Consider the following 72089-nt stretch of genomic DNA (forward strand, 5'->3'; position numbering starts at 1 on the left):
CGCTTGCCACGTGAGGAGAGGGGGGAAGAAAGGGAGGCGGCGCATGCTAATTTCGAAAAGCGTGTGTGGTCGCCATAGCAACCGCGGTCCGGGCAGCGGGTGTTTCTCTCGAGCAGCCGGATCTTTGCAAGGATCGCTTCGCAGCCACGGAAGGAGGAAAGGCAGCGTCAAGGCAAGCGCTAGTCCCTGCTCCAGGATGCTAGAACTGCATGGCAAGGGCTCTCCCCTCTCCATTTCACGCTCTCCTCTCCTAGTCGTGTACTCGGAAGTATTTTATTTATTTTATTTATTTATTTTTTATTTTTATTACATTTATATCCCGCCCTTCTCCGAAGACTCAGGGCGGCTTACAAGCTTAGCAATAGCCTTCATTCTATGTATATGCCTACTTGTTAAGGCTTTCACACACACCCCAGGCGGCATTATTACAAAGTCAGCTTATTGCCCCCAACAATCTGGGTCCTCATTTTACCTACCTCGGAAGGATGGAAGGCTGAGTCAACCTTGAGCCTGGTGGGACGTGAACCTGCACTAATTGCAAGCAGCTGGTGTTACTTAAGGAGGCATTAGCCCACTGCTCCACCAAGGCTCTTTGTATGCCTGGCGGTTGTCAAATGAACATCTGTAACTGGGAGAATGCCCACATATATGGGCCTTTAGAAATTAGAAGAAAAAGATACTCAAGTGAGCATGGGTAGGCTCACATTGGGCCCCTATGCCAGTACTATACCTTCATACAGGGAGCCAGGGCTTTTTTTTGTCATAGAACGCTCAGAACGGAGTTCCGGCACCTTTTTTGGACGGAACCTTGTAGGGTAGGCAAGGCGGGTTGTATGACATGTGTGAGTTCTGGCACCTTTTTCTTATACAAAAAAAGCACTGGAGCCCTTGACTTACAAGAGTTTGTTTAGTGACCGTTCAAAGTTGCAAAGGCACTGGGAAAAGTGACTTAGGACCAGTGGTGGGATTCAAATCTGTGAACAACTGGTTCTCTGTGTGGATGCCGTTTTTTCCTGGAGTCCATTCTTGGCCTGGTCAACAAAAAATTAGCTACCGGTTCTGCCGAAGTGGTACGAACCGGATGAATCCCACCCCTGCTTAGGACCGTTTTTCATACTTGTGACCATTGCAGCATCCTTATGGTCACATGATCAAAATTCAGATGCTTGGCCATTGACCCATATTTATGATGGCGGTAGTGTCCTGGGGTCATATAGTCTACCTTTTGCAACCACCTGACAAGTGAAGCCAATGGGGAGGTCAGATTCACATAACAACATGTTACTGACTTTAGCAACTGCTGTGCGTTACTTAACAACGGTGGCAAGAAAGGTGGTAAAATGGGGCACTTCTCCCTTAACAATTCTCGTTTAGCAACAGAAATTTTGGGCTCAATTGTTATGTAAGTTGAGTACTCCCATTTACTTCTTTCCAGGTGATCGTGTAGAAAAATGTTTCAAATTTGGTAAGATTAAGACATGTGGGACCTTAAATTCCCAGAATTCCCCAGCCAGCGATTGATGTCCACATATTTTCATGTTAGCAAGTTTGAGAAATTTAACTTCCTGGATGGTGGGCTCCGGATTGGTCTCTAGAGGCCAAATGTATGCTGCTGCTAGTTCCTTCCAATTTGCGGGAAGATTCCGTAAACATGTTCCCAGAATCAGCTGAGGGTTTCTTGTGAGTCCTCTCTACATGATGGTGATGCTTTTTTTCATAGATGCTATAGAGCCGGTGACTTTCCCCCCCCCCTCATCTTCCCTTCCATTTTAGACCAGCATGCTAGCATGCATGAGCCTGGATCAACAATATTCTGAAGCCTGCAGAGAACTAAAGCAGCCTGTGAACCTGTTTATAAAATGCATTCTCCGAGAAGTGAAACTCCATGATGAAGCGTAAGGCAACCTAGTAAAACTAAGCCAATAACTCATTAAATATTCCTGGCGGGTTTTCGAAAGCTATGATTTGGCAGCAGGAAAAGCTGGATTCTGCAAGCTTCAGTACTGATACAAAGTACAGTTAGTCCTTGCTTAATGACTACACCAGGGGTCTGCAACCTTGACAACTTTAAGACTTGTGGACTTCAGCTCCCAGAATTCCTCAGCCAGCACAGCTGGCTGAGGAATTCTGAGAGTTGAAGTCCGCAAGTCTTAAAGTTGTCAAGGTTGCAGACCCGTGGATTAGACACTTGGCAACTGTTCAGAGGGACTCACCCTGCCCAAAGGCGCTCATGATCTGGTTCCAAAGTTCTAAGAGCAACACCCTCTACACTCACATGACTGCATTCGGGGCATTTGCCTTTACAACGGGCTGCCGTCTTCCACAGTCACCTGATGTAATCGATGGAATTTTTTTTTTTGCAAAAGTCACCCTAAGAATGCATTGACTCACTTAATGACCACCGTGTCCACTTAAAGATAGCTGCATTCCCTTTACGACTGCCACAGGAAAAGTTTTAAAATTGGGCCGATCACGTGGGTGCCTCGACTGATGATTGTCATGACTTAGAACCGTAATTTTGGCCTCCATAACGGTTCTAAGTTGAGGATTACCTGTATGCGGATGTGTCTCTATGTATTCATATTGTGGAATGAGGTAGCACCAGAGGAAGGTTAAGAAACTTTAGCATCCAGTTCCCAATGAAGATTTCTCAGATTTTCCCAAGTACTACTGGTGAGATTGTTGAGATCTTTATTCGGCATTGCTCCCAGAATTTATTGGCAAAGTCATAAGAAAATTGTGAGAGTCTGGAAATTGAAGGAGACGTGTAGAATTACTTTTTCCAATAACAGAATGCTGTAGTTCAGTGCAGAATTGCCTGCATGTTGCAAAGCACGCAATTGGCTTGGAATTACAGCGTTGGACCTTTGAGGTTGTATGCATGGCTCAGCTGAACAGCTCATTCTTCCTATGAAAAGGCTTAAGATACAGAAGGATCTTGACAGACTTGAACATTGGGCACTATCTAACGAAATGAAATTCAATGGCGAAAAAAGTAAGGTTCTACATGTTGGCAAGAAAAACCAAATGCACAGGTAAATAGTAGCAACTGTGAGAGGGATCTTGGGAGTCCACTAGTTGGAGTCCCTTCCAACTTTATTATATTGTTATTGTTATTACCGTTATTGTGATGATGATGATGATGATGATGATGACGATGATAAAAAAGAGCCAGAGGCGCCTTCGATATGAAATCTCTGCAGCCCAGCTGGGGATAATGCTGAACAAGTTATCCTTCAGTGGTAGAACTCAGGGTTTTCCTGCAGAGAATACATGGTTCAATCTCTGCTCTTGTTAAGGATGGGTGAGAGGGGGACTCTGCCTAAAACCCAAGGTGCACCTTGCCAAATGATTGATAATTCTGGGCTAGCTGAACTAATCCTGTGACACAATAGGACAGCTTTTCTGCCTTCTTGCCAAAGCAATAAAATTACTAAGATACTATGCGTGAAATACTGGGACAAGCTCCCTAAATGCTAAAAAGTATCTACTGCACTGGACAAGGGGAGATTGCATCATGATATCATTTAGCTTAGAGCAAATCAAGTGAGACTTGTAGATAGTTTTTAAAAATCTATGTACCTGGATGCATTTCAGATTATGAATATCTTTTTCCTCTCAAGGAAAGAGAAAGAGGACTCTCTGCAAATCCATGAAAAATATTTAAACCTCCCCTTTAATTAGTGTGAAATAAAATGAAAGAGCCGCAAGAAAAAGAGCTTCTATTTGTGTTATCACAGGTTGGCCAAAAGAATAACGGTTAAAATAGCTGGGAATAACCGCTTGGTACCTGTAGAGAAAGTGACCGATTCCGATTTTCAGATCCTTGCATCTGTCTTTATGAACAATGTGTTTCTTACAGGTATGTTTCCTTGTTTTAATTTAATACTTTAAAGAGGCGCCTCTAGAATCAGATGGTATAAATGAAGGAAGACTTGAAATTTAAATTCTTCTGTTTATTTCAAAGGTGGCTTTTATTTTAAGGGCAACTGGACATTCTGATTTTTCAGGTTCACAGAACTGAAAAAGATTCTCGGGTGTGAAGTGGAATGTCTGAAATAAAAATCAGAATATCCAGTTGCCTTTAAAATAAAAGCATCTTTGGGACCAGCCCTGACCTGGATGAATGAGAATCTCCATAGAGATTTCCCCGTTATGTCAAAAAAGCACAATCAGAGAGCGCAACCATTGTTAAGTCCCACTTTCCATCCTGTGTGACATTCAGATTAGGTCTTGGAATAAGGCAAGACTAGGCTTCATGAATGAATGTTGCAGTTAGAGAAAGCCAATGGGGTGATATTAAGGTGTTGTTACAAAAGAGATTACAACTACCATCTGTTCATTTCTGCATCCTATGGTTCTTTCAGGGCTGGACCTGAGATACAATCTCTTAACTGACGCTGGTGCAGTCAACATTGCCGCTTTCCTTCAGGTATCTATCAGAAATCCCTGCTCCTTGAAATTCTTGGGCTTGAATTGCATTTGCCCTACATGTCTGCTGCAATTTAAACTCTCAGTCTCTCCTTGGAGGGTGGAAATTCTAGAATTCATAAACCCAGCATCGCCACAGGGGGTTGTAGATGAGATTGGGCCAGCCTAGTTTAGGTAGTCCTCGATTTATTAGCACAATTAAGACTAGAATTTCTGTTGCTAAGCGGTATGGTTGCTAAATGAGTCGCGCCCAGGTTTGACACCTTCTTTGGCCGCGCTCATTAAGCAAATCACTGCATTTGTTAAGTGAATTGTGCAGTTGTGAAGTGACTCTGGCTTCCCCCATTGATTTTGCTTGTTGGAAGCCAGCTGGGAAGATTGCAAATGGTATCGCATGACTCTGGGATCTTGCAGTTGTCATAAGCACATGCTGCGAGCTGCCTGAATTTTGATCACATGAGGGTTGTAAATGCGAGGATTGACTGTATGTCACTTTACGTAAGTCAAATGCTGTTGAAAAAAAATCAAATGGTGGCTAAATGAATGGTAAGTGAAGGACCTACCTCTAATACTACTCTTGTGTTAAAGGAGAATTCCAGGAAATGGCTTGCAGGCCTTAGGAGGCTTATGTGAGTCCCCAAGCTATTTATCTCATTGAATGCTGCTGTGTCATTTAGAGGTGTGGCATGGAGCTTGATTTAAATGGAGCGATCGACAGAGTAACCTACAGAGAGCTCAGATGTCACCTGGTTGCAGAAATCCTGCACAAATCTGTACCTGAGTTGGGAGATTGCCTGGAGCCATGTAACCGTTGAGTCCTAACTCTCAGCCAACGTGTTGCAAGTGTTGGTCTACAGACGAAACTGGAATGTGCATTCATCATAAGGAAACCAATCTTTGGTGGGTGGGTGTGTGTGAAAGCGACCCATGGAAGACCACATTAGCAAAACACTCCATGTCCTTGTGTTGTAGGATAATCGGACCCTGCTGTACCTCAATTTGATGTTTAATGACATTGGTATCGTTGGAGCAGAATTCATAGCTAAAGCAATGCATGTAAGTGTGGATCAGTTTGAGAGAAAACCGTGTTAGCTTCCCATTTGGAGGAAGACACATTGAGATGTAAAGTCTTTGACTTGGTGGATTCAAACTAGACCAGGGGTAGGCAACCTCAGCTCTTTTATGACTCATGGACTTCAACTCCCAGAATTCCTGAGTCAGCTGACTCAGGAATTCTGGGAGTTGAAGTCCATGAGTAATAAAAGAGCCGTGGTTGCCTACCCCTGAACTAGACAGTCGGGGAGAAGAGTGGATTCAGTCTTGTTACAGTCTCTGTGCAGGAACTGTCCAGAGGTGGGGAAAAGGTGGGAAAAGGGCCATAGTTCCCCAACCCTACTTTAGGCAGAGGGAGACTATCACTCAAATGGCAGATGCTGAGTTCTTTCTTTGCTTAATTCTTTGCTAAAGGACAAAAAATGCAGAACTGAATCCAAATGAAAAATTATCACTAAGGACACAGGCCTTTCTGTTTCATTGCTTCAAGGAAGGCTGCTTCACACATGCAAGCACAGTTTATGTGCCACCCATTCTGCCATCAGGTGACTCTAGGTGGCTTAAAACACTGTAAAAAACAACAATATAAAGCATTAGCAGTAGTAACAGTATCACTGATTTGGAAGGGACCTTTGAGGTCTTCTAGTCCAACCTCCTACTCAAGCAGGAGACCCTATACCATTTCAGACCAATGGCTGTCCAGTCTCTCCTTTAAAACCTCCAGTGTTGGAGCACCCACAACTTCTGGAGGCAGGTCGTTCCACTGATTAATTGATTTTTCCCCGTCTTAACGGCAATTAAATGACTTTAGGAAAAAGCCTAAGTTTCCAAATATAGAGAACAATGTTTCTTAACCTTGACAAACATCCTTGAAGGATGTGTGGACCTCAACTGCCAGAATGCATGTTGGTTGAGGAATTCTCCGAATTGAAGTCCTCCACAGATGTTAAAATTGCAAATTAATTAAGATTGAAAAACCCTAATTTAGAATATCAGGGATAATACCAGTCTCTTCCTTGGCCTGACACCATCCAGGAAGGTGGGGCTAAAATATTTAAGCTGCCCTGTGGGAATTACAAACCTTAAAGTTGTAGCATATGCAAAAGTTTGGAAAATAGCCATGTGGGCAAGGGATTTTGGAAGGTGCCAGATGGAGAAAGACCAAATTAAACTGTTGCAAAGAAATAACTGAAGTTTTCCTTCTAGAGGAATGACACTCTGTGTTACTTAAGAATGACAGGCAACAAGATTGAAAATAAAGGAGGAATGTATTTTGCAGCTATGATGCAAATCAACAACACAATACAGAAGTTAGATTTTGCAGACTGTGACCTGGTAAGTAAGTTAAGACAAAATTATTTGAAAGACTTGTCAAAAAGAAAAACATAATTCAGCCATGTTTACAGTACAAAGCCATCAAAGATCTACCATTAAGGTTTTGAACAGAATATAAAATGAATTTAATTGTTGACTGTGCAGCTGAGTTGGCTTTTTCTGGATTTGTTATTTTTTATTTTCAGGGTACGCAGAGCATGATAGCTTTGGCAACTGTTTTGAATCACAATGAGTCAATTAAAGCTATAAATCTCAACAGGCCAATTCTGTACAGTGAAGAAGTGAGTATGCTGGGCAGTTTTAGTAGCAATGACATGGCCATGAAAACACCCCTAAAATTTAGTTGATTTCCCTCCCCCCAGGGAAGAATGGATGGTAACAATTATAAATATGGACAAAAATCTTAGGCAATGTCAAGTTTTCTTGCATTTTGACTCTACACTAGCCAAATCCAGATGAAACCTATTTTAACATATCTCCCCTCCTCACACTTGGAAGGCACCAGGTTGGGGTAGGCTGCTGTTAGGAGCTGCGATGGCGCAATGGTTAGAATGCAGTAATGCAGGCTAACTCTGCTAACTGCCAGACGTTCGATCCTAATGGGCTCAAGATTCACTCAGCCTTCCATCCTTCTGAGGTTGGTAAAATGAGGACCCAGATTGTAGGGGGAATATGCTGACTCTGTAAACCGCTTAGAGAGGGCTGTCAAGCCCTGTGAAGCACTATATAAGTCTAAGTGCTGTTGCTATTGCTACCTGGAATAGGTTCAAAATGTAATTTAATAATATGGAACTTCAGGAAGAAACCACTATCCACATAGCTTCCATGCTGAAAGTCAACTGCACCTTGGTGGAATTGCATTTATGTAAACATGGAATGAAGAATTTTGGGATTGAACGTCTGTGTGATGCCTTGTATGACAATAACACCCTCCGATATCTTGATCTCAGCTGGTAAGAGAGCCTTGAACAATGCACATTGCTTTGTTAGAATAGCATTAAAATAAAAACACTCGGGCCCATAGCAACTAGCTGTAATGTAGAATGTTTCTCTATAGATTTTCATATATTTCAGTTTGCTTTCTCACTTAATTTTCCATTTTTTCTTAATTCCTTTAGGGATTAAGGGCTGCATTTTAGCAACAGGGCTTCTTTTTGAATACTATTTGTAATTCTGAAAACTTTTGCCCCCTAGTTGTTTCTCATCCTCTTTCTCAAGCCTGCTGATATTCCCCCTTTGGAGGAATAGTGGCAGTTTGGTGGATCAAATCCCGAGTGCCGCGTAGCAGAGTGAGCGCCTGTTACTCGTCCCAGCTTCTACCCACCTAGCAGTTCGAAAGCACGTAAAAATGCAAGTAGAAAAATAGGGACCACTACAGTGGGAAGGTAACAGCGTTCCGTGCTAGTCATGCCGGCCACATGACCACGGAGACGTCCTCGGACAAGCGCTGGCTCTTCGGCTTTGAAACGGAGATGAGCACCGGCCCCTAGAGTCGGAAACGACTAGCACGCATGTGCGGGGGAACCTTTACCTTTACCTTTAAGAGAGAAACAATTGGACTTCTCTTGCATTAAACCCAGCTTCTCTAACTTAACAGGTTTTAGGTATTTTGAGATTTTTGGAATGTCCAATGTAGCATGTGGGTGCATACATTTCAAGAACTGTGATATTTGGGATATGATGGGAAATTCTACTGAAATGGATGCAATAAACACTTTGTAAAGTTCAGGTTTTCAACAGTACTAATTTTGAAAAACTGTGCTAGAAAGGAAATATTAACATTGGGTAGTAGTTAAAGTTATGTTGTGGCTTTCAACTTTTATATCCAAATTTAGGTGCAGATGAAGGTTGTGATTTTGTATCCCATTTCCTAGGAATAAAGCCATCTAATGACAGTGGGATTCACTTTTGAGTAGAAATATACAATGAAATGGTTGGAAAAATCTAGGACAGGGGTAGGCAACCTCGGCTCTTTTATGAGTCATGGACTTCAACACCCAGAATTCCTGAGTCAGTTGACTCAGGAATTCTAGGAGTTAAAGTCCATGACTCATAAAAGAGCCGAGGTTGCCTACCCTTGATTCTAGGAGATTATCCATTTCCAGTGTTTTGGCCATTCCCAGATGTGTGAACCTCAAGTCTCAGCACTCCGAAGTCAGCATGGGTAGTGGACGAAAGTTATGGGAGCTCAAGTCCATGTATACCACTGATCCATTCCAATCCTCTTCCTTCCACAGAACTCCACCATGAGAATAGATGACTGGTTTCTATTTAAACCCCTCCAATGAAGGAGGAACCACTAATTCCTGAAGTTTCATTCTTGAGCAGCTCTGACCTTTAAGAAATTCTTCCTAATATCCAATAGAACTCTACTACTTTGTAACTTAAACTTATTCTTACCCTGGCTTGTGATGTAATGGTGGACAATTCTGCCTCATCTTCATGACAGTCCATCAGATGCTTAAAAACAGTTATCATGTCTTCTTATAGTTTTCCATTTTCCAAACCATACCCACAATCACTTCTTAAAAGACTTTTTCTCCAGGCCTTCTAAGATCTTGGTTGTTTTCAAGACATACTGCAGTATCTCAGTGTTATTCCTAAAAGATGGTGCCCAGAGTTGGCACAATGTTTGAGGTGTAGTCCTAGAGAAGACCTAAAGAAATCAGTGGAACTTAAATCATATAACTCGGCATGTTCATAAATAAATACACATGCACTTGATAGCTTTCCCAGCCTTTCTGAACAATTTGCAGGAAAGGAGGGCAATTCTATAATACAACATGGCATTAAAGCATTAATTGCCAGTATGTATTATTTAGGAAACAACTATGCATATTTTTTCTGTAATGCCCTCTCACTGTCGATTGTGTAAGAGTACATTATGGTATTAACCTTTGTGGACTGCAATAGAATTCCTCCTCTGGAACACAATTCATTCTTTTAAAATGAATATTTTATGTTTATCTCTTTTCAGTAACAAAATTAGCCGAGATGGTATGAAGTTTCTAGGACGGCTATTAAAACAAAACAGCACACTTGAGATTGTAGATCTTAATTTTAACAGGATAGAAGATGATGGTGCTTTCTACCTGAGTGACGCACTTGCTACACATAATCGGACCCTCCAAGCGTTAGTATACAAAAACTTTTATTCCAGAGTATTGAAAACTGCAGGTCTGAATGAAACAAATTAAAAAAAATTGGAAAAATCGTTCCATTATTGGAAGCACAACAGCTACACTTAGAATGCCTACTAAAATGTTTTAACATCAAAAAAAAAAAATCAGCATATTTGACTATTGTGTTCATTGTTTGCTAGGGATTTTTTTTAAAAGGTCCTAAAAATCATGCCCATAACCAATTTTATGAAGATTGGGTTTAGATAAGTACTTGGCATGGCAAAATATCTGTCTACTTTTGTGATCCTAGGATGAGAAATTAAGTGGGTTGTTTCAAGTTTCTTCCAACAAAATTGAACAAAATTAAACTTCAAAGAAAATTGAACCCATCTGAATCTGCGTGACTACTGCTAGTGGAACAGCTTAAGTCTCCTGGTGCCAAAATCTTTCCCAGCTTATTTCATTTGTCTGTAATCACTCTTCAGTGTGCTGATACCTGGGTCTGTGATGTAGCTTTTTGTATGTCCATTTAGGTTATGGTTTTTTTTAGCCATGGTTTGCTGAAAGTCATAGTGGTCTAGTTCATCCATAACTCTAAGATAGGGTTCTTCAAACTTGGTCCTTTTATGACTTGTGGACTTCAACTCCCAGAATTCCTTAGCCAGCATGCCTAGCTGAGGAATTCTGGGAGTTGAAGTCCACAAGTCATAAAAGGGCCAAGTCTGAAGACCCCTGCTCCAAGATATCAGAGCATAGGTAGGAAGCCCTCAGGAAAATGGAAAGTAACATTTTCCAGGTGGTTCCTAATCATCAAACAAAGGAGAAATTAGCATCAAGAGGTGGATTAACATAAACTCTTGTCATGTGTAAAAAGGGATAGAAAACAAGATGGGACTTTGTGGTTCTGGATAATGGTAGAAGATGTGTTTAAAGGTGGAGAACAAAGTTGCACCTAATATACAGATATTTTCTCATGAAGTTTGGAAAAAGGCCAAGGCTGGTCAACTTTGCTCCAAAACTTTTGTTTTCTGCTTTATATCCTTTTCTTAGGCTAGCAGTGACGTACAACAACATATCTGGACCAGGATTGGTGGCACTTTCAGATGCCATGAAAACAAACCCTGTCCTTTCGTACATCTACATCTGGGGAAACAAATTTGATGAAGCTGCTTGTGTGGTATGCCTTTCTGCTGAGAGGTTTTTTCAGATAGAATGAACTAGTTGTCCTTCGTAACAGTCATCTTCATCGCTTGTAAAGCAATTCCATCTGCCAGCCCCTTGCAGAGAAAGGATGGTGTTGCCACCTGTTACTTAAAGCCAGACATCTTGTCCTCTTTTCTGGTGACAACTGACATTTGGGCAATAGATTGGGTTCACACATTGCATAAGCCTAGGTTGTGCTTCGTTAGGTGAAGGAGCTGTCTGAACACAGCCATTGAGGCTTTCTCAATGTGCATTTCAGTCCAAACAGCCCCATGGGAAGAGCGGTTTACAACTTTTAAATGACATTTGCTAACTTCAGTGTTTCCCACTTTTTTTTATATTATTAAAGAAACTCATTTAAGTCAGTTTATTTAATAATATGAAAAAATGGGAAATTAAACAACCAAACCAGCAATTGTCATTTAAATAACTGAGTGATGAAACATAGATTGTTTCTCTTCGTATGTATATATGGTGGCCCTCTTTTCTTTTTCTCCTCTTGTTGCATATAATGCAGACAAATATTTTTAAATAAGAGGCTTATAATAAAATATTGCTTAATGGGTGTATCCCACCATTCTAACCCTGTTTTTATAATCTTGCTCAGGGGGAGAATCTCTACTCACCTGATATGAAACCTATTTTTTTAAAAAAAACTTTTTGAACTCTTGCACTGAAATGTATCCCAACATATGACAACCTGATATATTTTCTGCCAATCATCTTCCTTTCATACCTGTCTTCTCCTTTCTCTTCTTCCTTTATCTCTAGTCTGCCAAAATATGGATGGTGTAATGCACCCAGTAGGGATTATCTTTTGCATTTTGTTCTATCATTCCATCTATTTCCAACCGGTGAATTATTATTGTCAATTAGTAAGATAATCATTATCTTTTTTTAAGGAAAGGGCAGCCAGGATTGCAAGTGAGTGAGGTTGGTGTAGATCTGGCTTCAGTGCAGAGAAAACAGCACAACATCTCCACTTACTCACTGATTCTTTCTGCAATGTCCATTTGTCCTGGGTTGGAAAAGCATCTGAGGTGATGGTCTTGATTTGAGATGACCAGGCAGACACGGTGTGAAAGAATGGTTCAGTTCCCCACGACTAGCAGGCCTTCCGAGTAGGAAACCAAAGTCATGCAGGCCAAAACTACTTTTAAGTTTATGTATAACAAAACTTTGCAAGTCTGAATGCGCTTCTTCCCTCCTAATCTTTGTGAGAATTAAGGAGGGTCAACCTGATGTTTTCTCAGGTTACAGTTCTTCCCTGGACTCAAGCTACTTGATCACCATGATACAAAAAAGACGTTGAGACCCTAGATATGAATATAGAGCAGAACAAAGTTTAGGGGCTGGAGGCTAAACAGTAGGATGAATGGTTGAGAGAACTGGGTATGTCTAGTCAGAGAGGACTAGAGGTGACATGATGACTATCTTTCAAAACTTGAGGGGCTGTCACAGAGATGAAGAGTTTGAATGATTCTTCCAAAGAGTCTGAGAGCAGGACAAGAAGTAACAAGTGGAAGATCATTGAAGAAAAATCTAACCTAGAACTAAAGAGAAATTAAGGCTTACCTCCAAAAGTTGTGGGTGCTCCATTAGTGAAGATTTTCAAGAGACTGGACAACCGTGTGTCTGGAATGGTACAGTCTTCTGCTTGAGTAGGAGGTTGGACTAGAAGACCTCCAAGGTCCCTTCCGACCTATTATGTTAGTATATTCTACTTTCATTTGACTGCTGTTTTTGTGGCAGTCTTCCGCTTGTCCCTTAAGATTTCTCTTTCTACCCACTACATCCACATGTTTCGTGGCCATACTGTATGTTGCATTCTTCATTTTCTTACTGAAAGTATTCCTGTGCAAAAGCGGCCAACTTCATATACTGTGTTTTTCAGGCATTTGCAGAATTGCTTCAAAGTGGCCGTTTGAAGCCAACTGGAACAGATGTTGAGCCATATGAAGTGGATGGACGTATATATCTTGCTGAAGTCTCCCATGGCCTTAAGCGGCATTACTACTGGACACCAAGTTATGGAGAACCAGATAACAAAGATGAAAATGCATCTTTAGCAATAAATCCTGTTACAGAACATTTATGAATATAATCGTGTCCCCCACTCACCCACCCCGCTTTCAGGAGTGTTTTCATATGTGTGCCTTGCATTAACACACGTGAGCACTTTTTCAGGTGTTTGTAGCATAATCACAACAATCAATGTTGGGAATTTGGATTTATTTCAATAGTTGCATCTCAATCCAGCAATAGCTAATCTGCTTGAAAGCATTTATTCTGTAGCTTTTGTATTTGTGTGTATGTTGTAATTATTATAAATATGGTTTTTATATGATTTAAACTCTCAAGTGGATTTCTTGGACATAAATCCAGCTGGGTGAATAGCGCATGTGTAATATTCCAATGTTAAAATCTTTAGGATATTTCAATAAATTATATTAACATACTTGTAAGTTAATGCATTTTATTAAAAGTGAGAAGAGAAACAATGCAGGTTGTAATTTTGCTTTCTGCACTGGTGTGAATTTTTTATCATAACTTCTAAAGAACTTGATAATACATCTCGGATTATTACATTCTGAATAAGAACACCAGTCATTTCAGAATCAGTTGCTGAAATGATAAAATATGATAGTCTGTTTCAGTTTGAAAAACATGGTCTGTTCCCCTGAAATGATATATTTAAAGACATTTTCCTGAATTGCAGCTTCACAGAAGTATGAAACAGTAAGGTGTAAAGCACATGTATTGTGTTCCTAATCCTCCTCAAAACTGATGTATACTTCTAAGTATTCTTCAGTTAGATTGGATGTCATAATGAGCTTGAGAGGGAAGGCTTCATCAAATTGAGGCGTCAAGACTAAAAAGAGCAACTCTTCTGCAATCTTACTTCTATTGGTATAATTTGTGCTTCTTAAGTACATAGGTAGTATATACTTAAGTATATAGGTAGTCCTTAACATATGACCACAATGGGACCTGAATTTCCTTGACTAAGTGATGTCATTAAGAGAGTTACACCTGATTTTATGACCCTTGTAGCATGGGGGCTAAGCGAATCTTGTTAATTTATTTGTAAATTGTTACTTGAATCTGGCTTCCCCCACCGACTTTCAGCTTGTTGGTAGAATGGCAAACGATGATCCCATGATTCGGGATACTCCCACCATCATAAATAATGCAGGTTGCCAAGCATCCAAGTTATAATCATGTGACGGCAGGAATGCCGCACATGCGTGCTAGTCGTTTCCAACTCTAGGGGCCGGTGCTCATCTCCGTTTCAAAGCTGAAGAGCCAGCGCTTGTCCAAGGACATCTCTGTGGTCATGTGGCCGGCATGACTAGACACCAAAGGCGCACGGAACGCTGTTACCTTCCCACCGTAGTGGTCCCTATTTTTCTACTTGCATTTTTACGTGCTTTCGAACTGCTAGGTTGGCAGAAGCTGGGACGAGTAACAGGTGCTCACTCTGTTACATAGCACTCGGGATTCGACCCGCCAAACTGTCGACCTTCTGATCGACAAGCTCAGCTAACGCACTGAGCCACCATGTCCCTTTGGCACGGCTACAGATGCAGTTAAAAGAAGCCCATTAACATCCCAAACCACCCAGGATTTTATCCTAAAATCCTTGCTTGGTTTGTTTCATGTTTAGGTCACTGATCATTCTGGAATGAGGCTTTTTCAAGTCATTCTTCTGTGTCTCTTTGTATCCCAAGCAACAATAGGAGGGCAGAGCCCAGAAGTGTTACAAAACCAGTTTATTCAAATCTAACATTAAAATATTGCAACCTATGTACGTATACCCTCAGAGGGATGTACAAAAACACATACACACACACCCATGAACAAAAAAGATTTGTAAATACGCGGGGAAAATATTTCAGAAATAATTTAAACTGGAGGGGGGTAAGTCAGAAAAGTCTTCAGAATGCCCACAATTGTGCGACTGTCATGTGGCAAAAATTACATTCTCATCCAAGAGCTCAACATACAGATGAAGAAAAGGTCTGAACATCTCTTTTCTTCATGAAGGCAGCATTCCACATCAGCATCAAAACCTCTGTTTAATGGTTGGTGAATCACAGCAAGTAACTGGTCATCAACCGGAAGGTTAGTGTAAGTCCAAAATGCAGTTGGCTCTTCCTTCCATCTCCCCCCACAAACTAGTGGGGGAAGCTTTATGCACAAAATGTAGCGCACCCCTTTTTGTGACATAATCCCTATGGCATCCAGCAAATCCTTGCAACTAGTACTTTAATACCAGCAGAAACCATGATTTGTGAAAAAGATATTACTCAACTGTCCAAATTTTCCAAGTATGACAGTAGAAACTTCAAACTGGAAAAAAAGGTTGTATATTCAGTTATTGCTGCAATAATTTTCAGCTCTCCCAGAGCCTATTGTAGTGTATAAGATAAAAATGGTCTTTTAAAAAATTGCTTCATGTACAAACCACAAACCGTAGAAATGGAAAAAAATATATATAAATATTAAATAGTCAAATACAATCCAATAAAAAACCCCTGGGGCAAGATTTTTGGAATTCTGAAACAATATTCAAGAGTGACCCAAATCATCTGTTTTCCCTAGAAGGTAGTTTACAATGACATTACAAACAAGTGTATCCAAAAAAGTATCTTCATACACTTTTCAGATTTTGTTTTGTGCTAACAGAAGCTTGGTATCACCAGCACTAAGCAAACTTATACCACAAAAGTCAGGTTGTGTATCAGAAAAATATCTATCAGAAGAAAAAATAACCAGGTTCTCTCCATCTTCAAAAATATGGGGAGTGGTTGCCAAACCTCACAGAGACAAGCCTCCTCTTCCTCTTCCTTAAACTGTAACTCCTAAACGAATCTAACAATGCTAATTATGTTCTTGGGTACTGGGGGGAGGAAACAGGTACCAAAGCCACTTGGCTTTGGGTTGATGTTCCTTAGGACAGCAATTTGGCTGCTGTTACTAAGAGCAAAATCCTTATTTTTTGAGGATTCAGGAGTAGATTATTGGATTTACCAAGCAAGCACATCAGGCTAAGAACATGGTTCCTAAAATCAGAATTACCGAGTCTCTAGCTCTCCTGGTCCTGAAAAATGCACGGAGATGCCTTTTAAACTCTTCTCTTTTTCTAGGTCTTACTCGTGCCAAATGTCTGCGCAATGATATTCACATCCAATGGCAACGTTCATCCTTCGCATACAGTTCTAAAAACTCCCAGATTTAATAATTGGGATACAGCTCTGTTACCACACAGCAGACCTTTTAAAGACCTCTTGCCTATAGCAACTGGAGGGCAAAATGTATTGGTTCCTTTAAAATTATGCAACGTAAGGAATACAGTTCATTCTGTCTGAATCTGGATTTCTAGTTACTGGATTATATTTAGTTTTGCACATAATACCATACACCTACGTAAGCCTAAGTGGGTACTACAAATCTTACCCAAATGAGAATTCGAATTTGATACAGTTGTCAGAGAGAGGTTAGGGTTAGTGCTAAAACTACTATACATTTAATAAACATACTTTTTCTTATGACACAATGAATTTGGATTTGTTGCATTGAATAAATTTGTAAAAGAATGGAATCCTATTCAAACATTTCTCCACCTCTTTCAATATTCCTGGCTTGTATTTCCTAAGGTCTACAAAGAAAAAATAAGAAAAGTGAGCGGAATGGTACAGCTAAGTTTTCCTTTTTTGTTGTTTCTTAGGAGTTTGAACGTAACTTCACATGTTTTAAGTTCATACTCTGTTTAATATCAACTTATCAGCCCTTTTTTTAAACATGTACTTATCAGCAATTCCTTAAGAGCGCCTCCTAGTCAAAACGTGAAGACAGAATTCTAAATAAACTGCATCTTTGGCTGAAACTAGCAGGTTAATTCTTTTACAATGCAGAGCTCCTTAAAGCACATAAATATTATGGCAAGGAGTGGCTGAAAAAAATAGTCAGCCACTTGGCACCTCCTCACAGAAACACTTGGTATTGCTAAATGAGAAACCTAACTGCCGACAAGAGCTTAAAAAAGATTTGCCATTTTTCACTCTTCTGTGGAAATGGGAAGGAACAACTTCTAGAGCTTGCATTGAATTTTTGCTAAGAATTTCAACTGGAAGGGAATTGCTTTTTAAGGAAAAAAAAAGAAAAGAACCCAACATGCCTTTAGCAGTATGGAAACGATCAGTGTGGATATTATATAGTGTTTGGGGCAGATCCATCAGAAAGGACAGATCAGAATTCAGCTATGTATTTAGAAACTGATTTGGCATGCATGAACCACTCAAAATTTTAAACTAGGTGAGCACAAATATGTCCACAGCAGCGATCAGATAGTTTGCCAGAGAAAAGATGGATTCTAAAATAAATTTCTTCTTCCAGCCTCTTCATTTTTCTGATAGCTGCGGAGGAAATAAAATTCTTTTTCTACAACGAACATGACAGAACAAACGAACGATCTTCTCAGAAAGCTACTAACGTTTGCGAGAATACTGATAAACCAGAAGAGCTTTTCTTAAATCTGTAACCAAGCCATTCCAAATTTTTCAAGCCCGGGATATCTGAAACTGGAAACAAAAGTCCTGGGACCAAGTAATCGGACTGTCTAAATCCGAATAGAATAGGTAGCAAGTCAGGAAAAAAAAATACTTTGGGTGATTCTAGCTTTGAATTTTACCCCTCAGACCTGAAATCTGACTTCAGGGACATCATAATTATATTATTCATTATCGATGGAGCCGACATATAGCAGAATCACTGATAATAACTTATCAGGATATTTAGCTGATATAGGCAACTTTGCAAATTTCTCTTTAGACAAGAAATTCATCTGGTGGTGGTCTACATAGTAATCACTGTTGCAGCTTTCTATATCCAATGACTTAATCCCTCATTCGAATTTATCTCTGCTTCTGGAGAAACAGCATCTTCTTCAGATACCATCCTCTGTCCCAAGATCCTAACTGTCCATGAGGAGAAAAGTTGACATCTTTGAAATGGGACAACTCCCCCATCTTTTGCCCACTGGTATCCAGTTGTATCTGCAACACTCCATGGAACAAACTGGGCAGCTGGCTGCACCTACAGTATATTGGCTGTTTTCAGAGTTGGTTTCAATTATGGTTGGGTTTATTTACTTCAAAAGCTAAGTCATTTAGAATTTAAAAAGACTCCTCCCTTATTTCAGTTCAATGTTTTTAGTTTGAATACCTTGGCTTACTTTTTGCATGAACACTGAAGTATCTTCCCCGTATTAAAATGGTTGAGAATTCTTAAGGCAGATGTTGAAGAAAAAGAAAAGATATATATATATATATATATATATATATTATCTCCTAGAAAATGCAATCTTGATTCTTTCAGGTGAAAATACACAATCTTTGTTCTAGAGTAACAAAATATTAGAGAAAAGCTGAATTCAAAGCAAAGATGCATCACTCAAAGTCCCTAGTCTGAGATGAAATCTAGCTTACCCACAGCAACTTTTGAGAAGAGATGCTTGCATTCCTAGAGTTTTCATCACTCGCAGTTGTCAGTACAGTTGTTGGAGGAAAATAAACTGAGGTTCTGAATATCCTGTGATGGTAGATCTCAGGAGTGTGTCGGATGGGGAGGACTGACCGTCCGTGACAGGCAGCAATACCTGGTGGTCCTCTGTTCCAATGGGCAGAGGCAGTATGTCTGAAGGCTTCACATCAGCAGACTCCAGCAAAAGGCTTTTCTCACTTGGAATTGAATCTTGCTCGCTGAAGGAAGGGTCAAGTGCAATGGAATCCAAAGGATACTCAGGATCTGAAAAGTCAAACAAAACTGAAGAATTACTCTCGAAAATAAAGAGCTATTTAATTTATACCATGTAACACAGGCCCAAGGAACATTAGATTTATATTTATTTTATATTTATATATTTATAAATATTATATATAGAGAGATATATAGATATAGATAGATATAGATATAGATAGATGAGATAGATAGATAGATAGATAGATAGATAGATAGATAGATAGATAGATAGATATAAATTATTTATTTTATTTTATTTATTTTATTGCATTTATATACCGCCCTTTCCCTGAGGACTCAGGGCGGTTTACAGGGAGTTAAAAATCAACCATACAAAAGTTAAAAAACCAATTTAAAAAAGATTAAACCAACCCTGTACAATTAAAAACCCCAATTAAAATAAATTTCTCCTCAGCCTGGGCCCGAGAGCTCAAAGAGCCAGGTCTTCAGGCCCCGGCGGAATGATCGGAGGTCGGGGGCAGTCCTCAGCTCCACTGGCAGCTGGTTCCAGAGGGCAGGCGCCCCCACTGAGAAGGCCCTATCCCTGGGTGTCACCCGCCAGCAATCTCTTATGGATGGTTAAGAAGTTTTGATACACACACACACTCACATGCGCGCGCACACATACACACACTGACTCCTGTTTTTCCTTCTGGGGCTGCTGGTTAGGATATTTTGAAGGGCCCAGCAACCCCAGAAGAAAAACAAGTGTGTGCGTGTGTGTGTGCGTGTGTGTGTGCACGCGCGTGGGTGTGTATCAAACTTCTTAACCACCCATCTCCCTCACAGAGGAGCTCTGACAGGTGTACAATTTAATCAACACCATAAAACATTTCAACCAACTAATTTAAGATTAAAAATTTAAAAATGTAAAACAGCCTTACAAAACTGCAAGAGACGGGAGAGATCGAAGATGGGGAGACTAAGAGTTGTTAATACAGGCCGGAGGAGGGGTTCTCCTGGCAAGGCTACACAGCTAGGTTTTGACCTCTTTGTGGAAAGCCAAGAGATTGGGGGCTTCTGAGGGTCAGATGTTCCACAAGGCAGGAGCAACGGCCGAAAAGACCCTCTTCCTTGACCCTACCGGTTGGAATTCTCTGACTGACGGGGTCCGTAGCATGTTTTCCCTGCCTGAACGAGCGGGATGGACTGGTGTTATATAGGGCTTTATAGGTAATGACCAACATCCAGCATAGCAATTAGCTTCTAGATTTAAAAGAATATTTGAAAAAGTTGTTTCCCTTTACTTCTCAATCAACTCCCATAAAAGCTAGCACAGCTACTGGCCCTAACAAGAATCAGACTGCAACGTATTATTTATTTTTAGACTTATATCTTATCCTTCATTCAGGAGCTCAAAGTGGCACACCCCAGTGCCCCTTCTTCTAGTTTTCCCCACAGCCACATTCCTGTGGGAGACGTTGAGTTGAGAGAGCAACCGGTCCCAAATCACCCGCTCATTTTCTGTTGGCTTAGGACCGGCTAGAACCTGGAGCTCTCTGGGTGCCAGTCTAAGACTTTAACCACTGAGGCACACTGCCTCTCTTTTTAAAAAAGGGTTAGTGAAGAAAGGCTCTTCTAGATCAGGGCTTTTCAACCAGTGGTACGGGTACCACCTGTGGTACATTGGCACCTGGCAGGTGGTACACGACCATCCTAGAAAAGTAGTAGCAGGGTAGGGGAATGAGTTGAACCGGTGGCAGCACCGCACAAGCCTGAGCGAGAGACAGCTGGAGCTACAGGGCTGTCAGGGCTCAGTGGAAGTGCCAGGATCAGTGCCAGGCTCCAGCTGGAGCTCGACACTGATCCTGGCGCTTCTGCTGCACCCAGAAGAAGCGCCGATCAGCTGGAATGTTGCAGCATCTCCAGGGTTTTGCGATTTACATTCAGATACTTGGCAACTGATTCATATTTATGACGGTCACAGTGTCCCAGGGTCATGTGAAGTGACCAAAACCTGCTACAACCACCCAGCAGATGGGGGGGGCAAATAAAAACCAAACACCCCCCACCCCACCCCCTCTGCCAATCCTCAACAGAATTGCTCACTACAATGAAAACCTGACAGGAAGAAGAGCGACGCTGGGCGGGCAGGCAGGTGTCTTGCTCAGCTGTGGCTTGGGGGGCACTTTTTTCAGTGCTACTGTAACTTTGAACAGTCACTGTTGTAAGTCGAGGACTACCTGTACTTCATCACTTTTTTCCTTTTTTTTTTTTGGTCATCAAGTTTTTGACACCTCGCTAGGCGACTGGTGGTACTCGGAGGTTGCCATATCCTAAAAGTGGTACAATGGGTAAAAAAGTTGAAAAGCCCTGTTCTAGATCTTCATAAAAAATTCCAACTGAAACTATGGTTACATCTGTCTATAAGTTGTGAAATTAAAGAATTTTCATCATGCAAACTAGAAACACAAGTCTACGGAGAAACCACCCATGCTAACCAGATGCTCCACTACCAAAGCAACAACCCAACTCCCACAAGAGAAGCTGTGTGAGCCCAAAACACACTGCAGCAACCCAAAACAGCAGAAAAAGGAAAGAAGAGTATCTACACAACATATTCTAACAAAATAGATACCCATGCAACTTTATCAAAAAGTCCCTGACCACTCAACCCAATGCAGCACAGCCAACACAAACCCTAAAAAGAATTACACTGCCACACATCAAGAATATCTCAGAAACCACCATCTGACTCTTACAAACACATGGAATCAGCATAGCAAACAGGCCAACTAAAGCCCTTAGAAATATCCTAAGCAGACCAAACGACCCAGCAACCCGAGAAGAAAAAAACAGGAGTCATCTGCAGTGTAAGAACTGCAACAACCACTATGTAGGACAAACAGGCAGAAGATTGGCAAAACGCATCCACAAACATCAACTAGCAGTCAGAGGACAGGATGGAAATTCTTTAATTTCAAAACATGTAGACAGATTTAATCATAGTCTCAATTGGGAAAATATGAACATCCTAGACTAAGCCAACTCCAAAAACCCCAGGGAATTTCTAGAAGCCTGGCATTCTGACAAATCAGCCATCAATGGACACACAGACATTAACAACGTCTATAGACTATGCAAAAGAGACTATCACCCAGCCCAAAAAAGAACAAAAAGACCCAAGCACCTCTCCACCAGTCATCAGCTCTCAGATCAGTGTAGATTAACTCCAAGGTCAACTTCCGACCAACAATCAAGTAAGCAATGCCCCACTCAAGAAACTGACAAAGATGCCAACAGCAAATAACCCAGCCAAAGAATCTCTAAGCCAACCCCCACCAACACTGATAGGCAAGCCACTAGAACAGTGGTGGTGAACCTATGGCACGCGTGCCAGAGGCGGCACTCAGAGCCCTTTCTGTTGGCACGCCCGCCGCCACCACCAGCTGCCCGGAGGTCCATCAGGCCTCCACTGCTGCCTGGAGCAGGAGCCCCGCCCAGCACAAAGGAGGCAAAGCGGCCAAGTAGCAAGCTCGAGTAGAGATGGTAGAGCAGAGGTCAGCAACCATTGATTGGTGGACTGGAAGAAAAGGGAGGGGGAAGCATTTTACATGCGTGTGCGTGCACACGAGGCCGCCAGCATGCACGTGCTGCAAATGGGGCGGGGCTAGCACCTGCGTGATACTCACTAGCCCTGCCCCGTTCTTGCGTGGTGCAGCGCCTTGCAGCACAGTGGCCCATTTTTGCGCCCCTGGTTTTTGCGTGCCAGAGGCGGCACTGCCCTCCCCCCGGCCGAGGGCACCATAATGCTGATGTGCCCCTGGCACTTTGCAATAAATAAGTGGGTTTTGGGTTGCGGTTTGGGCACTCGGTCTCTAAAAGATTCACCATCACTGCATTAGAATATAAACTGACAGCACACGGCACCCCTTACCAGTACTGGTGATGTTACCTAGTTTGGGTAATGAAACATCTGCAAGAAAACAAGCAAGCTCAGAGAGCACCAAGGACCCCCGAGCTACAAATATTCTCTTTTATTAGCAAACTAATACTTTCCAGCTCATAGGCTTTTATCTATTTAGGGCAGTAGTCCACAATCTTTCCGGCTCTGCGGACTGGCGGGGGGGAGGGGGAGGGGAGGGGGGGAGGGAACGGTTACACGCAAGTGTCTGGTGAGAGCGCAGTACCATTTGTACCAGCGGCGGGCACATGTACCTGCTGCTTGCACAAATGGAGCTGCATGCGCTCGCCCGCCACTTCCATGGCCCAGTTCCAAATGAGCCAAGGCTCAGCAGTGGGCCACAGCCTGGGGGTTGGGGACCCCTGATTTAGGGCAACGCACTGTGAATTTCAGATAAAACTAGAGTTTGAAATTCACATTTGGTTTTTAAGGATTCCAGCAAAGGTCTATCCACGGATGACTTGAGATCCACAGTTTCATGAAATAATTGCAAAGAGGTGGCAGGAAGATTAAAAAAAAACTTTTCATGAAATAATTGCAAAGAGGTGGCAGGAAGATTAAAAAAAACTTTTAAAGCAGTATACCTGGAAAGCAGTAACATCTTTGCAGATATATTAATAAGCCTTCAAACATCTGTATCTAAATACTACCTAATCATATTATTGTCTTCTGGAACAACCACAACACCCAGAAAGATACCCAAGGACCCATATTGTAGCTGAGGGGTGGGTGGGCAGCAGGAACATGTCTGACACAGATATCACCTTCAATCTTCCAAGTATTTGATTGTAATATTACAACCAGTACTGGAATAATGGATTTTTGTACGAATAAAAGAAAAGACACGAAATTAGTTTTTACAAATTACTTGAGATTCAGCCCTGCATTAAAAAAAAAAGCTAATAATGACTAACCTACACAAACGGGACAGAGGGGAAAAAAAATCTTTTCAACTAAAGCAAAGCAGTACTGAAAACATGACGCAATACCGTTAATATTTTCCTGCCCATTTTTCTTTTCCTGGTTCCAGTTTCTTTTCTTGGTTTTCTTTTGACATTTTATGCAGGGATAGATTAGCAACAGAGAATGTCAGGAGGTCATTAAAAAAAATCCAGCATTTTTTACTTTGTTAGCTTAGAGGACTGATACACAGATTTCTCTAAATAAATGCTTTGATATTCTAGGCCAGGGGTAGGCAACCTCGGCTCTTTTATGACTCATGGACTTCAATTCCCAGAATTCCTGAGTCAGCTATGCTGACTCAGGAATTCTGGGAATTGAAGTCCATGAGTCATAAAAGAGTCGAGGTTGCCTACCCGTTCTAGGCTATACAAGCATTAGGTATTAAAAGTGACCACTTACCCGAATGAACTTTCAATTTGTGTTTCTTTAGGTTCTTGATATCTGTATAGGAATTTCCACACAGTTCACAGATGAACGGTCTTTCGCCTTAAAACAAAATTTATAGTCAAACTCACCAAATTCCAATATAGATATTTCAAGAGGAAGGGGGATGAAATCACCACTTAGCAAATGAGCAGTAGTGTAGCATTAAGCAACATTTCATGCATAAGTAATGAATTTACTAGGAGTCTCATGTCTAAGATTTCACCTGTATGAGAGCGGAAGTGTTTGTTAAGTTCTCCTGAAGAAATGAAGCTTTTGCCACAAATGCCACATATATAAGGTTTCTCTCCTGCAGGGAAAATAAAGTGATTTAAGTTATCAGAAAACAAAGTCTTTCACCTACATTCTAGTGTAGGCAGCATAGTCTATTTCTGATACATAGAACGGTCTTTCTTAATCAGACACAACTTTTTAGTCTGTTATACTTTGCTAGTGAGTGCCAAAGACACACGAAGCAATGTTTGCCTTGCGAAATCATGCCTTCAGCTTCCATTTTTAATAGCTCCATCAGCCCTGTAAAGTCTCCCCTAATTCATTTATTTTAGGATTACCTGTATGTTTTCTTGAGTGAGTGATGAGTGAACTTGAAACTGCAAAAGTTTTCCCACAGGTATCGCAGACGTAAGGCTTTTCTCCTGTGTGTCGTCGCACATGGTAAGTCAACGTGCTTGCTTGTGCAAATCGCTGCCCACATCGATCACAGACATATGGCTTCTCTCCACTGTGTTTCCTAAGGTTAAAAAAAGTAAAACATACTATCACTGCACCAGTGGCTTTTCAGCAAACATTTAGCCACATTTCAGGTCATGCTCATTCACTCACCTAGCATGGATTTTTAGATTACTTGAAGTTGCAAATTGCAGATTGCAGGCGTCACATTTGTACGGTTTCTCCTCTCCATGATGCATTCGGCTATGGAAAACAAGCTGGCATTTTTGAACAAAACCTTTGTCACAAAGTTCACATTTGTATGGCTTTTCACCTGCAAAGGGAATTAAGATGTTCCTTTAGCAATGCCTTCTAAAGGGATTTCCCCCCCCCCATTTTGGACAAAAAGGAGTTGTGGACAGAGACAGGGAGATATGGCTGAATTTCAGAGAGTGGGCAGGACCCCAGCTGGTGGCATCATTCAGACCCTAGCAGAGGTCCATCTCTTTGGCTGGTAACCCTCTTTATTCCAAAAATAACAGCACTTTGAACTAGATGCAATGGAGAGATGTTTTTCCTGATTCTCCAAAATCATTTAGCTGTAACTGCCCATGTAATGCTGGAAAACCTTTTGCCACAAATCAACCCCTTAGCAAATGTTCGGGAGTTCTAGGTATTGTCTTTCTGCTTAATTAAGGGTTGAACATTTTCAGAGGTTGTTTACTCCACTGAGTCTTGGAATGATTACACATTTGATAGGAAAGAGGTAGGTCGTGTGTGTGTGTGTGTGTGTGTGTGTGTGTGTGTGTGTGTTCCTTTCACGATTTCACAATTGTTTATCAAGTCAGATTTGACATTCCAAGTTTATGTATGTATTCATTACATACATACGCCATCCATCTCACTATCAAGCAACTCTGTGTGGCTTATAACATCATAAATAGCAGTATAAAACAAACAGAAGGTTAAAAACATTGACCATTAAAAGTTGCATAAATGTAAAAGTTGCACCCTGTTTACTACAAAGACAATTCAGAGCACCAGTTTATTTATTCATTAGTTCTAGTTCTTTCGTATGGCGAAAATACTGTTTAGAAAGATATGGCTTATCACATAACCCTCACCAAAAAAACAACAACAAAACAACCCAATGGAAAGAACTGTGACAAGCTCACACTACTACTTACAAAGATGACTTTAAATACTGCACACAGGAGCCTCATACTACAGCTTCCATAGCCTACCAGAAAAGGTTTGTGTGTGGGAGGGGGGGTAGGGGGGGAAACTGTTGTGCATTTTCTTTTGCAGTGATCAGTCTAAAGAAGTCCTTTTCTGGTGAAGTGGTAGCTACTGGTTTACAGCCAATGTGATACTAAAGCAAAATGATTTTTCTCACCTCTCCTTCCTCCTAGCTCAGGGGTCGGCAACCTCGGCTCTTTTATGACTCGTGGACTTCAACTCCCAGAATTCCTGAGCCAGCTATGCTGGCTCAGGAATTCTGGGAGTTGAAGTCCACGAGTCATAAAAGAGCCGAGGTTGCCGACCCCTGTCCTTGCTTGTCTTCAGCTTTCAGATTTAGATTCTGGGCATCTACCCAGCTAGCACCTGACATGTCTTTCCAGCCAAGCAACTTGGAACTTGGAGGTCTTCCTAAAAGACCGTCTGTGAGAAATGAAGCCTTCTTTGCCAGTCCTTCAGTTCACAGAGCGCTAAGAAGGCCATTACTGTATTCCTTTTCTGTCGTTTCGCTTAAGCCTCCCCCCCTTCCCTTGCCAGTTGCTACCGGTATCACGACTGGGAGACAACTGCTCGGGAGCAAGTTCGGCAGGACCGATATAAGAGCTCTCTGTATTTTTTTCCTATTTTATCGCTCTCTTTTAACTGCTAGCTGCTGTGACTTTGGCTGATTTGATGCCTGAGCTGGTTTGGTGGCTGCTGCTTGGACCAGATCTGGTGCTGCCACTTAAAAGTCGCTCTTCTTCCCGTTGGAGAGAGTTTGCCAGCTGCCAAAACCAAGCAGAACAGGAGGCTTTCTCCTTGACGGAGCAGACTGGTTACTCAGACCAGTCAAACTCTTTGGAATTATGACCTCTCCTTCAATGGGGTCAATCTTTCTGGTATCACCACCACCTTTAAAAATTCAGCTGCTGCTTTAAAGCCCAGCAGTCAGACTACGCTTTGGAGCCTGGTTGCTTCTTCCTTATCAAGCCCCACAACATAAAACGTAGGTACTCCTATCTTCACTGAGTCTTCAGTTTTCTTCCCAAGCCCCTGCCTCAGTCTTCTGAAGCATTCTTCCACTACGCCCCCCCCCCCAAATCTTCAGCTACCATTATGTCATGATATGCCATCAACACACCATCACCCAGTTGCCACCCCAACTTCTCTGGAATTAGCCTTTTTAAAGCCTTTCTGCCTCACGCGTGCCCTGTTCAGGTAAACGTTTATGTAGAAATAAAGGGTGACACCACAGGGTGACACAATGCTTTCACTCAACTCTCTGGTCATTCATATAAGCCCTAACGTTCTCTAACATTTTTACAGTTATGGCAAAAACTTACTGCTTACATCAAAGTAGGTCTACACTGTCAACCAGAACTTGTGCACCAGCAACCAGAAACCATTTTATTTAAAAAAGATCTGGCAGAAGCTCTAACTATGTTTTTGTAATGCATTGTGGGGCATTTTTTTTTGCTTTACTTTTCCTTTACTTACTTGAAAGCACTTTTACAATGTCCCTGCCTGAATAGTTTCTGGCAAGGAACAAGGGATGCAAATTTTACACAAAGGGTAGAATAAGGCTACAGCTCACAAATCAGTAGACCTGTATCAAGACAAATAGATCTACTCTGAAAATGCCCAGGACTGAGCTTTCTGCCTACAAACTGCATTTTGTAAAACTTTCTATCTCTCCTTGCAGTTTATGGAAGAAAGACATGCTGATATTTCTAGTTTCATTTGATAGGATATACCTGCTTCCTTGAAAATAATAATAATAATCTGGAGATGAAGAACGTTACTGAATTCTACTTATATTATTATAACTGACCACAAGTTGGCAAAGGGGAAGAATTTATTTCAAAGATGGGTGACCTTTCCTGCCCATTGTGACAAGAAGTAATCCCCAAACCCAAACAGAGCGCCTACCTGTGTGAGTTCTTACATGCGTTTTCAGCTGGTTGCACTGTGTAAACGCCTTGCCGCAAAGCTGGCACACATACGGTTTGACTCCCTTGTGAATCCGCATGTGCCGTCTCAGGCTACTAGATTCAGAAAATACCTTCCCACATATGTTACACACCGGCTTGGCCTTGGGGTATTTCTGATCCAGGTCTTCTCCAGAGCTCTCCAACTGATAGGAGTTCTTATCACTGCTAATGTTAGATAAGCAGTGCTCTTTCAGAGCACAATTTTGATGCGGTTTGCCCTTCTTTGGCTTCACAGTCATAGTCTGCCCAAGGATTTCTTGAGCAGCAAAAGTTTCACTCTCTACCACAGAGGCAAGCTGCAATTCAGAATTATCACCTCCTTGAGCAGCCTGTTCTGTTATCTCGGTGGCCAATTTATTTGCATCCAAAAACATCTCCATGGCAGAGTTTTCTGCAACATCACCTGGATATTGTACTGGCTTGCTTGGTGGGGGCTTGGGGGAACTGAAGGCCTTTTTCCGTTTTTTGGGTTGAACTGTTTTTTTCCCCAAGGCTGCTGTTAAGACTGGAGATTGAGCTATATCCACTGAAGGGGCATCTGATTTCTCGTGGTTATTGTAGTCACGAAGTGTTAGCAGGCAAGTCTGTTGGTTCAATGCAATATTCCCAGTGATACTAGAAGTTTCTGTAGAAGAAGGATTAGCGATAAAAGCAAAGTCTTCCATTTTTATTTTACACTTAGTGACTACTTCCTCCACTTTAAGATAGTCGGCAGCCTGGTGAATTTCTTTAACATTCCAACTGCAAGAAAAAAAGTACCATATGCAGAAAATTGGTGGTCTTAAAAATGCATAAATATTAAATTGAGCAAACTGATACAATTTTTAAACAAGATTTAAAAAATCTACATCAGAAATGAGGCTTATAACATGCTTCCTTTTCCTCTTTTGAAAGGCCATTAAATCACAAAAATAAGCATCAGCCTTAAAGTTATGTCACTGCTATGTAATCCCATTATACCAATCAACTCATCTGAACTATGCAGTCTAATTTACTGTTATTCAGATGAACCAAATATGATTTTGGACCTTAGCTGACATACAGTCTGAGACAACAGAAGTACTACCACATAGAAACATGGTAAATATTAAGACACAGGATCCAATGCTTAGATGGGCCACTGGGCAAATTCTAAACCTGAAAATATTGAAGTCAGTTTAGCGCACAAAAATGTGCTGAATAGAAAATAATTACCAACAAAATTTATATTTCACCAAGTGATACTAACTGAATTATTCCTTCAGTCACCTCTGTGAGAGGTAGAGTGATGTAGTGATTCAAATATTAGGACTAGAAGTGGGGGGATTCAATTTCTATCTACTCTCAGTCATGGAAGATCATCAGGGGACTTCAGACTGCCTCCCATAGTGGTCTTTGTGAGGACAAGTAGGAGGAGCAAGTACTATTGTTGGCTTCTTCTGTTCAAAGGCAGGCTGTAAATCTAACATCTAAATACATAACAAGAGATATCAGGTCTAATCCCTTGTAACAAGCTGTTGTCATACAATCTGTTAAGCTGTTGCTTGTTAGGCGTCAACTCCCCTCCGCCCTGTGCGCCCTGTGCGTTCCCACAGAGAGGGCCTCCTCAGGGTGCCTCCAGTCAGGGAATGCCGACTGGCGGCCCCCAGGGGGAGAGCCTTCTCTGTGGGCGCTCCGGCATTATGGAACCAACTGCCGGTGGAGCTCCGGATGGCATCAGACCTCCGAACTTTCCGTCGTGGCCTGAAGACCCATTTATTTGAATTAGCTGGTCTGGCCTGACGGGGGATTTGGGATTTAAATTGTTTTAGAATTGTATTATTGTTTTTAACTGGGCATTGATTTAATCTTTTTTAACTTTTGTATTGTTATTTATATATGCCCTGTGAACCGCCCTGAGTCCCTAGGGAGAAGGGCGGTATACAAATTTAATAAAACTGAAACTGAAAACTGAATCAAAAGACATTTTCTCCCAACTTCCTTAATACTGATTTTTTTAAATACACCAACTCTTATAACAGAGGATTTTGTACCATGAAGAGCTTGCAAATTGGATTAAACTAATTGTTATGTAACATTGCACATCACCTTGTATACACTAGTTTCCTCTTCTGTTCCTGACTGATTTATTTCTGTGACATCTTAACTTACATTGTAATTTATACCTTAAGCAAGAACATTCTATTTACCGGTAGTTCTCTGTCTAGTATTTCCTTTAAACACTAAAAAAATCTCCAGCCATACCTATCAAGGTTTAAATCTCCTGTGTATATGAATTCCAAAAGTTTCTGAAATCCATCAGCCTTCACTTGATTCTGATCCAGAAATATATTACTCTCTGAAGTATCTCTGTAAATAGCCCAAAAGTATTCGCTAAAAGATGCAAGAACATTTCGATGAGCTTTGAACTGGAATTCACCAATAATGATGGTGCAGTCACAAAGAAAGCCCACTTCACGTTGCCTGTTCAGACTTTCCAGTAGGTGCTCACAATGATGGGAACACTGCATTTTGCGTAATGAGGCACAGTTTCTTCCCTTTGGCCTGAGAAGAAAAACAAATATATAAGCATTGGGGCCCCTAGCTCCAGCAGAATAAAAGGAATACCACAAACCTCGTTCAAAGATTTGTCTCCATTTGCTATTTTTCTATTATTAAGACAACAAAATCTAATTATTATGAAGATTAAGCAAAATGCTCAGGCAAAACTAAAACTATTTCATTCCACAAATACAACATCCCCACAGGTGCTGTAGCCCACAAAAACATTTGCTGGGAAAAGATGTTCTAGAAAGTATGAGTATTCCCTTTCCAAAATAAGCAAATTTAAATCACATCAAAAAGGTAGCAGGTTAAACGTTGTTTAGAACGCAATGAGAGATTTTGAAAACTGGACTCTTTGGTTGCCAACCAGAGACTGAATAGGATGAGTACCTTATTAAGACTTCCTGCATCATCAGAGCAGGTTTTCCCCACAACCCCACGCATATTTGGCAGAACGAATTCAAGAGGCCAAACTTAAGGCTACATCTCAGTTGCAGAGCTCAACTGAGAATCTTCCTATTTTATGCAAAGGGTATTATATCACTGCCTTTATGTAGGGATCCAGATACAAAAGGGCAAAATGTGATTTGGACTGCCAGTTAGCACATGGATCATCTGCATTCCCCCAAAGGCACCTTTAGTTTTTTGGCATTCTTAACAAGAGATCTATACAGGCGACCTATTTATTAAATTTACTGCCCATCCATCTTATCACAGGGTAACTCTGGATGGCTTACAATATTAAAAAAAAGAAAGATAAAGCTATACAAATAAAATGCTACAAAAATAGGATACGCAACCCTAGCTAACAGATGGGGGAGGGAGCAGGAGGAGCAGGAGGAAAGGTGGGATTGTGTTATTCCTCTAATCAATCTATATGGAGTGGAAAGTTAGAGCAGGGACTGGAGAAACCCAGATTTTCAAGGGCCTCACTGGGTGATTTGGGCTCAGTCGCCTTTCCTCTCCCGAACTTCCCCCTAAGGCTATTAAGGGGTTACCCCCTGTGCAACTGCATGGAGTCCCTGAGGAGACTGATGCCTTTCCTAATATAACTAATACATTGAGGGGGAGGCGGGGATGATGGGGTTTGGGGGCAATGTTGCAGAGAGCAACTCCTGGAGGAAAACCCCTCTGCAAGAGCAGAAGAGAAACTGGCACCGGCATATTTTCAGCTTTCCTTTTTGCCCGAGGAGTTGGCTGAGGGGGGAAGAGCTCCTCTGGTCCAAATTTGATCTCCCCCAACTGCCGGTTCGCTCCAGCCACACACGCCCCGCCGGCTGGGCTACCTCCCACCCGCTTCTTCTCCTCGGTCCTTCGGACTTCTCTGCAGCAAACCCGGGTATTCCTTCTCCTTCCCCTCCCCCCCCCGCCATCCAGCCCAAATGGTTCCGTCCTAGCCCGCTTCCTTTCCCCCCCCCCCCCCACCATCTCCCTTCACAATTACTAGGCAAACACACCTGGCAGAGGTGGCAACGCGAGAGCGGAAGCCTCTTCCGCTCAGGGCGCCATTTTGGGATGACGCTATTGGCTCCGCCTCCTTGGTTGATGGCGGTTCAAGGCTCACTTCCGTTTCGCGGAACAAGTCCAGCCACGAAAGAGTGGCGGGATGGCTGCGGTTGAAATCGGGGCGGAGCTTAATTGCGTAAGGGAATGGGCGTTTCCACAGGATAAACTACGTTTCCCATGATGTCTAGCGCCATAAATTACTAATGTTTAGGAAGTGCGAATGACTTCGTAGAAAAATATGGCCGGCGTTGTGTTTGTCATGGGACAAAGGGGAAATTAAGTATAATGTATTAAGATTCATTGGAATGTCTATGGCAGCGTTTCCCAACCTTAGGAACTTGAAGATGCGTGGACTTCAACTCCCAGAATTCCCCAGCCAGCTGGCTGGGGAATTCTGGGAGTTGAAGTCCACGCATCTTCAAGTTCCTAAGGTTGGGAAACGCTGGTCTATGGTACATCTAGAAAGGGGAACGCGCATTAGTCATAGGTACACAAAACCATTATTCTTACTTTTCGGCCGCCAAGTCGAAAAAAAAAGTAATAAACAGTTATTTCCAAACCGCACGGTTGCAATATTAGAACGCTGCAAGTTTTTTTTTAAATAAAAGTTATCCTTTTTTTTAAAAAAAAAGTTATTCTTCCTAGCCGTTGGGACCATGTGTAGTAAATATTAAAAGCAGATTTATTGCAACAAGTTATTTATTTGAGGGAAAGTCCACTGTTAAGCAATTTCTGTCCATTATAAATTACTTTTGAAAGAACATTGAATAATTAAACAATCCCCACGTGTCTAATTTGGATCGAATAAGTTTGGAGATTAAAACATGTTTCCGCCCGGTTTCGAACCGGGGACCTTTCGCGTGTTAGGCGAACGTGATAACCACTACACTACGGAAACTACCATGCCTAACATCTCGAAATGACTTTTCTTATGCCTTTACTTTTACTATGCCTATACATCCTCAAACAGAATTCGAATACAGCAATCAACAGTGAAACCAAATATTGAATCACAACAAATCCTAACTAAAATATAGATACTGAGGTCCCAAATGAAAGCTTCCTCCATCAAGTCTTGCTGCTACACATTTATAGGATAATGATACCTAATCGGGTAATGAAACGTCTGCAAGCAAACAAATCATGTCAAACACCAAAGATACCATAATTCAACCCTGAACGACATATATTCACAATTATAGAATAATTCACAATTATAATTACAAAATAATTATAATTGTCTTCATTTTCTTTTCTTAAAAATCAAATTACTTATGACTTGATAAAAAAGGGATTAACTTATTTTGTCACTCATTGAGGCAATTGTTGACATTTATTTATTTATTTATTTATTTATTTATTTTATTGGATTTATATACCGCCCTTTCCCAAAGGACTCAGGGCTGTTTACAGGGTATTTAAAACAAGGAATACAAAAGTTAAAAACAATTTTAAAAATTACATCAATCCATGAAGAAAAATAAAAACCCCAATTAAAATTAAAATTCTCAGCCTGGGCCAGAGAGTTCGAAGAGCCAGGTCTTCAGGTCCCGGCGAAATGAACGAAGGTTGGGGGCAGTCCTAAGCTCCACGGGCAGCTGGTTCCAGAGGGCAGGCGCACCCACAGAGAAGGCCCTCCCCCTGGGTGTTATCCGCCGGCAATCTTTTACCAGCGGCACCCTGAGAAGACCCTCCCTGTGGGAGCGCACTGGACAAAGGGAACTTGTGTTCCCTCAGATATCCCAGACCCTTGCCATTTAGGGCTTTATAGGTCATCACCAGCACCTTGAATCTCACCCGGAGGGCAACCGGGAGCCAATGCAGCTCGCGGAGTAGAGGTGTTACATGGGAGTATCGGGAAGCCCCCATCACAACTTGCGCGGCCGCATTCTGCACCAGCTGAAGCCTCCGAGTGGTCCTCAAGGGCAGCCCCATGTAGAGAGCATTGCAGTAGTCTAAACGGGAGGTCACAAGCGCATGAGTGACTGTGCGTAGGGCATCTCGGTCCAGATAGGGTTGCAACTGGCGCACCAGGCAAACCTGGGCAAAAGCCCCCCTGGTCACGGCTCCTATATGATTTTCAAAATTGAGCCGTGAATCTAGGAGGATGCCCAAGTTGCGAGCCCTTTCAACGGGGGCTAACACCTCACCCCCCATCGTTAAAGGTGGAATGGTCTGGTTAACCCGAGATGCCGATATGCACTACCACTCAGTCTTGGCAGGATTGAGACGAAGCCTGTTTCTCCCCATCCAGACCTGGACCACCTCCAGGCAACGGGACATCACGGCGAGGGCATCGCTGAGTTGGTTCGGGGTGGAAAGAAAAAGTTGGGTATCATCAGCGTACTGATGATATCCCACCCCGAAACCACGAATGAACTCACCCAGCGGCTTCATGTAGATGTTGAACAGGAGGGGCGAGAGAACCGACCCCTGAGGAACTCCACAAGCGAGAGACCTCAGGGTGGATCTCTGCCCTCCCGTCAACACCGACTACGAGCGGCCCAGGAGATAGCAGGAGAACCACTGTAAAACAGTGCCTCACACTCCCAGCCCCCTGAGACGCCGCAGTAGGATACCATGGTCAATGGTATCAAAAGCCACTGAGAGATCTAATAGGACTAGGACAGAGGAATAACCCCTGTCCCGAGCCCGCCAGAGATCATTCACCAGTATATTAAAACAGTATAAAAATAAACTAAATTGGTAGGGTCATTATATTCTCCAAGACCCTATCTAATTAATTTCAGAAAAGGATGTTCAGGTATGCCTTATAATCACATTTAAGTGAGAGTGAATATCAAGTTGAATACTGTGGGATTTCAGGAGTGAGCAAGTAACCAGCATTGGATTAAATGCAGATTGTTCCTTTCTCTCACAGAAGGAATAAAATTACTATCACATCCTTATTTCCACTTGATTTCCAGCTGAGATCATTTGAATGTTAAGATAACATCTGCACTATAGAAACTTGCACACATTCTCCTTTCTGAAGTGCAGTTAGTTGGGCTTTTTATTTCCTAATAAATAGATGCTTTAATGATCTGTAACTATCACACAGTACCTGGTCCTTCAAAATAATAATAATAATAATAATAATAATAATAATAATAATAATAATAATAATAATAATAATAATAATAATAATTGATAATAATAATAATAATAATAATAATAATAATAATAATAATAGTAGTAGTAGAAGTAGTAGTAGTAGTAGCAGTAGTAGTAGTAAGTAAGTAAGTAAGTAAGTAAGTAAGTAGGAAGGGACCTTGGAGGTCATCTAGTCCAACCCCCTGCTCAGGCAGGAAACCTATACCATTTCAGGTAAACTTACACAAACACAACTTTGTGGCAGGTGCTCTTCTCCCTCTTCAAACTTGTGGGAGTGGAAACCTTGTGCCACATTTGGCAGAAGGCATAGTTTCAATCTTGCATTAAAAAATCTTGGATTGTTTCCTACAATAGCATTGTAAGAAGTAAAAAAAATGTGCCAATGTGAAAGATATTATAATTCCCAATGACTGAGCTGAGACTTAAAGATGATAGTACATATTGATCCTGTGACTCCTAAGGAAGTGGACAGGATTATGAGGAGGTTGAGCTCCTCCACATGCTTACTGGACCCGTGCCCTTCCTGGCTGGCTTATGCAGCTCGAGAGGGGACACGAGGCTGGTTCCTGGCGGTCATCTCTGCTTCTCTGAGTGGGGGTCACTTCCCCACCGCCTTGAAGGAGGCGGTGGTGAGACCTCTCCTCAAGAAGCCCACCTTGGACCCATCCTCTTTGAATAACTTTCGTCCAGTCTCCAATCTTCGCTTCCTTGCGAAGGTTGTTGAGAGCGTGGTGGCGCACCAACTTCCTCAGATCCTGGATGAAGCGGTTTATCTAGACCCGAACCAATCGGGCTTCAGGCCGGGCTACAGCACGGAGACGGCATTGGTCGCTCTGATGAATGATCTCTGGAGAGCCCGGGACAGGGGCCATTCCTCTGTCCTAGTTTTATTAGACCTCTCGGCAGCTTTCGATACCATCGACCATGGTATCTTGCTGCGGCGCCTCAGGGGACTGGGAGTGGGAGGCACGGTTCTGCGTTGGTTCTCCTCCTTTTTCCAGGGTCGCTCGCAGTCGGTGCTGGCAGGGGGACAGAGGTCGACCCCGAGGCCTCTCGCTTGCGGAGTCCCCCAGGGGTCGGTCCTCTCGCCTCTCCTGTTCAACATCTACATGAAACTGCTGGGTGAGATCATTCGCAGCTTTGGAGTAGGGTACCATCAGTATGCTGATGACACCCAGCTTTTCATCTCAACTCCAAACAACATCAGTGATGCCCTCGACGTAATGTCCCGCTGCCTGAAAGCGGTCCGGGAATGGATGGGGAGGAACAGGCTTCAACTGAACCCAGACAAGACTGAATGGCTGTACGTACCGGCAAGCCAGGATACTCAGAACATCCCATCCCTTAACATCGGGGACAAGTTACTACCCCCTGTTGATAGGGCCCGCAACCTGGGTGTCCTCCTAGACTCGCAGCTCTCCCTGGAAGATCACATAGGAGCTGTGACCAAGGGGGCCTTCTCCCGGGTTCGACTAGTTCGCCAACTACGGCCTTATCTGGACCTGGATGCCTTACGTACAGTCACCCATGCCCTTGTGACCTCTCGCCTAGACTACTGTAACGCTCTCTACATGGGGCTGCCCTTGAGATCCACTCGGAAGCTTCAACTGGTGCAAAGTGCAGCGGCACGGACACTCTTGGGAGCCTCCCGATACTCCCATATCACACCTCTCCTCCGTGCGCTGCACTGGCTTCCGGTTGCCTTCCGTGTGAAGTTCAAGGTGCTAACAATGACATACAGAGCCCTACATGGCATGGGTCCGGACTACCTACGGGAGCACCTTCTGCCAATGTCAGCACCCCACCGTCCTGTGCGCTCCCACAGAGAGGGCCTCCTCAGGGTGCCACCGCTCAAGGGATGTCGGCTGGTGGCCCCCAGGGGGAGGGCATTCTCAGTGGGTGCGCCAGCCCTCTGGAACTGCTTGCCAACCGAAATCCAGATGGCCCCCGACCTCCGCACCTTCCGACGCGACTTAAAAACTTACCTGTTCCAGCAGTCCGGCCTGGCCTGATAGCTCTAATTGGGGTCCCAGTTTGTTTTTACTATTGTTTTTCACTATTGTTCAATCTGTATACCTACCTTACTCTGTACACCGCCCCGAGTCCCTCGGGAGAAGGGCGGTTTATAAAAACAAACAAACAAACAAATAAATAAATAAATAAATAAATAAATAAATAAATAATATTCATTAGGATCATTCATATGACATATTTGTTGTCAAATTATTTTGCTGCACAATTAATCCAGTTTTCTTGGTCCATGTGGTATACTGAACTGAAAACTCACCCCAAGAACCAAGCTCATACAATACTCTGGGCTAAAAGATGGTTTGAAGCAGGGGTCTTCAAACCTGGTCCTTTTATGACTTGTGGACTTCAACTCCCAAAATTCCTCAGCCAGGCACCCTGGTTTAAAGCTATGGATATGACTGCAAATTTGCAGTCACTTACTTGGGAGTAAATCCCATTGGCTTCAGTGGGGTTTGCTTCTGATTAAATTTGGGATGGGGAGCTAATGAGTTCTAGATGCCTGTTACTGTAGCTGCGATAGACACTGCTATAATTTCAAAAATTTGGAAAGCTACAGTTTTCTCCTTCCTGATGTATAGGATTCCAATGAACAGTCATTGCAAATTGATTGAAGGGTCCCAAGTGGGAAAAAAGAGAGTATTTTTACAGACTTACTACCCCAGTTTTAAGTGGTGAAATGTTTCAGGCATGTTAGTACTTGCTTACCATTCTTTGTCTTTTAAATGGAAAGATCATTATATTTTTTTTTTCAAGCTGGAAGAAGATTGTTTGAGTGATGACATTTCAATAATCTGTTTATATGGAGCTATAGACTAAACATAAGATGAGGAATTTGCTGTATTAACATATTGCTGCCCTAGGCGCATGAAATACTTTTTCCAGGAAGAGAAGATAGTTTTGGCCACTTCCTCAATCCCTGCTCAGGCTTCTTAAACATTCCCCATGCCACTCTCTTGCCATTGTCTTTCTCAAAAACTAAATAAAAACCCACTGGAATTCTTTTCTTGGTTTGTTATATCAGCAAACTTATTTGACCAGTTGATCTTCAATCAAAACAGACAATTCCCTTTTCATCAGTTCTTAAGAGAACTTTGCTTCAAGGTGCAAGAAAGCTGTACTTTGAAGTCTTTTTCACCAAACCCTGGAACCCATAACAATTGGCTGTTGGTCATGCAGATTGGGAATTGTCATTCCAGTGCAAAACTGAAGGACTGGAGACTAGGAAAAGCAGATGTATTTCTTTTACTCCCCAAACTTATCAGGGAGATGATTATTGGGATAATGAAAAATATCTGCTTCCCAGAAAAATAAAGTGCTTACAAAGAAGGTGCCACAGATCCAGCAACCTGGTTGTCAACCAAGTATTTTATTAAATATAGAGTCCTATTCCAATGAGAAACAAGTGGGTGAGATCCAAGCTCAATTTTGTTTTTGTTATTCTCAGCAACACTTGGGCTGCAATTTCTGAAAGCAGCAATGATGTGAGGGCAGCTTCCCAACTGGGCTTAGAAACCTGTGAGAATTGGAACCAGTCAGAGGAAGGCCAGATATGTCTCAAAAAGTCAAGACAGCAGTTCTGATGCATTTTATTTATTTTCAGTGCAGGTTGGCTCATTTAAGTAATTCTAAGTAATTTTCCTTTTTCTGTTCCATTATCTTTGTTTGTTGGTTGATCTGTTTACAGATATTGGCTAATTTCTATATATAAATGTCCTAGATTCATCCCTCCCTTAGTACTTGTCTTGTTTCAATTATTAAAATAAAAACCATTCTTATCCAATATTAGGTTTTCATCAACACTGCACACTCCGCAATCTCTTGGGCTCAGGGGAAACCAGGGCTGAGTATTAACAATTTTAGTCCTGGGAAAGAGGGATATTCTGTTCAGCCCCAGGGTAAAAGGAAGGCCCCTCCCCATTAAAAAAAAATCTGCCCCGGATGGTTCATGCTTAATCACCCTAGTGAGAAGCTGGAATCCTTGGAATGGGAAGTGTCAGTTTGTATCATGTGTCCGTACCTTTGGTCAAATTTAAGCAGTTTCCTATTTAAATTACATGTTCCCTAAGAGAAAAGAGTAACCATAATTGGACAGTTCTTGAAGCAAGAAACAGACTTCACTAAAGAATGCGGAGAAAACAGACTCGCTGAATTCATCCTATCTTATCCAAACACCTATTCAAGGCCTTACAAAGCTTTGCTCAGAAGGTATCATAGCAACATGGAGGTCACAATAGCCCGAACAACACCTGTCTGGACAGATTATTAGCCTTAATCTTTCCCCAATATAAGACAGGCCCACTGAGGGTCACATGCTCTGTGCAGGAACAGGAACCATCAACAAGGGATGGGTGAGCTACCACCAGCTATAGTTTTAGACAATGGCTCAGGCCTGCTCAAGGCTGGTGTTGCTGGAGATAAGGAACCACGTGTCATCTTTACCAACTTGATAGGCCGTGCCAAGGCCAAGTCTGTAATGCTTGGTGCTGGCCAGAAGGATTTCTACATTGGCGATGAAGCACAAACCAAGCGAGGGATCCTCTCCCTCAGGTGCTTAGCAAACACAGGGGAATGTAAACCATAGGAGATAAGTAAGAGTTTAGCTGGTCTGAAAACCATGTTAAAACCAGGGGTTTTTTGTCATAGAACGCTCAGAACGGAGTTCCGGCACCTTTTTTGGTTGGAACCTTGTAGGGTAGGCAAGGTGGGTTGTATGACATGTGTGAGTTCCGGCACCTTTTTCTTTTACAAAAAAAGCACTGGTTAAAACTATTTACTTAGGGATGGGAATGACTTCAGAAAAAGGAATCTTAGGAATTAAAGGTTGGAATGATGATGTAAGAGAAGATGAAATTTACATGAACATAATTTTAGGCCAGGTCAATGACGTTTATAGTACCACAATGGAAAAGGGCTATTCTGAACAACAGAAAGTCAGTTTGATAGATTAAGGCATTCTGTGATGATTGACAATGACTTCTGGTGTTGATTCATGTAACTGGATATTAACTCAATAATAGGCAGCAATTGGCAATCTTTCAGGTTGGTCATGCTGGTTGTACGTATTGTTGGTTGGAATTAAATGTCTGGAAAGGCATATGTTGTCCATTCAGGTGCTATTAAAAGGAACTAGAGGTACCTATGCTGGTTTTTGGAAGGCAATGAAGGGTATTAGAAATTCTTCTCTACCCATAAGAATAAAACTCTGATTTTCCACTATACTACACTATGACAAGGTCATCACAACTCAGCCTGTGAATGTGAAATCATTGGGAAATACCAGACTTAATTTCAGAACCAAAAGAGCATAGGGCAGGGGTAGGCAACCTCGGCTCTTTTATGACTCATGGACTTCAACTCCCAGAATTCCTGAGCCGGCTGGCTCAGGAATTCTGGGAGTTGAAGTCCATGAGTCATAAAAGAGCCGAGGTTGCCTACCCCTGGCATAGGGGAAAACATCTTAGCTGAAAACAATGGCAAGCCATATCTTTATTGGTGTTTTCTCTAGAGAACATTAGATGAAGGGGACTTAAAAAAATGTTTTTAAGAGAAGATGTTCCTCCAGATTGTAATCACTTCTCAAAATGGGAGGAGAGACTTACTTACTGGTGTACATCAAATTGAATTATTTATTGTAAAAGATTGCTCCCTTCCATCTTTGCTGTTACTATTCAGATATCCCAACTATGATGGCTATTTTTTTCTTATTTAATTTAACAACTATCATGTGTCTTTGTCATGATTTTGTATTAACATACCAAATATTAAAAATAAAAATCAGCTTGGCTATGCTCTTAAAATATGCCCACCTATGTAAAAAGATGAGGTTCATTTGGAGTGTGGCACATTTAATTAAGCATAACAATAGTTTAACTCTGCTAATTAGTTACTATAATAAAAACTATATGGTATGAATAATTACCCAGTCAATTCATTTCTTTAAATGGCCTAGTTTGCAAAAGATTCAGAAGTAAAGACAAAATATCCATAGTGAAGAGATGGTGGGGAGGGGGAGAATCAAATAGATTATTTTGTCTGCCAAATTAGGTGCAATTGATTCTGGAAATGTTATTATCCATATCTATATCTACACACACACACACACACATACACAGTGCAGAAATAGAAAGAAAAGGGGGAGAGATTGTAGCAGGTAATGGAGCAAAGGAAGAGTTCAAAACTTTTTTGTAATAGGTTAATCATGATCCACGCTGGGTATCAAAGTCCATATGATAACTTTTAGATAAGCTAACTTTTATTGTCATTTTTTTACTGTGAGCACACTGGTCCACATTAAAAATGAAATTCTGTTGCTTGCTCTCAAAAATGTATATATCTACCATATATGTATATATCTATCCTATACATGTATATATATACCCTATTCATAACACACATATACACGTGCTATATAAATACATATATATTTATACCTACACCCATACATATAAATACATTATAAATATTAATCATTGTCCATTTTGAATACATAGCAGAAAGAAGAAATGTAAGGGTTCACAAGGTTGATACTATGGAAAAAAACTATGACTGAATCTAGATCAGGGCTTTTCAACCTTTTCACCCATTGTACCACTTTTAGGATATGGCAACATCTGAGTACCACCAGTCACCTAACAAGGCGCCAAAACTTGACTACCGAAAAAAAAGGAAAAAAGTGATGAAGTACAGGTAGTCCTCGACTTAAAACAGTTTGCTTAGTGACTGTTCAAAGTTACAATGGCACTGAAAAAAGTGCCCCCCAAGCCGCAGCCAACCAAGACACTTGCCTGCCCGCCCGGCGGCGCTCTTCCTCCTGTCCGAGGTTTTCATTGTTGTGAGCATTTCTGTTGAGGATTGGCAGCATGGGTGGGGTGAGGAGGTGTTTGGTTTTTATTCCCCCCCCGTCTGCTGGGTGGTTGCAGCAGGTTTTGGTCACTTCACATGATCCTGGGTCACTGTGACAATCATAAATATGAATCAGTTGCCAAGCATCTGAATGTAAATCACAAGAGCCTGGAGATGCTGCAACATTCCAGCTGATCGGTGCTTCTGGGCTCAGCAGAAGCACCAGGATCAGTGCCGAGCTCCATCTGGAGCCTGGGGCTGATCCTGGTGCTTTCGCTGAGCCCTGACAGCCCTGCAGCTCCAGCCGTCTCTCGCTCAGGCTTGTGCAGTGCTGCCACCATTTCAACTCATTCCCCTCCCCTGCTACCACTTTTCCAGGATGGTCGCGTACCACCTGCCAGGTGCCAATGTACCACAGGTGGTATCCGTACCACTGGTTGAAAATCCCTGATCTAGATGTTCTGCTTCAGATACCACGAAGCCTCCACCCACAAACAAAACAGGTTGTGAAGAGCATGTGTAGCGTCCCAGACAATCCTGTGCATCTAAATATGCACATGTTGCCCATTACTGATCTACAGCAATTGATTTCACAAAGAACTTTCTACCCCCTGTTCTAATACATAAAAGTAAAGCAATTCAAAATATAATAGTTTGTTTTCAGTTTCTATATTTAAAATGTTAGTGCAGGGCCTCTTTCTACTAGGAGCAACTTCACCCCACAAAGACTATTGATAACATTCCATGTATATGTATTCCATAAAGATTTAAATGTGTTGTTCAACCCTTAGTCTGCTCTAACTTGAAAAACGTTAGGAATAGCAATTAAAACTATGACCAATGATTACGAGCCCCAGGTGCCATTCTCCAGTTAACCAAGGAGCACCATGGATGACTCTTGGCCAATCATTAGTTCTCAGCCCAGCTTATCTGAGAAAGTTATGAGAATTCAGATGGAAAAGAAACGACTCTACACATATCATCCCAAATTTCTATACAATGAAATGAGGAATATGCATCTAACAAAAATATAAACAGAGTGTAACTAATATTAAACTACTACAGTATCCTTTCTTCGACAGAAGAACATTCTATGTTATAAACTGGGATCCATGAAAACTAAAGATATTTGAACTGAGAAGCGTTGACATGGAAACATGTCCTTCGTGAATTTTTAGAACTTTGTCTGCCCCCTCTCCAGTTCATCAAGTTTTAGATATATGCATGCTTGTATGTATGCATGCTTGTATGTAGATATGCTTGCTTGTATGTAGATAGCACAAGCTATACATCAGTATTAATTAAACAATCCAATAGGTTCCCTAGATGTTTTCACAATATGTTGTAAGGTAATGTCCTCACTTTCTTTAATTCTCATTTGTATTCAACAGATATCCAGTAGAACATGGCATTGTCACTTCCTGGCCAGACATGGAGAAAATATGGAAGCATACTTATGAGAATGAACTGAGATTAAACTCCAGCACAAGACCCGCACTGATCACCGAGGCACCACTTAACCCATTATCCAATCGTGAACAAATGACGAGGTTGCTCTTTGAAAAATTTGAAGTTCCAGCCCTCTATGTGGCCATTCAGGCTGTGCTGGCCCTCTACGCTGCAGGTCTCACAACAGGTTGTGTGATGGATTCTGGGGATGGGGTCACTCATACTGTCCCAATCTTTGAAGGCTACTGCTTGCCTCATGCTGTTCTCCGACTTGACCTGGCAGGCCGGGATCTTACAGATTATTTAATGAGGATCCTGAGAGAAAGTGGCATTGCCTTAGTGAGCACAGCTGAAAGGGAAATTGTGAGGATCATCAAGGAGGCCTTGTGTTATGTGTGCTTAAACCCTGAAGAAGAAATGGCTAAACAACCTACTGCAATAGAGAAAACATGGAAATTGCCTGATGGTCAGATTATCAGAATCCACAATCAATTGTTCCGCTGCCCAGAGACCCTCTTTCGTCCATCTAACATTGGCATGGAAGCACCGGGAATCGATAAACTCTTATTCAATACCATCATGAAATGTGACATTGACTTAAGGACCACTCTGTATGCCAATATCCTTCTTTCTGGTGGTTCCAGTCTTTTTCCTGGGATTGCAGACCGCTTGACTAAGGAGCTGATTCGCATGGCTCCCAAAGACACTGAAGTCCTGGTCCAAGCACCTCCTGACAGGAAGATCTCAGTGTGGATGGGAGGATCCATTCTTGCTTCTCTCTCAGCCTTTCAGGAGATGTGGATTTCCAAGGAAGAATATGCTGAAGTTGGGCCTAACATAGTTCACAGGAAATGCTTCTAGATTCCTGTTGCACTGAAACATTTTTATTTAAAAAGGTGTGAAAAGAACATCATGAAACACTTGGTGAGATTTATTGCCTCACCTATTTGAAAGACAAATAAAGGTAACAATTCCATGCCTGCTTCCTTAGGCTATATGTCTGTAAATATCCTATAATACCATGATTGCTTCAAATGTATTTTCCTTGTATATATAGGCTGGGTCATACAAGATACTAAACTTAGGGTAACAAATATGTTGTATTCATACAAATAAACCATACTATAGCATAGCATGATAGCCTTGTTTATGCCACATGTTTGCACAACACACTGAACCACAAATTAACCAACCCCCTTAAGTTTACTCTAACATACTGTGTGAATCTTGATAAAACATGCACACTTGTAGTTTAAAACATGTGATCCTCAATTCAACAGAAGACTTCCATTTTGTAAAGAAATATTTGAACATTCTAATTTTACAAAAAACTACGCAGCTTGGAACTGCCTACAATATATTCTTAGACACTACTTTAACAATTCCTAGGTCCTTATTTAAATTTTGATTTTTTAAGTTTCCTCCACTTATATTACTCATGTAACCAAGGATACCATGGCCAATGGTATTGAAACCACTATTCTGGCTCTATCGCAGATAATCAACTAGCATAAACAACACTGTCTAAGGCAGGAAAAGGCACTGCCTTTTAAAAACAAATAAAATATCCCTAAAACAACAGTAGTAGTCTAGTGTAATATAAAGAATGTGTTCTGCTTCTTGTTCCTGGGGAACCCAGAATCTTGGCCTAGAATTTAGGACATTTTACCACTTGCATAAAATGACAAAGCAAATGAGCCTTACAATATATTTTTTATATTGCATCCCCATGATGCACTGCCTTCCTGCCCCCAACCTGTGAATTATCTTTAGCTATATCAGTGTTAAAGTAGTTTTCCTCCTTAAACTTACAGCACTCAACAACATAAAAAATATATAAAGTCTGTTACTCTTTATTGTGTTGAAAGTGTAGTGGGAGAATCAGTAGTAAGTGGGATTAGAGAAGAATTTATTGGTGTTTCCAGGCTGATGAGAAATTGATTAAGAGGAGTTTCTTAGATTTTTACTCGAAACTATATTCTAGAGAAAACATACAAGCTTTAGATATAGATAAATATTTACAGCAGGGGTGTCAAACTCAATTACATTGAGGGCCGCATCAGCATTGCAGTTACCCTTGAGGGGCCGGGTGGGTGTGGCCAGGGTGGGCGTGGCCTACTGGGTGGGCATGGCTGGAGTGTGTGTGACCTACTGGGTGGGCATGGCCAGCTCTACATTGTTTGCGTCAATGGTGCCTACGGGAGCCTGGGCAGGAGTGGGACAAATCTGAGGGTCTCCGGCAGGAGATGGGACTGGGGCAAGTGCCAAGGCATGGTCCACTGGAAGAGCTTCACTGTTCCTCTCAGGCCATGCGGGGGGGGGGGAAGGCTGGATGGTGGTGCGGAGGTCAAATGCCCAGCCCAGCCCTCAAGTACCCGCAGCACTAAGCCCAGCCCCACTTCCCCAAGGGGGCGCCCTGCTGCTGTGCTTGCTCTCCTTAGCCAGGTTGCTCATGATGGGTATGAGGACAACGTCAAGAGGGAGGCCCACTTCCTCTCCATGTGAGGAGACCTGGCTTTGTATCCAAAACCTCCTTAGCAATAGGATGGGAGACCCCCCAGGTTAGGCCAGGAGGCGGTGGCAAGGGGATGGTGAAATGGCAGCAGGGAAGGACTAAGACAGGACTTCCCTCAGACCCTCCTTCTCTACTTCCTTCCTCCCTCCTTCCTTCCTTCTTTCCTTCCTTCCTTCCCAAGAACAGAGTGATGGGAAAATATTTGAGATGAGGGAGGGAGAAAAACAGGCAAGAAATGCAGCTGGGAAAGTGTCATCCTTCATGAGGAATGAAGCAATGCACCATCATCTGGAAGTGGCCAGCACATGGCCCTCTCCTCACAGCGCTAAGAGGCTGAGCCGGGTGGCACAAATCTGAAGAGAAGCACAACGCTGCCCAGCCCCTAGCCTGCCTGAAGTAGCCAGGGCCATGTGCTGGCCACTTCCAGGCGATGGTTCATTTCTTCATTCCTCACAAAGGGTGATATCTCCCTAGCATGCACCCAGGGGGCGGGGCCGATGCGGCAGGGGACGGTCCCTCACTGTTTCCAGATGGCCTTGTGGAGCTAAGACTGAATGTATTTCAGCATAGATGGCCACCACAAAATTGTACATTGGCTCCTGGCTGGCCTGGGCCGGAGCCAAGGCAGCGGGGGCCATTCCCTCACTGTTTCCAGGATGGCTTCGCGGGCCACATGAAACCACTTCGCGGGCCGGATCTGGCCCCCGGGCCTTGTGTTTGACATGTCTGATTTACAGGAAGCACATTTTCCTAGGCTTTCAAAAGAACAACAACTTGAGATGAATCGCTTAATAACATCAGAGGAAAACTCTTTAGCTATTAAACAGTTGAAAGTGGGCAAGGCCCCGGGAACAGATGGATTAACAGCAATTTATTATAAAATGTTGGTTGAAATGATTGAACCTTTAAAGATGTTGTTTAATGAAATTCAGACTGGAGGAGCAGTTCCTCCATCTTGGAGGACAGCCTTTGTATCATTGATTCCAAAGGAGGATCAAGACCTTACTCAACCTAAAAATTATAGACCTATATCGCTTTTGAATATAGATTATAAGATCTTTGCTAAAGTATTGGCTAATAAATTAATGCAGGTTTTAAAGCAAATGATTCATAGTGATCAATCGGGATTTATATCTGGAAGGTATATGAAATATAATGTAAGACAAATTGTACATTTGCTTGAATATTTGGATAAGAACAACCAAGTCCCTGCAGCATTGATATTTTTGGATGCAGAAAAAGCTTTTGATCAATTGAATTGGCAATTTTTATTTAGAGTTGTTGAGGAAATGAATTTTGGAGAAGGATTTTTACATTCTATTAAAGCTATATATCAACAACTAACTGCACAAATTATAATTAATGGGGGGTTAACAGAGATGCTTAAAATTGAAAAAGGTACAAGACAGGGATGCCCACTATCACCATTGTTGTTTGTATTAGCGTTAGAGATTTTATTAATTAAAATTCGAGAGTCTTCTATGATAAAGGGAATTAAAATAAAACAGAATGATTATAGATTGAGAGCTTTTGCTGATGACTTGGTTGTGACATTATCTCAACCAATACAATCGGTTATAGAGTTGATGGAAATTATAACTCAGTATGGCAAGGTTTCAGGGTTTAAGGTAAATAGTAATAAGACTAAGATATTGTCTAAGAATATGTCTATGGGTGAAAAGGAAATGTTAATTAAATTAACAGGTTTTGAAATAGTAAAAAAGGTTAAGTATTTAGGAGTGTATATTGCAGCTTCAAATGCAAAATTATATAAGAATAACTATGAAACACTATGGTTGAAGATACAAAAGGATTTAAATAATTGAAAAAAATTACAATTATCTCTATTGGGAAGAATCACAGCTGTTAAAATGAATGTTCTGCTGAAGTTTCTTTTTTTGTTTCAAATGATACCTATATTGAAAAAGGATGCCAACCTTGATGAATGGCAGAAGGGTATTAATAAATTTATCTGGGTGGGTAAGAAACCAAGAGTTAAATTTAAGATTCTGCAAGATGCTAGGGAAAGAGGGGGACTCAAGGTGCCTAACTTGAAATTGTATTATGATGCGGTGGTCATGACATGGGTTAGCGATTGGCTTAATTTAACTAATAAAAGAATCCTCCACCTTGAGGGTTGGGATTTGGTATATGGATGGCATGCATATTTGCTTTATGATAAAAAGGTAGATAGGACTTTTAAATCTCATATTCTTAGAAGTGCTTTGCTGCGTGTCTGGAAAAAGTATTATTATAAGTTAAATTATAAAATACCGATTTGGGGAATTCCCGGTCACGCGATAGAAGGTGTATCTATGGGAGTGAGCTTGGATATGTTTTCCTATAAGGAATTACTTAGATTGGAAGGGAATAATTGGCAACTTAAATCATTAGATGAGTTAAAACAAGAAAACATAAGTTACTCTTGGTTCCAATACACCCAATTGAAAGCTAGGTGGATCAGAAGGTTGGCATTACAATTACAGATGAAAACTTAGTAAAACAAATTAGAGATTTAAATCGTGCACATATAAAGAGGATATATAATGTTTTAATTGAATTGGACTCGGAAAGTTAGAATGGAATTGAAAAAAGCGACTCATGATCTTTTTCACACTTATGGCCATTGCAGTATCCCCATGGACACATGATCAAAATTCGGATACTTGGCAATTGGTTCATATTTACGATGGTTGCAATGTCCCGGGGTCATCTGATTTCCTTTTGAGACCTGATGAGAAAAATTAATGGGGAAGCCAGATTCACTTAACAGCCATGTTCCTAACTTAACAACTGCCATGATTCACTTAACAACTGTGGCAAGAAAGGTCATAAAATGAGGCAAAACTCAATTAAATGTCTTGATTAGCAACATAAATTTTGGGCTCAATGGTGGTCATATGTTAAGGATTACCTGTAATAATTCACAGAGAGCAATACTCTAAACTGCTGTGACTCTATTGCCCTTGCTGGTTTAGATTAGGGCTGAAATGGCACAACAGAGAAATAGGGTAAACTAGGATAGAAATCCTGTTTCCACTGCTTCCCAAACAAAGACAGAGGAATGCAGAAGTTAGCATTTGTGGTCTACATTTTTTAAAAAAGGGAAAAGAAAACAAACTTTGTTCATGCTAGAGCTTTCTCATGTTTCATTCTATTTTGTTTTAACTTTATTCCACTTAATCACAACATATTGGAATGTTGATAATGGGGCACAAGAAGGAACTTAGAGATTATGTTCCTGCAGAAGTGCTGTGACTGGCAAATGTTTTTCTACCAGCTGATGACCTGATGGAAAACAGCAAAGCTAAAGGGTTCAACCAATTATTTAGCTATCACATTTAGCATACACAAAATCAGGACATTATCATTTGGCAGTGAGTCAAAACAGACTCAATAAAGTTAAGATGGGATCACCAATTTGAAGCTTGTTTTCAATCCACTTAAGAATGGGTGAGAAGTTGTGGTAGTTAACTGTGTGAAAAGTTGTTAGATGCAAGTAAGCCATCTAGGAGTATCTACTGGCTGAAATTTCTTTGTAAGAAAAAAAAAGATGGAACAAATGTTTAAACAGCATTCAGCAGGAATAGGCAACCTTATGGCCAAATTTTGCGAGTGGGGTGGGTTAGGCCGAGGACTGCAAGATGGGGAGAGAGACACATCACATATCATATTAGGATTAGACTTGATGGGAAGTTCTGGGCTGTGTCTGTTTTTAAAACTGTGATGTTGATTTTAGGGCTTAACGTTGAATCCCAAAATGACAATAAAATGCTTTTAGTTTTCATTCTATCAGAATGGGCTTGGGAGGACAATAAAGGGTGATTTAAAGAGCTCATTTAGCCTGGAGCCACAGGTGGCCATCCTTACACAACAGAATTGCAAAAGAAAGATGAGATTGTAAAACCCTTATCAGATCATGCCTGTGCCTAAAACAGTTGAATGATTGCAGGAAACTCTGTAACTTTTCATTCTGTCTTCCCAAATTCAGCTAACCTTTGCTCATGTTTCCTGCTCCTGTTGTATGTTTCACAAGAGAAATATGACAACTCCATACTACCAGTGATTCCCAAACTGGCAAATTAGTGATGCATGGCTTTTAGTACCCAGAATCCCTCAGCCAGCACAGTAATTGCTGAGAATTTGGGAATTATCCATATATCTGAAAGTTGACATGGTGGAGAAACACTGACACCTTCTGAATTTATATCCTTCACTATGCCAGTTCTTTGTGGCATGCTGCTTTTTAAACAAGTTGCTCATTTTAACGTCTGCCTTTTTCAATAGCTGAACTGACTGGTATCAGCTTTTCCCAGGCCTGATATTGGAATCCACTACTTCTATAGAAATCTGGATCATTGCATTTGTCACATATTAACCTTCCCTAATTTAGCACTCTAGAAGTCTGTTGTATTTCCAGCTTCCAGAATCTCCAACCAGAGACCAAGAGAAATCAGTAATTTATACTTCCATTAGGCTCACAGATACCAAGGCAAAGCAAAACCAACTCTTCTCCCCCCCTTCACCAAAAAAGGAATCTGGTAGCACTTTTTCCAAGTAATGCATTTTATTAAGACATAAACTTTGCTGAACTGCAGCTCTTCATGAGATGCTACATCACAATAGTTATCTATTTTACAAACATGTACAGCTGCCCAACTACCAGAAAGAACTCTGGACTGGGAACATTTTTTTAAAGCATAGCATAGCAGTGCATTGCATAGCAGTGCAAAACATTGCATTGCATAGCAATGAATAGCAAAGCGGTGCATTGCATAGCATAGCAGTGCATTGCAGTGCATTGCAGTGCATTGCAGAGCATTGCATTGCATAGCAATGTATAGCATAGCAGTGCGAACACAGCAGTGAAGTGCATTGCACAAAATAGTGTAGAGCAGCGCACAGCAGTGCATAGCATACCAGTGCATGGCATAGCAGTGTATTGCATTGCATTGCGCTACATTTCATTGGTTTGCATAGTACAGTAATTCAAAAAAGCCACTTGAAACAAAAGGACGTGAACGCTTCTTTTTTTTAACAAAAAGGTGTTTTGTGTCTACCACTGATTAACATGCCCCTCCTGCTATTTAAAGCACGAAGTTATACAACAACCTTGGAAACTTTTAAGACGTGCAAATCAAAATCTAGAATTCTCCAATCACCACCGTGCCCTGCAAAAGAAATTCAACCCGGGCACGTTCCGTTACAAAAAAAAAAAAACAAACAACACACGAGAGAGGAAAAAAAACAACCCCACCCCCCCATGTCGTCATCCGCATCACACCAATGAGAAATGAGGCGTCCTTGTTTCGCCGTCCAATGGAACGCTGCGGAGGGAAACTATTTAAACCCCCGGAGGCGGACGGAGCCTTGCGGCGGTTAGGAGGTTCCTCCGTAGGGTCTAACCCTAATTTGGCGTCCTTGACGGCGCTTAGCCTCGTCCGCTGTTTTATTCGTTGACTTTCAGCGAGCCGCAACGTCGAAAAAAACGTCAGCTTTTTGGGGGGGACCTCCTCCGCTGATAAGCTACGCGTCGGGTCCGCCTGGAGCGCCCTCGGCCTTCGAGGCGCCGCCGCCGCCGCCGCCCCCGCTCGAGGCCGCTGTCAGCCTGGCCCCGGCCGCTGCTGCCGCGAAGGGTTCTGCCCTGCCTGCCTCGGGGGCGGCTGGTCCCACTGAAGGGCGGAGGAAGAGGGTTCGCGGACGCGAGAGCAAAAGCGGGCGGCGCCCCTTGTCCCGCGCGCCCTTGAGTAGTGGGGCGCGTGGGTGGGCGTCGGCCGGACAGGCCAAATTCTGGCTCCTTGGAGCGAGGGTCTTCAAACTCGGCCATTTTATGACTCGTGGACTTCAACTCCCAGAATTCCTCAGACAATGTGCTTGGCTGAAGAATTCTGGGAGTTGAAGTCCATGAGTCACAAAAGGGCCGCGTTTGAAAACCCCCTACCTTGGAGGACCGGGGTGGAGAGGATGGCGGCTGCGGGGGTCGTCCATGCCAGCACTACGGCGAATGCCGAGTCCCCTCGGGCTGTGCGATTCTGCCTTCCCGGCATGGCGACCAGAATGGCGGTGACGGTTTAACCGGGCGGCTCCACCATTGATTGGCGGCAAAATAATAATAATGCTTCAATTAACCAATTAATTGTATATTATGCATAATTTTTATTTAGAATATGTTTATTGTAACTATAATCCTGTATTTAGCTCTGGGAAGTGGGGGGGATGGGGGTGGGAGGGATTTGGGGATATATGGTAAAATTTTGTTTTTGTAAAACTAATAATAATAATGCTTCTATATACCCCCCCACCTTTACGTACATAAATTAGGTGGTGAGTGCAGGGGAAGGAAGCAAAAAAAAAAACCCACTAAAAGTGGGCCGCATCCCGAGGCGTGTGCGTACGCCCTGGGTGCGAGTCCCAAAAGTGGCTTTTCAAAATCCAGTTGACTTTCGAAAGCAGTGCGTTTGAGACAAACGTGAGGCGGATGACAATCTCCCTAGACAGCGTGGATGTGAGTTTGTTGATTTATGAAATTTCTCCCTCTAGCCCAGGGGTAGGCAACCTCGGCTCTTTTATGACTCACGGACTTCAACTCCCAGAATTCCTGAGTCAGCTATGCTGACTCAGGAATTCTGGGAGTTGAAGTCCGTGAGTCATAAAAGAGCCGAGGTTGCCTATCCCTTCTCTAGCCTTTAGCTGGCCTGCAGGGACTATGGGACCTGGAAAAACATTCTGAAACCCCCACCCCGCCCAACCACCAATGTTTTTCCAGGTCTTGACAGTCGTTGCAGGCCAAATGAAGGACTCTTGATTGTAGAGTGAGAAACATGGACCTGGAAAAATGAAACTCTTTTTTAAAATGTCTTGTTTTTTTTAAAATGCTAGTCTTCTAAAGTTAGGTGGTATACAAGTTAGTAAATTAATAACACGTACGTTATTGGGTGCTTGTCTTTTCCCTCTGTCTAGGTAACGCATGATTATATGCTCACTTACTGCAAATGGAGCTGCTAGCACATGCATGGATAACATGGCCCATTTGTGCATATGTGTGTGTGTGTGGGCTAGCAGTGGCTAGTGTGTATGTGCAAATTAGCTGCTAGCACCATGCGAGTTGCATGGCCTTTGCCCATGTGTGCAGGGCGCCTGCATGCATACACAATGGGTCCACTAGTGCCATGTGGTTGTGCATGGCCCCATTTGTACATACATGCAAATTTCCAAGCTGCTCCCTTTCCCTCCAGGCAGCCAGCATGAAAATGTTGGTGATATCTGGCCTAAAATGCTCTGGATCAATTCCCCCTTCATATCCAGAATAAGAGCCATAAGTCATAAACTCAATAAATGTATGCTCTGAGCCTTCCAGCTTATATTTTTTCTTAAGAATTAAGGCATACTAAACAAAAATGAGGGACGCGGTGGCTCAGTGGGTTAGGACGCTGAGCTTGTCGATCGGAAGGTTGGCAGTTTGGTGGGTCGAATCCTGAGTGCCGCGTAGCAGAGTGAGCGCCTGTTACTCGTCCCAGCTTCTGCCCACCTAGCAGTTCGAAAGCACGTAAAAATGCAAGTAGAATAATAGGGACCACTCCGGTGGGAAGGTAACAGCGTTCCGTGCGCCTTTGGCGTCTAGTCATGCCGGCCACATGACCACGGAGACGTCCTCGGACAAGCGCTGGCTCTTCGGCTATGAAACGGAAATGAGCACCGGCCCCTAGAGTCGGAAAACGACTAGCATGCATGTGCGGGGGAACCTTTACCTTTACTTTTTAAACAAAAATGATTATCTAAAACTTGTTTTGCATGCTCTTACATTTGTATTGGTGTTCTTTTGCAAAGCTAGAACACCAAACACCCATCATCGGTCTTCCAAAACAATATACTCTACATTTGCTAGGCCCATGCAGTACACTATGCCAAAACACGGTTGGTTTGTGGCTGAGTAAATTCTGGGAAGTCTGTTATTGTTTTGAGAGAGTCTAGGACTGCCTGGTTGCATCGTGCAGAGGCTGTGCCCGCCCCAACTCCTGCAATGTAAAAAAAGTCACAATACCTTACAACATGTCACATGACTTGATGAGTTTGACACCTGTGGTGTAGGAGGAAGCATTCAAATCTCACAGTTTAATTTACTCTCTTCTTGTGTGTGGGATTCTCGTATCTATATTGAAAATCCTGTCTGATGACTAAATAAAACAGGTAATAAATGTCTATGAGTTTGGGATTTAAAAAGGACAGCAATCACTGTCCAGAAAATAATCTACAAAATAATCTTCAACTGCCAATTTGCCCAGGCCAGGCTCTCAGCAAGTTCAGCCAAAGAACAGAATATTAAATGTTTAAAGAAGTCTCTTTTAAGATACCCAGAATTCTGTCATGTGATCTATATGTAAATCTTTTCATTGATAACAAAGTATATGAGTTTTCTATTGGAATCTGCACAAATGAGATCATGGAGGTGCACAGGCCAAGTCTTCTGGAACATGTTTTGTACAAGAAGAAAAAAAATATTTAGCCACAATACTAGGAAGACGTTTTGTGAACACCAAAGATAGCCATTTCTCGAGAAGAATCTGATACTCTTTAAGTATGTTGGAAATGTTATGATTTGAGGCTGCTTTACTGCCTTGGCCTGGCATCACAGCATAGAATTTCTACTTTAGTTTGACTAGAGAATGCTTGAAAATGCCAAACTCTCAAGATTGGAGTTCAACCAGAAGCGGACCTTCCTCCAAGATAATAATCTTAAATATTCTAGTAAACCCTTCAAGGAATGGATGAGCGGAAAGTGGAAGGTTCTGGGATGAGTAAATCAAAGCTGAATCTCCCATCAAGATGCTGTGAGATGATTTGAAATGAGTGGACTGCATGGGGAAAAAACCACTCAGACATTGCACAGTTGAAATCTGTAGGGAGCATTAGGAAAAGGGGGCAAAGCAAATATTGGAGCCAAAGGTGGGTGTACTTTTTCCACAGAAGGAAATGGTATATCATTGTTCTTTGAATAATTGCAAAGTCAATTTTTCATAGTTTTTTTCCAATTAATCCATCTTCATATACTGTTTGAAGATAAAATACTGATTTGTTCACATATGTTAAAGTAAAAACTTCACATGGGGTGTACTTAGCTTCTTCACCTGAGTATGAATGAATGAACCTTTATTGTCAAAGTACAACCATGTATACATTGAGATTGGTTGAGCCTCCCTTCGTGCCCCCACCCCCCAACTCACAGTGACAAACCCTCCATCTTATTACACCATGCGAACTAATTGCACAACACACCGGCCTCGCAAGTCAATTCTGCATAAAGTTTATAAAAATTATTTCCCGTTCAAAAGCCTAACAGCCCACGGATAAAAGCTGTTTTTCAGCCTGTTGGTGTGCTGGCTATACTCCTATATCTCCAACCCGATGGTAAAGAGATACCGTCCAGGGTGTGAGTCATCCCTGAGAATTTTCCTCACTCTTCCAAGGCAATGAGCCCTGGCGATGTCATCCAGTGGTGTCAGGGGACAGCCCACAATGTCTTGTGCTGTGCTCACCACCCTCTAATACTTTCCTATCTGCGGCTGTCAGACCAGCATACCAAACCACAATACCATCCGAGAGGACGCGCTCTATAGTAGACTGGTAAAAGAGTAAAATGTCTTATAACAAAGTACAAGGGTTACTGGTGGTTTACTCAAATGATCAGATTTGATTCTGAAAGTAGGTTATTAGACAATAATTACATACTTCCAAGTTGAGAATAACCCCCTCTCCACCTTTGAGAAAGGGCATAAAGTTGCATTTTCATGTAACTTCTTATGTATTGTTATGAAATATGAAATATTTTTAGATACAAATTTAGTGCACTTAAATTTATACTTAGAGTTCTTTTATGATGTGCAGATACAATTTCTGGTAAAATGTCTTCAGTTTGATTAACTATTGCCATCTAGTGGTGTCTTCAACTTTCAAAGTTGAGAAATTTAGCAAACTGATGTTTTCTAATTGTTGGCAAGCACACGGCTATTAGCTACCACTTCTATTTCATTACCATTTAAATCTGGGTGTAAGGGAACATAAGTGAGAAGTTCTTTCCACTGTCTTGTATTTCTTAAGATGTCTAAAGTTGACTTGTTTCTTTAAAATAACACAACTTCCAAAATAGGCTTTTCTATTTTTACAAAAGCATGGATTAGTAGACTTATGTTCTGTATGCAACTTAAGAAACAGCAAATAATAGAAATAGAAGCTGTCACCTTGACAAAACTGCAATGTAGGGAAGCAGTAAATGCTATTGAGAATTTTTTTGCACTTATGTAAAAACAAAATTTGTAAGTTTTAATTAACTAAAATAAAATTTTGATAATAGAACTGTATATGATAAGGAAACCTTACTGTCAAAGCTATGTTGATATGATGATTGGAGGGGTGCTTTTTCTTTCAACAGTATCTCTATTGATAGCCAACTAGCCATAGTATTTCATACTATGAATTATGTTTAGGGAAAGGTAAAGTCTATACTTGCAGGTGGATTTTAGTTACACCATGCATATTAATTATCCATCAAAGTTTGTCCTTGTAAGTAGCAATGCACCACTATTGTGGTTTGAACAATTACTAGCAGTCTTAAGAATCTGTCTTGTTCAGTCCACTGTAATGGACATGATAAACCTGCAAACCCCATGTTTGTGTAGCTCTTAGTTCAGTGTCTTCATGTCCCAGTTTTACTCTTCAAAATACTGGGCAAAGACCCAGCCAATTGTTGGCAAGCCTATAGTATATATTGGGGACCGCAGCCAAAAAAAATTAAAAGACGCTCCTGGGGAGGAAAGCCATGGCAAATCTAGACAGCACACTAAAAAGGAGAGACATCACCCTGTCGACAAAAGTGCATATAGTCAAGGCTATGGTCTTCCCAATTGCATTGTATGGCAGTGAAAGTTGGACCATAAGAAAGGCTGAGCGCCAAAGAATTGAGGCCTTTGAACTATGGTGCTGGAGAAGACTCCTGTGAGTCTCTTGGACTGCAAGGCGATCAAACCGGACTAGAGGAGATCAACCCTGACTGCTCTTTAGAAGGCCAGATCCTGAAGTTGAAACTCAAATACTTTGGCCACCTAATGAGAAGGAAGGATTCGTTGGAGAAGAGCCTAATGCTGGGAAAGATTGAGGGCAAGAGAAGAAAGGGACAACAGAGAATGAGGTGGCTGGATGGAGTCACTGAAGCAGTAGGCGTGAGCTTAAATGGACTCCAGAAGATGGTAGAGGACAGGAAGGCCTGGAGGAATGTCGTCCATAGGGTCGTGATGGGTTGGACACGACTTTGCAGCTAACAACAATAATAGTATGTATAGAATGTCTTATTGAATCTATGCTGGCCATCTGGCAAACGATTATGCAGAAAAATAACCTAGTATGTCTTAGTTTTAGGTAAATAAAGCTATGCAATTGATGCTTCATTGTGGCAAAGTTTTGAATTAATAGAGTAAATTTCAAAGATGTTATAACTTTTGGGTTTTTCAGTAAACACCAACCAGGTAGGTTTAGGTTTCTTAACATTTAAAAATAAAGCAGTTACTTCCAGATCTAGCAGAAGTAGGAAAACTCTCAGATGGATATGTACATTCGGTTTTAATGTTGTGGTTTTAAGTCCGGAATCATAAAGCTGTGTGCCAGAGCTATCCAGAAATCATATCCATGGCTCAGGAACCCCAAGCCTGCAGAGAACCAATTCTATTTTTGTGGTCTTCCAAACAACCCCAGATCAGAGAGAATGGCAAACAGATTTTTCTATAGTACAATTTTGCCATAAATAAATTTACTGTTGGATCACTTCAGAACTGAGTGAAGAATGCTAATTTGGATGGACATGATCCAGTATAAAGCACCATCATAGGATAACATGAATTCTAAATGTACACATTTGAAACAATACATTTTAAGTGAGTAAAAAGTTAAGGATGAAGATGTATCAGTTTTCTAACAGTAGATGGCAATATTTATTCATTATCAGCAAAAAATATCACAGAATTTGGTTGCAAGATTGAAAATATAAACATAGGACTGAAATGAATTTAATTAAGTACAAATTTGTTTAGTTACACAAATACATTGCAATGCAGCTCCACTTCTAACCTGGGAAGTGGTCAGATATTTCAAAGCATACACTTTAGTTGAATTTCCAAGATTCAGACTTACTAAATTAGAAAATGCTCCAAGTACTTTGTTTCTAAACTCAATAAATGCAATAGGATTAAGGTGGACATTACTTATTCCTGCATGTCCCATCCCCATCCCTGTTTTTAACTATTTGAAGATTGTGGCTGCTTATTTCATTTACAGAATACCATATCCAAAAGGCTCTCAGAATTTTACAAGAAATGTATATATAATAAAGGTATGCACATGATAAGCCCAAAACCAGACATGTAGAACAAACTAGGCTACAAGGAAATAAAAATGGATTCAGGCCCCAAATAGTTTCTGGAAGAGTTTTACTGGGACCTGCCTCTATGTCTGCTGGAAATGGTTTCTGATACTGAAATTGTGCTGTTGGGTCATTTCTAATGGGAGAATGCAGTTTTGCAGATAACTAGGCCTCAAACCATGAAAGGCCTTTTAGGGAGCGCGTTGTTGGCAATCGCTGTAGGTACATTGTGCTCCTGTGAATGCCCCCATATAATTGCTGCACTCAAATCAACTGCAGCTTCTGAGTGACACTTGTTTTACTTGCTTTGTATAGCTGCCTATCTCAAGTACACGACTGAGTGATTCAATGTCTTCAAAGGTAGCCCCATGTAGAATATGTTGTAGTATTGTAGCTAGCAAGTTACCATAGCAAAATCCTCTTGTCCAAGGTAGGGTTGCAATTGGCACATCAGCCAAGTTGGGGAAAGGCAAAGGAATCAGATTTGCATGTTAATGTTTTGTCCAATTTGAGAATGATGTAGGATGCAAAAGCCAAGATTCCGGTAATACTTAAAGTACAGCAAAGGAGCAGGATAGCCTCGCCATAAGTATGTGAATGATTGCTGTCTTTGCAGAAGCAAACATTATTTAAATTGCTTGTGCTTTATACTTAGAAGGTAGTTTGTGATACATTACACACTTAGGTAACGGGACAGCTTTTCATGATCTATATGAGAAATGGGAATTTCTGGCTTGTTGGCCTTCTATAAGCCATGCAGTTGTGCTGGTTTTTTGAGTAAGGATTGCATTAGAAGCCCTAACTATCTTGATAAGTCATTTATGGCATTCAGTAGCTAGTCTTTTGCAATTAGTGAGCAATACAAGGGATGAAGGGTACAAGAGCAATGAAGGAGAGGACTGCTAACCCTACAATTTGCAGCTGTGTTGATGTAAATGCATTGTTCCCATTATTGCTAGACTAGTGCTTTCCAATATAGGTGCCTTCCTGCTGCACAGACCAGCACTCAGAATTCCCACCTAGCATGGCCATTGCTGGAAATTTCTGGAAATTGCCCTAGTGAAATACTCAGCAACAAGAATAGCTGAGCTTCAATTGTATGGACACATCAAACTCCTCCCTCCCCCATTTACAACATGAGGATGTTGCATTTATGTATCTTAAATACATAAAGTTCAGAGCATTTACATCTCAATAATTCCTTTATTCTAACAAAACAGCAACTATTGCTTTATGGTACAAGTGCCCACATGAAGCCTCAAAATTGCATCTACCCTCCAAAGCCATGGATTGCTACCCTCAAGAGATTTATTCCAAATTGTAATTTTTCAAGGTAACTAATGAGGAAAATTATTAAATGATAGAAAAATCACATTAACTACATTTAGTTTTAATTAAATTTAAATGGGAATTATTTTTAATTTATAAAGCAATTTGTTACGGATTTGAAGTGCTTAATTGGCAGGGTCAGGGTACAGTAGTAATTTAGCTATTATAACATTTTGTCATGAATGGTAGAAATTAGCTATTCAGAGAAATTGGATAGTTCAGTGGTTAGCTTTTTTACAGATCAAATTAGAAAATAGATAAGTCTAATTAGGGCGGTATATAAGTCTAATAAAGATAAAGATAAAGATAATTTGATTACACAAATCTAGGCCTTGATTTTCCTCAGTTGTCAAATAACCTATGTTGAGGAATGAGGGAATACATATAATGTTGGGACATGTACAGTGTGAATCAGATTCAGAATAGAGGTGGAAGGGACCTTGGAGGTCTTCCTGTCCAACCCCCTGCTCAAGCAGGAGGCCCTATACCAGGCACGTCAAACTCGCAACATCACGACGTATCACGACTTTTCCCCCATTGCTGGCAATGGGGTGGGCGCGGTTTCATCGTGATGTATCCGGCCTCTGGGCCGGCAGTTTGACATGCCTGCCCTATACCATTTCAGACAAGAGTCTTTTCTTAAATACCTCCAGTGATGAAACACCCACAACTTCTGAAGGCCAGCTGTTCCACAGGTTGATTGTTCTCAGTGTTAGGAAGTTTCTCAATTCCAGGTTGCTTCTCTCCTTGGTTAGTTTCCATCCATTGTTTCTTTCCTTGCCTTCTGGTCCTTTGGAAAATAAGTTGTCCCCCCTTTTTTGTGGCAGCCACTCAAATACTAGAATATTGCTATCATGTCCCCGCTAGTCCTTCTTTTCTCTAGATTGATCATACCCAATTCCTCCAGCCATTCTTCATATGTTTTAGTCTCCGGGCCTTTAATCATTTTAGTTGCTCTTCTCTGCACTTTTTCCAAAGTCAACATGTTTTTTGCAGTGTGGTGACCAAAACTACATATTCCAGTGTGGTCTTACTAAGGATTTATAAAGTGGTACTAATACTTCACATGATTTCGATTCTATGCCTCTATACAACCAAGTATTATATTAGCTTTTTTAGCTACGAAAGACGGCATGCTGCCTTGGGAATTCTAAGAGTTGAAGTTCACAATCTTAAAGTTGTGAAGGTTGAGAAACTCTGTACTATTTAATTGTGAATGTTGTTTTATCCCCACTTCTCCCCAACCACTATACTATGATGCACCCTATTTCTTTACAATATATAGTATCTACATATTCACTGCAGAGAACTGCCTCAGTCACTTAAAATATATAAGCTAAATATACTGGCCCTTTCTAGCTTCATATGTTTCAAGATTATTTACAATCCCACACTGGGTTACAAAATCAGTGCTGTTCACTTATGCTTTTGTGAGCATATTTAAAGAAGCAAAACATAGGAATAAAATCTGCAAAATTGGATTTCTATCCTTTTTTGTTTCCTAAATCCCCCAGATATTTGTCCATGTTTTTAAAAGTTGATTGAATAATAAAACAAACCTGATTTTTTTTAAAAAAATGTACTGCTTTGAAGCAATTTACCAGAAAATGGTTGTTTTCCTGATATTTCCAGCACTGTGAAATAGATTGTGTTCCTGGGATCTTTCAGGCTAGTCTGATTCTGCTGCAGTAAATGAAAGGGATCAGAGGTGAAATTTTAACAGATGGCGGGAGACATAGTGGGTGCTGGGCATCGAGCAGAAGTTTCTCCTGCAGTTACTTTGATTTTAGTGCACATTTCTTGGTAATAAAAAAGCAATATTTCTGTCTTGAGCATGACTGATCTTGTTACCGTTAACTAGAAACTGCATGTCATTATTTTGATGGGTCTTTTCTTGGAGTTGTGGCAGCCCCCGAAGAAGATGGTGCAACGAAACTGACAAGCAGAACTAGATGCATTTTTCAGCAAATACATCATAAGGCTCATTCAAGGATAGGAGCTTCTTGCTTTCCAGGCAAGTCCCTGTTAGCTAGAAGTTAAACAGTATGTTGTGTAAACATTAGTACCCTTTCATTACAGCTGTAATGTCTTGGCCTTGCATTAAATCTGGGCTCAAGCTAGAAGGCTTAAGATTGATTGCTGTTCAAATGAACTCTTAGTTAGCAGCAGTTTAAACACAGATGTTTTTCTGAAACTTCCATTCTATGTCAAATTGTGTGAAGTGAGCTCTGCTGGGTGTTGAAGAGTTTTTAATCTTGCTTCATCTCAATTTTTTCTTGTGGGTAAGTGTCAAAAGGGATCGCACAAGGTCTGGGCTGCAAAAATCCAGATGACCACCAACAGATGGCAGCAAAGAGATGCAAAGCACTATAATATTTCTAATACTTAGATGCTTTTTTTAGTGGTCATCTGGCTTTTTGCCGCTCAAGACGAGTAGCCCTGATATTAGACCATAGACCGTAGAATAATAGGATTGGAAGGGACCTTGGAAGACTTCTAATCCAATCTGCTGAAGCAGAAGCCCCTATGTCATTCTGGATAAATGGCTGACCAAACTCTTCTTGAATACCTCCAGTGATGAATTATTCTCACTGTCAGGAAATTTCTCCTTACTTTTTGGTTGGATCTCTCTCTAATGATTTTTACTTCTTTTTCTGCCATCAGGTGATTTGCAGAATAGATCAACCCGTTCTTTTTTGTGAAAGCCCCTCAAGTACTGGAAAGCTGCTGGACATACCTAGTGCCCAGATCTTTCCACATATAGTTTCTTCTCCAGACCTCTTTTATCATCTTTGTTACTCTTCTCTGCACTCTTTCTAGGTTCTCAACATCTTTTTTGTATTGTAATGGCCAGAACTGGAAGTGGTATTCCAAGTATGGTTTCACCAGTGCAGTATAAAGCGATACTTTCACTTCACATGATCTTGAAATTATCCCTCATTCCTAAGTGGTGGTCTGCTAGGACACTTAGATCCCGCTCAGAGTTACTACTGTTGAGCCACGTACCGTCTATATCTCTGTATTTGGGTTTGTTCCCTAGGTGTAGGACCTTACTTTTCTCACCTTTTACATTAAAGAGAGATGAAAAGAACCATTTACTAAAATTTAATAAAGACATATTGAAGATGCAATTTGGGGCTGATATCAGTTGTACATTATGCAGCTTTAGGCTCGTTCCAGAGTTCAGGACCTGGAATAATGGTTTTAAGTTACAGGAAAACAGATTCCAATTGAAGGTTATTGTGTGTGGGGGAGGAAACCAACAGTAAGAGCAGAGGAAACAATTATACAGAGAAGTAGTGGGCTCCCTTCACTGGACGTGTTATGCAAAGGTTAGGGGTTAGGTAGCCTTGTTTTAATTTGGATTCCTGAACTAATGGTTTGGACTTGATAGACTAAAACAGCAGTCCCCAACCTTTGTGGCCCCGCAGATCAGCAGCAGTGGGTGGGCAAAGTGATGGTTTCGAACCGACAACCTAGCTCATGCGGATACCCAAATGAAGCTTTGCACACTCCCAATGGACCAAAGACCAGTAGTGGTCTGTGGCCCAGGAATTGGGGACTCCTATGCTAAAAAGGCCCCTACCAACTCCTTAATTTTTTTAAAAAAAGAGCCAGTTTGGTCTAATGGTTAAGGCACTGGGCTAGAAAGTAGATGGCCGTGAGTTCAAGTCCCATCTTAACTATGAAAGCTAGCTGTGTGACCTTGGGCTAATCACTCTCTTTCTCAGCCCAAATCAACTCACAGGCGTACACAAGCCAGGATGTCTTATACTAACTTTCCTGCTTGGCTTCAGACTTTTGTTTTAATTGTGGTCATATGGCTTGAATGTACGTAGGCTTGATTCCTGGTATTTGTACCTTTAGAATTTTTTTTAAAAAAATGTTTTTTTAAACTTGGCAAGAAATGATACCATTCAGGGCTTCTCTGATACCATCAATGTTTAAAGTTATGCCTTGCAGGAGAGAGACGTATGATAGTTCTGGTCTGTGGCTAGAAATAGGGTGATTCATGAAGAGTCAGAAATGAAAAGTTGGTGATTTCCTATGCATCAAGTGATTAAATTTGTTAAACATTTAAATATTTAACTGGATTAACTTTTAAAATAAGAATGTGGGGGGTTTTGTCAATTATTAACCTGTGCCTGAGTTCTTACCAATGTACTTACGGTCACCCAAAGGCAGAGTAGGGTCAGTTTTGTGGTTAAAAGCTGCACATTTTTTTTAAAAAAAATTGCCTTCAAGGGCAGCAAAGTATAGCAATTAAGGATAGGGCGTCAAGATACAAAACAGGTAAGTTAAAAAACTTGACTACACCTATTTTGCATCTGAAAATAGGATAAACACAAAGTATACAAGCAAATATTGACCCCATGCTCCAGCTATACTTCAGGAGCTGGAAAAATGTGCATCATCTTTCATATCTCTATGCCATTGTTTAACCATGGTTTGTTAAGAGACATTCATGCAGATGAGCAAAAGCAATTATGATTTCTGTTTGGTCAATTCCTTGCCTTCCCTTCCTTTTTTAATTTACTCTCGCCTTCTGTCACTGTAGAGAGTTACTTCTAATATTCCCAGGAGGATCCATCTAAGTACTAACCGTGCCTTTTAGCATAAGCAAGGTCAATTAGGTGTTACCACCTGCTGTTAATTAAAGATTTGTCTTGGACCTATTCCACCATCATTATCAAGGTGTAGCTCTGAAACTGTTCACAGATTTCTAATGATTGATAGGAAAGGATTGATGGTGCTCCTTAAGGCACGTTTCAAGGGCAAAATTTCACAGGACTCTCATATCAACATAAGGATGTTCTTGTACGCCAACTGCTACTTCATACAGCTTTCCAATAGTCATAAGACATCAAACAACTCTGAAATTACTGGAGTAAAGGTTACATATCTGCTTGTATGCAATATTAAAACAGGTATTTATTAAAAGAATCTTAAGTAATTTGATAGAGAAATCAGGGGAAAATATTTAGAAACACATCATCATGACTTCTTATGACTACTAGCAATATGTTTCTGCTTCTAGCTGTTTTAAACTATTCTGGACTATAGCAGCATTCCATAAATATTTTGATTGCAAAGCTGTTGAAAAATGCAGCTTCAATGGGAAGTGAACTTAGACATTTGATCAATTATTCATAAATAGATATTGTTCAGCTGATTAGCCAACCCTTTTTAGGTCCATATTAGACTTCTCTGAAATACCAGACACTATTGACAGCTGGATTCATGTGTCATGCTAAATCGTGGTTTCCTTAATCTAGGGTTATTGGACCAGAGTGTGCAAATCTCCATCTTCACTAGATGGCAGAAAAGAACTAGAATTTTCTCTTCACTTAACTGCCATCTATTAATCATCTAGATTCTTGCCGCCAAGAGCTGATCATTCTTTTTAACCAGGATTTATAGAATAAACTATGGCTGGTTATATGTGCCAGCCCTACAAGGTACACTTGATTAGGAAACCAACTCTATAGAAAGATTAGAACTCTACTTTATTCAGATGGGCCATAGCAGTGTTTCACAGTCTTGGCAACTTTTAAGGTATGTGGACTTCAACTCCCAGAATTCCTCAGCCAGCTATGCTGGGAGTTGAAATCCACGTATCTTAAAACTTGAGAAACACTGGGCTATACTGTAGTAACAGAAGTTTACAAGTCTCCCTGTGGTTTTCCTTCACTCCTTTTTGTGCTCTGGGACTTGGAGTAGTGTCAATGTGTCTCTCACCTCCCTCTAACCTACCTTCATGGACACTTCTTTTTCACCTGCTGCTATTCTAACAGCTTCTGGCTGGTTTCTCCATCGGCATGGCTCCCCGCAATTTGAAGTTCCATGCTATAATTTACAAAATGTTTGCAATATTCTAAGCCCAAATCAAAACAAACTGCATTATGGCATGTTATATAAATTCTGGTCCAGTTTACTTAAGTGATAACTATAAGCCTTAAAATAGCATTTTATACCACCTGGATAATGTCCACACCTGGGACTTCAGTTAAAACAATTTCAGCATGAAAATAACAATGAGCTGTGTTTTGGTAATTGCACACTGTAGCTTCCTAGATGGCGTAAATTTAGAATATTCAAGATTGGGTGTGCTTAGCATCCAGTCTAATTTCTGTCAATTTGATTCCTACCCTTTTTTGTATCCCCATGCATACTCATCATCCCCTCACCCAAGTTTATTTTATCAAGTTTTGAAATAGGCTACCAACTAATTACAGCCCCCAAAAGCAAAGGAAGGGGAATAGCTATTTACTTAGGACCCTGCTTTACACTTAGTAAATAAGGTGGTGTTTGTTGTTTGTTTCATATCTCCGGAACTTCCCATTATGGGGCAATACTATTCCATCTTTGGAACATGCTAAGGGACAGTGACAAATCTAAGCTTGCTTACGGCCCTTTGGGAAAATAAATTCCACTAAATCAATAGTCCGGAGTACCTTAGGGAACACCTGCTGCCGGCGTCTACTTCCCTCCGCCCTGTGCGTTCCCACAGAGAGGGCCTCCTCAGGGTGCCACCAGTCAGAGAATGTCGACTGGTGGCCCCCAGGGGGAGATCCTTCTCTGTGGGCGCCCCGGAGCTTTGGAACCAGTTACCGGTTGAGCTCCGGACGGCGCCCGATCTTCGCTCCTTTCGCCGCGATCTGAAAACATACTTGTTCGAGCAAGCCGGCCTGGCCTGAGGGGGGATTGGTGGGGGTTTTTTTTACTATTTTTATTGGGGTTTTTTTAGTATGTATTAACTGTGTTTTTAATTGGGCATGTATTTAATTATCTTTTATCTTTGGTAAATCTCTTGTGTTTTATTCTTGCCCTGTACACCGCCCTGAGTCCTTCGGGAGAAGGGCGGTATAGAAATATTAATAAATTAAATTAAATTAAATTAATTTAATAGGATCTACTCTCACATATAACTGTCTTTGGTATACAAATGTCAAATTCCTGCAAGTGATATTAAAAGGTGTAGCCTGTGTAAATATACATTTGTATTTAATAAAAAATGGCAACATTCCTTCCCCTCCCCCCCTCCCCTTTCTAAATATGCACATACTTTCCAGGGTGACAGGGAAAAATGTATGGCTTCAAATTAGCCTCCATGGATTTAGGGGTATAAGTAACACCAAGGCACTAAAGGATATGCAATTAATTACAACCACTTATTTCATCTGAAAAATAGCCGCCTTGCTAAATCAACCATGGACACGTAATTTCAAGCGTACAGCAACTATTTTAGTCCATGTGTATTTTTCCAGTAATGAACATTATACAAGATTGAAATGTAATCTTTGAAGCAGAAAATGAAGATTAAAAAAAGCATCTTGAGTTTACAGAAAGTGATCCAAAACAAAGTGGTATTTTTTTTCAAGGTCTACAGAATAGAAGTTGGAGTAGGGATCATGACTGAAGCAAATAACTTGTTTACTTTTAGTTTCTTGCTTGGAGGTGAGGACTACAAAGCACCGGATTCATCTTGATTTTGTGCATGTACTAAGATGAATAAGCTTAAACACTTTGCACAGTTTAAGATTTTTTTTAAAATATATGGCTTTAACATTTTTTTAGGTAGATGACTGGATCTGGCCTTTGATGTGTGCATTCCAGGCCACATATCAATAAGTAGGAAAAGAAGAAAGAAAACAGAGCACTTTTTAAAAAATGTGAATGAAAATTGAATTTCTTTTCATTTAAAGTAAATTAGTATTAATCTCCTTTTAAAAAAAACACACCAACAAATTCATGAGTTTAATTCCTTGGGATGGCATCCATGTAGTCTTTCAGATAGCTTCTGGTTATGAAACTGGTTTGACATTGCCATCTTCTTAATACTCTGTATTTTTTGTTTTAACTTCTCAACCTAGCCAACTACTCAAAAATTCGCAAGCAGTTTCTACTGCTAAGAACTAAGGGACCTCGCTTAGCTTCCGAGATCAGTTAAGGTCAGCTAAATGCAACCATCTGCTGAAACTGTACGACTATTCCCTGCACAAGTAATAATCCCTTCCCCCTGTTACTTTATAAATGACAATTTTACAACAAGCTCTGGAAGCATAATAGAGACCACCATGTATAACTGGTAGTACTACAGGTAGTCCTCAACTTATGACCACAATTGAGCCCAACATTTTTGTTGCTAAGAGACATTTATTAAATTTCACCCCATTTTATGACCTTTCTTGCCACATTGTTAACTGAAACCCTGCAACTGATAGATTAGTAAAACCCAGTTGTGAAGTGAAGCTGGCTTCCCCATTGACTTTGCTTTTCGGAAAAGGGGACCACATGACCTTGGCACACAGCAACGGTCATAAGTATGAGCCAGTTGCCAAGTACCTGAATTTTGATCACAGGATCACGAGGATGCGTCAAAGGTTGTAACTGAAAAATGGTCATAAGTCACTTTATTCAGTGCCATTGTAACTTTGAACGGTCACTAAATGAACTACATGGGATAAATGATATTAGATTCATAAGCAAGATGCATTAACCAAATAGACTTGAAGCCTGCACCCATGACCCTGGAGCTCCCACGTATGTCCCACGTATGTTCATACTTTTACCTGGCTTTACCTGGTGCATATTTATTGCTGAAGGTGAACCTTAGGTAGGGCATCCCTATGATCCTGGGAAGTTGAAGAGGCAGAGTGATTTTCCTAGAGCCAATTTGCATAAGGTTCTCCAGTTTTGAATTTGAGTCTTAAAGAGGGTGGTGAGCATAGCACAAAGCATCGTGGGCTGTCCTCTGACACCACTGGATGACATCGCCAGGGCTCGCTGCCTTGGAAGAGTGAGCAAAATTCTCAGGGACGATTCACACCCTGGTCAGTATCTCTTTACTCTCCTACCATCGGGTAGGAGATACAGGACTATAGCCAGCCGTACCAACAGGCTGAAGAACAGCTTCTATCCATGGGCTGTCGGGCTCCTGAATGGGAAATAACTCTATGTATGATTGACTTGCGAGGCCGGTGTGTTGTGCAATTAGCTCACATGGTGTAACAAGATGGTGGGTTTGTTGTCACTGTGAGTTGTGGTGGGGGGCACATGTACTTTGACAATAAAGGTTCATTCATTCACCTTACCAATAAAATACCTTTTAGCCACCCTGTGCTTCTCAGCCTGGTTTGGGAAGTAAAATTACATCTCTGAATGGGAGGAGTTGAGTACTAGATTTTACAAAGGTGAAAAATTAGAGGAAAAACAAAGGGTAATTTAAGAACTAAATATTAAAAAACGGGAAGCCACAATCTACCCTATCTGAAGCGTGTTCCTACGTTTTTACCTTTGTTTGGTGTAAGTTTTCAGAATGCGTTAGTGTCACAAGAAATAGACTTGACAATCTGTAATATGTAGACTACCGGTCACTCATGGTGGTTGCTGGGCTAATGGTGCCGTGAGTGGAAAGACTCTTTTAATCACTATTGTCATCCATCTCATGAAGTACATGCATTTGTATTAATTGCCAGGTTTCTCTCCACCCGATAGATGTCTTGTGGCCTGACAAGAGATCAGGAGTTCAAGTTATTTCTTGTAGATGTTGTCATCATAGAGCGCCAAAGGTCACCCAAGGTCACATATGTGAATTTGACCTCTCCCAAAATGGGGTTGAGTCTACTTTTGTGAAAAAAGGAAGGGAAAATAGAACAGCATGTTCCCACCACTATTCCTGGCTAAATTGTATCTTCCTGAGCTGTTAGGTGCTGACGTTTTCTTAGGAGGTGCTGAGTGATTTCGACCATTACTGAAAAACAAAAGGATAGTGGTTGATGAAGAACTTGATTTGTTCCTACACAGCTGGGTGGTAAGAATTAAACAGTATATTGGTGAATGAATACTGTGTCATTTATGTGGTAGTATCAATTATACAGTTCACATTAAACAAAATAGGGGCTGACTCCAAAACCTTGGCTATGACTTTCAAAGCCCTTCCTAGATTGCAACCAAGTCTATATTATTTTTCATGTGAAAGCAACGAGAATTGATGTAATACATGACATGTTAGTGAATTAAATCACAACGAATCCCACTGACTTTTCATTAATTTTGCTTTAATTGAATTTAAATGGAACTGGGAATAATGAAACTTAATTTTTGTCAGGGGCCCTCTCTACTTTCTGCAGCTTGGTCCCCGTAATGGGTGGTCAAGTGTAACTTTTGGCCCCCAAAGACTTATGCCTCCCGATCTGGTAATGTAGTTTATTACTGAGATACAAACCATCCAAGATCCACTCTGAATTATTGACTTGGACTGAAATGTAAACTCGATTCCAAAAAATTGAGTCAGTCTGATCAGAACCATTGATATGAACTGAATTGATTGGATCAGAACATTTATTTGATTTGATACCCAAACAAGAAACTCTTACTACAGAATTGATGAGATGGCATACTGCCTGTTTGGTGTCTTGGTTCAAAAGGATGATTCAATTGAAATTATTTGAACTGGAACCTGAGAGAGCTCTACAATTTTTAGTTTCCCCAGCTCTCAGACCCAGCCATTCCCTGGGTCATCCCACATTGTGATAGAGAAATATTGATTGTGAGCAAATGTAATTTTGAAAGTGGAAGGAGCAGAGAAATCCTTAACCAATGATGGCTGAGTACAAGGTCACTGCAAAGGAATGCTTTGCTGTGACAATGCTGTCAGCCAATGGAATGGGACAATTTGCTACAGCTCACCGTGGCCAACTCGCTGTGGGGCAACTCCTCACAGGACAATTCAACAAAAACAAAAGTTAAATGAATTTCAATGGAACCATGGCCAATAATAATAAAGTAAAGAAAGTCAATCCAGAAATACAAGAGTTACAATAATTTCAGTGAAAACATGGTCACCAGTACAGGTAGCCCTCGACTTACGACCACAATTGGGATGCTGCAACAGTCGTTAAGTGTGAAAAACAGTCTGAAGTCACTTTTTCCCACTGCAGTTGTTGTAACTTTGAACAGTCACTAAATGAACAGTTGTAAGTTGAGGACTACCTGTAATAACAGCAACAGAATGAAATGGTTAATGCAACACTGGGTTGTCCTTCAGTGAGTTGCCTGTGGCACGTTGTCCCTTTGCTCCTTTGTAAAGCCATTTGACACCCCATCCCCAGGATGAAAGGAGGGAGTTGGAACAATGCAAAAATGACTTGAGGTCGAATTGGAGTTGCTTCTATGGTGTTAAAGTCTCCCTAGACCCAGTCTTCATATTAAATGAAAGACGGCAATGCACAAAATCACATTAATCTCTATCCAGGTTCCACCACTTCTTTTGGCAGTGTGGCTGTCAGAAGCAGTCATTTCCCCTGCACTGAATGGAGGTGCAGGAACATGAAAGCATCAAATGATGCACAATATTTATGTAGGACCAACGATGGTGACGACGATGAGGAGGACGATGATGTATATTCGACATTTTTTCTGGAGTTTGGATTGGCTGACAGTGCAGCCTCAATATAACACACTGAATTTACAGGAGCCGACTCCAGTTAAACCTTTAAAGAAAACTTCCTAACAGGGAGAATTTCATTATGGTATACAGGCTGGACAACCATATATCACAGGGGTAGGCAACCTCGGCTCTTTTATGACTCGTGGACTCCAACTCCCAGAATTCCCGAGCCAGCATAGCTGGCTCAGGAATTCTGGGAGTTGGAGTCCACGAGTCATAAAAGAGCCGAGGTTGCCTCAGGATGACTTCGTGGGGAGTCCTGCGCTGCAGAAGTGAAGAGAGGACTTCAGTCAGAGAGGCCTGGCCTGAAGATGGTCCCTTCCATCTAGGGGAGCCTGTGTGCTTTGTCATCTCCTAACTCAGGGGTGGGGAACCTCGGCTCTTTTATGACTCATGGACTTCAACTCCCAGAATTCCTGAGCCAGCATTGCTGGCTCAGGAATTCTGGGAGTTGAAGTCCATGAGTCATAAAAGAGCCGAGGTTGCCTACCCCTGTCCTAACTCATTCAGGTCTCCGCTTTAGAAATTAAAAGGTAGGCAAAACCGCTGGAGCAAGAGAAGGGGGAAGCGCCCTTTCTTAAAACTGCGCCCTCCGGAAATGGCGCGTCGCTTCTCTCCGACGTTCTCGGTTGTGACCGCTAGGAGGCAGCGCAGGACAATCAGTTGGCATTTCTGAGCTGCGTGATAAGCCGAGACGCTTTTGAGTGCTGCAGGAAAAAAAAAGGAAACTCACTGCGTGCGTCGTGTGTGGGTGCGTAGTTGCGAGTTTCTTCGCCTCTGTGTACCAGGATTCCCCCCCCCCACCCA

The 72089-nt window shown here is 41.4% G+C and overlaps 3 protein-coding genes across 4 annotated transcripts; 2 read left to right on the forward strand and 1 right to left on the reverse strand.

Annotated features, from left to right (window-relative positions):
* Positions 1-1779: 1779 nt before the first annotated feature.
* LRRC34 (leucine rich repeat containing 34) lies at positions 1780-13242 on the forward strand (the record flags this gene model as incomplete). The annotated part of the gene is made up of 10 exons (XM_083364293.1): positions 1780-1895; positions 3741-3862; positions 4368-4432; positions 5404-5487; positions 6691-6819; positions 7005-7100; positions 7618-7772; positions 9797-9952; positions 10992-11118; positions 13039-13242. 10 exons carry the CDS (start codon positions 1780-1782, stop codon positions 13240-13242), a joined length of 1254 nt encoding a protein of 417 aa, XP_083220419.1.
* Positions 13243-14902: 1660 nt separating this feature from the next.
* MYNN (myoneurin) lies at positions 14903-32138 on the reverse strand. 2 transcript variants are annotated; one of them, XR_014492645.1, is made up of 9 exons: positions 32096-32138; positions 30339-30638; positions 28054-28856; positions 25081-25240; positions 24810-24988; positions 24464-24547; positions 24214-24300; positions 15777-18953; positions 14903-15736 (listed from the first exon to the last, which is right to left on the reverse strand). XR_014492645.1 is itself a non-coding variant. In XM_083363596.1 (8 exons), exons 2-8 carry the CDS (start codon positions 30602-30604, stop codon positions 18694-18696), a joined length of 1839 nt encoding a protein of 612 aa, XP_083219722.1. In that variant the 5' UTR covers positions 30605-30638; positions 32096-32138; the 3' UTR covers positions 14903-18693. The 2 variants fall into 2 exon arrangements, 1 of the variants encoding a protein (XP_083219722.1); XM_083363596.1 differs by having other exon boundaries at positions 14903-18953.
* Positions 32139-39633: 7495 nt separating this feature from the next.
* Positions 39634-44441, forward strand: ACTRT3 (actin related protein T3; the record flags this gene model as incomplete). Its single annotated transcript, XM_083363264.1, has 2 exons — positions 39634-39836; positions 43523-44441. The coding sequence occupies 2 exons, from the start codon at positions 39634-39636 to the stop codon at positions 44439-44441; spliced, it is 1122 nt and encodes a 373-aa protein (XP_083219390.1).
* Positions 44442-72089: the final 27648 nt, after the last annotated feature.

The sequence above is a fragment of the Vipera ursinii genome, assembly GCF_947247035.1.
Source record: "Vipera ursinii genome assembly, chromosome: 5".
Taxonomy (NCBI): domain Eukaryota; kingdom Metazoa; phylum Chordata; class Lepidosauria; order Squamata; family Viperidae; genus Vipera; species Vipera ursinii.

What these genes read in the sequence shown, in the direction of transcription:
- MYNN (XM_083363596.1), bottom strand. Translation starts at nt 30,604, where the DNA reads ATGCAGTGTTCCCATCATTGTGAGCACCTACTGGAAAGTCTGAACAGG. An exon ending in ACACTTCCGCTCTCATACAG is followed by an intron (nt 24,301 to 24,463) that starts GTGAAATCTTAG and finishes TTTTGTTTTAAG; the next exon opens with GCGAAAGACCGTTCATCTGT. An exon ending in CAAATTGAAAGTTCATTCGG is followed by an intron (nt 18,954 to 24,213) that starts GTAAGTGGTCAC and finishes TTGACTTTTCAG; the next exon opens with ATCCTGAGTATCCTTTGGAT.